This window comes from Epinephelus moara, chromosome 16 (genome assembly GCF_006386435.1).
Source record: "Epinephelus moara isolate mb chromosome 16, YSFRI_EMoa_1.0, whole genome shotgun sequence".
Lineage (NCBI taxonomy): Eukaryota > Metazoa > Chordata > Actinopteri > Perciformes > Serranidae > Epinephelus > Epinephelus moara.
In genome coordinates, this window is record NC_065521.1 from 30,342,457 (window position 1) to 30,412,052 (window position 69,596).

Below are 69,596 nucleotides of genomic sequence, written 5' to 3' on the forward strand. Positions count from 1 at the left end.
AAAGCCTTCAGCTACTCTTAGTCAAGATGAAAAATACCTATTGCAATCTTGGGAATCACAGCATTGAAACAGATAAAGGGTGGAAAAAAAACTAAGCCCCTAGATTGAATAAAATGGAAAAGTATGATTCAAGAAGTAAAATCCACAGAGAAAGTGACTCACAAAATAAGGATTAGGGAAGAGTTGTTTGAGGAAAGGTGGTTTATAGAAGATGAGAGACTCTTACTATAATCATTGTATTTAATATATAAAAATGCGTACACTGTATAAGAACTTAATAGTTATCTTCTACTTTTAGTTAGCCCACATCTCTTTGAATGTTTAGTTATTATTTTCTTTCTTTGTAGTGAATTTTAAACTAAAAAGCAAATAAGCTGTATATATGAAAATGGGCTTGAAAAAAACAAAGTGGAAATGTTAAAATCTTTTCTGAAGTACTTGAGTTACTTTCTACACATTTAACCTAAGTACAGATAATTTGTATTTTTATGTTAAAGTACTAACTAATAGCTATGGAATAACTAAACATATTTATTAGGCTAAGTATTTCCATTTCATGCTTCTTTATACATCTACTCCACTGCTATTCAGAGTTAAATATTCCACATTTATTTGACAGATTTATTTACTACTTTACAGGTTGATTTTACGAAACAAACATGTGAACTCATAAAATATGATGTACTATTATAATACACAAAAAGTACATTGCATAATTAAAAAGCTCCACTGCTTCCAATTGCCAAGAAAGCACTTTAATGCATCAGTAATAGTACTCCAATGAAGTATGATGATATGACACTCACGTTGGCCATTTTTCTGCACTGAGTACATTCACTTTTATACTTAGATATGTTTTGTTGATAATCATACTTTTACTTACGTGGCACTGTCAACAAGGAACCTTTAGTTGTAATGGAGTATTTTTAATATAATGGTATTGCTACCTCTATATTTTAAAGAATGTGAAAACTTTCTTCTCAATTCTGCACCCAATAATATACATTTGATAGGATTATTATTTTTCATATTGCAGCTGGCCAGAGTGGAGCTTATTTTAACTATTTAGGTAATTGGGTTTAGTCTGAAACAGTGGATCATATATCATAAACTGATCTTATTTTTGTGAGAAAAATTACTCTGCAAAGTCACCAGTAACCATAGCTGTCGTATAACTGGAGTCAAATGTACAATATTTCTCTCTCATATGTAGTGAAGTGCCATAAAATGGAAACACTAAAGTAAATGTACTCCAAAATTGTTCACAGGTACAGTACTTGAGTTACTGTCCCACCTCTACTGCTGTACCACTTTGAAAATCCCAGGATTAAAAACACACCAAGCTTTAAAGTCCTTTATGACTTGCGCAGTTTAAAAATTCACTTTTATTGCAAAATAATATCCCAGCAAAAAAAGCACATCAAATTTTGCAAAAGAGCTACTTATTCCATACATGTAAATAATCCATCTGTAAAAGTGTCTCCAAGTCTGTGGACACAGATTTAACCATTCACATCTTTTAATATTATCCGTGGTATTTTATAACGTATGAAACTGAGGTTGCCTTTAAGCTCGCACAGTCACAGTATTCTGCAAACTTATTTAGCATTCCAGGAATCTTGCCTTGTCCCGCTTGTTATGTGCTACCGCGATAAAAGTTTCTCTGTTCTTGTCTATGTCAGCATCGTTTTATAATGTATCAAGCAGTAATGCAGTACGAGTCCTACGCTGAATCTAACTTTCAAGTCACAGTAGTTTGAAAGATCCCAAGTATCCTGCTTTGGCTAGTGCCGTCACATAGAGTACTAGCTAAAAACTACTAGTTGAAATGTGTATGTCTTCTGTAAGGAAAAAAGTGTGTGTTTATTTGAGGCAGTGCACACCGAGCCAACCATTTTCCCTGAACATCAAACTGGTCACACACAGAAAGTGACAGCCTAATTTAGGCTTTATTCACAACCTCCTATGCCAACATCTTTCCCTGCCAACAGACAGAAAAACTAGTGTAACTGAATTATACTAATTTTACATAAACAAATATGTAAATCATAATACCAAGTAAATAATGGTCTGCATGTTACTATAGTGTGAGAGGTCATTTTAAAATGCCATCGATCCAGTTTGCACATTCTAAGTTATTAAAGTATCAAAAAGCAACCCTTACAAAAAAAGAAAAGGTTGTACTCTATATGAGTCAGTTTGTTGGGGTATAAATAGATAAAGGAAATGTGTCCATTTTGTAATGTTGTGGTATGTTTTCACTGGGGGGTCCTTATTTTGGGTCTTCGATGGTTCCCTTGCTGAGGTCTGTCATTTTGGGATACTTCACTTTCTTTTGGTCAAGTTCATTTTGAGCCCACAGCAGTAGCTTCAGGAGCTTGGCCAGCTTGGGTGTCGACTCTCTGTTTTCATAGTCTAGCACACACTGATTCACTTCACTCCATACCTGAAAGACACGGACAAAGACATGTTACTGCTTTGTATACTATAAATATGGACAGTGGATCATAGCCTTACATCAAGTCCTCCTTTATATGTTATTAATTACACTAACACTGAACAGTGTCTTCATGCTGCAGAGAATGGTACAGCTTTTTTAACTTAGTGTGAATTACAGGTGCCATGCAGTTTAAACTGATTCTTAAGAAACATAAATACAGAAAACCGAAGTGCAAGACAAGACAGGTATACGCTTTACTAATATGCTTTGACCCTACCTTTTGTCTCTGCATCATATTGAGCAGATCCCCAAAGGGTGACTCCTCAGGGTTGTCGAATGCCAGCAGGGCCAGTGTCCTCTCCATCTCAGTCAGACATTCTCGGCTCTCCTCCCCCTGCTCTGCTAACTGAGACTGGGCAAATTCAAGGGCGGCTTCGGTCTCCCTCAAACGAATCAGCTCGATCAGATGCTGCTGCTGCAAATATAAAAAGCCAGAGGTTGCAACAGTCAGTGAAAACAAGAGAAGACCAGCAGTATGAGTTGTTAAGAGCACAAAACATAGATATCTACAAAATGACAGGCATTCTGTGTTATTTTACCTGTAAGTGGAAGTAGAGGTAACGGTTCGTATCCAGCAGCTCTGGGTGCAGACTGTTAATCAGCGCTATGGCGTCCTGGATCTGTCCCTTCAGGATCATCTCTCTGATCTTAATTCTTTCATCTAGGGAATCCAAGTCAACACTGGGCTCTATTCCAGACTCCATCCTGAACTTCTCTGCTGCCTCCTTGAAGCCCTCTGTTGAACAGAAACCGTGGTGAAACCCTGCACAGTTCACATCCAAGCACCGTGTATATCTGCGCAATTAATCTTTACAGACAACCGAAAACAAACTTTGAGAAATAAATAATCGGTACTTCACCTGTCACCAAGTAGTTCATTATGAGCCTGTTCATATCAGCTCTCTGAATATGGACATTGTTGAGTTTATCCATCCACTCTTCCCTTGTTATGTCCTCCGGCTTCTCTGCATAACTCATTATGGTAATATCCTAAACGAGTACAGAGAGGTTATATTGTGAGTTGACAGAATGACATTTCACGCATTTAAACCACTGAATTCAATGTACAATAGCAATTATAAAGCGTTTTAACCGTTTTAGTACATAGCTCTTCTGTTTGACACCAACGCAACACCGGAAATCCTAAGTCACAACAGTTCGGGCCTTCGATGAAAAACACAACATTGAAGCCTGAGTGTCGACAACACGAATCAAAACAAAGACAACGTCAACCTTTTAGGTGCATTTATATCGGATACACACATCCGGGTCGAGTGCTGTTTAATTTTATTGTCTCCTATCGACGTGTATATACAGTCATATACGAGTAATATCGTTTAATAATTCACAATACCTTGAAATTTTGTCGCTACTTCCCAGCAGTAGCTAGCTAGCTAGCGGAGGAAAGCTTCTTCTTCTTCTTGTTCCTGTTCCTCTTGTCTGTTTCCGGTACCGTAATCTACACTGTAAGTGCGCGCTGCTGCCCTCCTGAGGCGACTCAAAGCATTGCATGACTGTATTTTTGTTTTTTATTGATCATATTTCACAGTACATTGAACAGAAACATATTTTATTATATACATTTAAAGATTATCTTTAAACATCACATGTTAAATAATAAAATTAAACACAACAAAAGAAAATAACATAAAGATCAATGCATACATTAAACTGCACGAGGGAGATGAAAACCCAGATATAATACACGTTGTTATTATTAGATACATTTTACCAAATATTTGAGAGGCTGTAATAGCTTTCTTGTTCGTTTTTATTTTATAGTCAAAGAGATATTGCAGTTCAACACAAAACAGACGGATATTCAATGTAATCTGAAGCACTCTAACCATATTGATGTGATACTTGCCAACAAGCCATATAAGCTTGAGAGCATTATCAGTAGATTGTGAGCCTGTATAACAATTAAGAAATATGATCATGCCTTCTAATATTGTTGTCAATCTCTTAAAATTTAGATAAACTAACGGAGAAGCTCAAACAACAATTCTTGAGAGTAGGTACACTTATAGACAAAAATGAGACATTTAATCAATTTCTGTTTTAAGAAAGAACATATTGGAGAAATATCTTCTTTAAATTCATATAATAATGTGTTACAGTGGATAACCACTGTTATTTTACATTTATTATAGCCATAAATTGTGTTTATGAATCCCCCATATAGGCTTGATTTATGCTAATCTTACTAGACAGGCAAAAGATTCAAAGAAAACAACAAAATGTGTACAGGTTTTTGACATTGGGTAGAAAATAATTTATTTGGAAACTTTAACAACTAGATCTTTTTTCATATGAAGTAGGCCTCACATAAAATTAAAAACCCCCAGTAAACAAGTACCATAAAATGACTTGAGTACAATGCATGAGTGATTACTTTCCACAAATGGAAACTATTGGTTTTATATCTTGAATGCCATATCAAAAACCCAATCATCTCTCTCACTCCCTGTTTTTTATGAATGTATTTTAAATTATTCATGTTTTCACTCTTTCTCTCTTCACCTTCATGTACTGTATCTGCATTAAATTTCTTTTAAGGGCACAAGCAGGCATCAATCCTGCTTTTCAGAGGAGGATAATAGGAGTGTGTCTGTGTATGTACATACCAGATTGATATTTTATATTGATTTTTATAGCTACTTTTCTACCATGGCAGTGCATCACACACAGCAGTCCAATTGACACTTGAAATAAGGGGAACTAAAGCGACCTCTACTGGTGTAATCATGAAATACAACAAACTGTAGGTTGCTTTAGGTAGCAAAGGGACTCTACAGACATCACAACCCCTCCCTAAACCAAGACAGAGAAAGAGCAGAAATATCAGCAGTGCATTTCACATTATTACATAAGTATAGCTCCTAGTTTATTGATTTTTTTTTTTTAAATAAACCCACATCCAGGCTAAATGATTCAGTTTAAATGGGTACAATGTTTGCGACCACTATCTGAACATCAGAAAAATGTCTGGGAGCTGTGGGTGATATTGCTGACTGATATAGCGGATTAAAAGGGAATTTTATTTTGCAAACTACACATTAGAAATAAAAAACATTATTTAAAAAATATTCCTAGACTAATACATTGACTTATCCAGCAGCAAACTACCTTCCAACATTATATTTTATTATTTATGTTGTCTATTTGTATGTAGTGTTTCTGGTTTAGTTCATAAACGTTAGCAGCTACATGACTAGCCCCGCCTCCCTCCCATAGTTACCATGTTTACTGTTTCTATGGTAACGACGCTGTTAACGTTAGTCTCAGGAGTTCATTTAGAGGCTAAATTGTGTTAAATAACTTTAGCTGTTATCAAACTTACCAAAGAGAGAAGATATTGAATGAACGACCAGGTAAAGTGACAGCTACACTGTTGTTATTCTCTGAAGTTACTACTGCGACATAACTTTTGCTTATTTAGGGTCAAACGTAGCTAGTTAGCTAACGTTAGCTTAACTAAGTTAGCATAGCGTTAATTACAATAGCCGTTAAGTTACGTTTTTTTTCCTTGTGATTCTTTTCAGCATCTTGTTGCCAGAGATGGCTTCCTCCCCCGGAGTTTTCAAAGCCCCAGCAGTGAAGGGCATGTCACAGTTTCCAGTCCTGCCCCCGATTGAAGGCACGCAGGGCCGGAGTGAGGTTGAACAAGCCGTTGCAGCGAAGGAGGAGATAGCGGGGAAGTTAAAGGCTCAGAGGAGACTGCTGAGGCACAGAAGGAGTAAAGTGCAACAGGAGCAACTCCATATGATATTGTATGTTGTGTTTCAGCTCAGACATTGCAGTTGTTTTGTCAGCACCTCAATGAAAGCTATAACTGTAAAGAATGATCTTAGTAAGGGACTGTTCGTTATTTATGAGAGGGAAGGGGGTGGGGTAAATAGGGTGAGACATGTCAAATAACTGTTTAAGCATTGGGGAGTAGCATATGGATACCCGACCTGAGCCCGACAGGACCCATGGGAACCTGATAGGTCAGGCTGGGTTACAAATAACAAATCAGAACTTTTGCTCGGTTCGGTTCAGGTTCAGCCCACTTGACATGCTGCTGTGTTGTGCTATGGCTTATTCAAGTGCTGGAATTTGTTATTTACGTGACAACCCCTGAATGCAACACAGGCCAATAGTTACATTTCAGGCAGGAAGTGGTAAATATTCAGACTGAACTAATGAAAATGGAGGACGCTAGACAAAACTTGCTATCTACAAGTTTAAAACTGCCAAAAACCATGCAGGGACATTGGCGGTATGGAGGCATTTGACATTCGTCTTTGACTGTGTGTAACAGCAGCCGTTTGATGGTCATTTACATACTGTCCATGTGTGATCACGGTAAACAGACAAGCTGTAACCACGATAACTATGGCAGGTTACAAACTGCGTCGGGCTTGACTCGGGTCGGGTTCGGGCTTAAAAATCATAAAGTTTGTTGGAGTCGGGCCAGGCTCGGTTAGAACTGTCTCGCCCTCGGGTCGGTTTCGGTCAGGCGCTCTATTGGGGAGGGACTTGGGTTTTTTAAAAATTTGGCTTAGGGGAGGGGCATACATATTTATATGGTTTTATTTTGTATTTATTTTAAAGAACACATGCCCTTCAAACTCGCAGTTTGGAGGCATAATTTCTTCAAAAATCTGCTAAATTACAACCTTTAGACATTTACATCATTGTCAGAAACTTAAAAAACAGAAATTATAATAGGATTTTTAAATTCACAACAGTCCTTGGACACATCATGTGCGACAAACACTTCAGTCAGGAATAAAACATAACTAAATCTGAGTTTAGGAGGGAGGGTCATGCATTTTCAAAGTCACACCCCAGCCATCCCCCTCCTCTGACAAATAAAGAACAGTCTCTAAACTTAGGCAGAAATCATGTAGGCCTAGATCATTGAGTTTCCTGCAGCCTGACAGTTTGTTGACTGAATTATTACAGGGTGTCCAGAGCAATGGAGGAATACCGACAGAGCAAAGAGAGGGGAGCAGTGCGCAGCCAGTCACCAGAGCCACAGTTCCCACCTTCTGTATGACAATTATTTAGATGCACACATTTGTGTTATATATCTATATAAAAATATTGCACAGTATAATGTGGTATGTTTCAAAACTTCCTTTACAGATGCTTAGTGAGGAGCGGAAACGGAGGGTACGTTTTCTTTTCAGTATTAAATTTCACATGTGTAGAGACTAAACTGTATTCATATGCATATCCTGCCTCTTTTCTTTTTTTTAAATTTCATCCCAATTGTAGATGAACTACATGTTCCTGAAGCAGTGTGTAGAGAGCCGCCCAATCGCTCCAATCCAGCAAGAGTGGTTGGACTCCATTGTTGCCCGAGTCTCTCCCAAACTTAAAGAGGGCCCTGACACAGATAAGCTACTACAGGAGCTTTGTGAGGAAGTGAGCAATGACTTCCACAATGTGATTGTGAAGTACACAGGTATTGCCAATTGTTTTTGTCTTTGTGTACGTGTATGTTCACAGAGAACATGTAGACAAGCCAAGTCTTATGATGCCATATTCACTCCATTTAGTGGACACAGTACTGAAGAATCCACAGACAGAAGGATCAGTCTCAGACGAAAAGACAGCTGCCCAACCAAAGTGAGTGTCTAATGTACGCAAATGATTTCTTCACTTTAACTAAATAATGATTGGTTTATCTTTAATGCCCTTCTGTATGTTCCGATCTTTTGCAGAATTCTTGATTTCTCCAAGCCCTGGCATGATCACTTTATCCGAACCCGCAAGATGATAAAAGCAAATTTGCACATACTACATCCGGTAATGCAAACTGTCTTGGATATTGGCTACGTGACATTTTCTCCACTGGTCCTGGTTGATCTTTCAAAATGCAGGTAAGTAAAGACATCACAAATGCAACACACGGCTGCTAAAATAAGCACCTATCAGCGATATTTCACATTGATTTTTGATTTAATTTTGGCTTCAGGGCTTCGGGACCTGTGGACTGTAAGAGCCTACAGAACAAAATGGCTTTGGAGTGTAAGAGGACAGAGGATCGTATCATGAATACCTGGTTTCCCAAAGTCATCCACTTATTAACAAGTAAAGAAACACTGAAGGGAGTTAAAGAGGAGAAACTGGATTCCTTCTTTGACTGTGCGTCCACCCTCATCTCCAATCAGGTGAGAAAAGGCTGACTTGATTTTGAGCTTGAAAAGAGTCAGAATGAACAGTTTAATACTATTTGAATCAAGGTTATTTCACTTATTGGTGTGGGGTTTTTTTTATAAAATACATGGATACTGTAGCATTGTTTGTATGTATGTTACTTGATTAGGAATTTAGACTCACTGACATTTTTCTTTTGTCAATTCCCAGTTGAAATCCCTGCTCCAGACAAGTGTAGAGGAGTTTGTCAGTGTGTTTGATCCAAGCAATCACGACCGTGTACCCCTCTTTCGTATGGCCTTGACATTTGATGATGAAAAGATGGAAATTTATCCCACCTTACAGGATCTGGAGGCTTCTGTTTTTGAGATTCTTAATGCCATCACAAACACTCTGCAGGTAAGGTTATGGTTATTAGCCATTTAAAGGAAAATTACCACTTTAAGGCCCATTTTTTCATTAAAAAAAAAAGATTTTGAGCTAGTACTGATTTCTATGACATTGATCCATAGAAAGTACAGACGGTGCAGTCATGGCTGACACAAGCCACATCTTCATTTGTGGATGCCAAGGTGGCTGATCACATCCTGACTTGGGCTCAGGTCACCGTGAAGACTGCTGTGTGCAAGAATCTAGAGGAACCTGACAAACATTTTCAGAACTATGGTGATGTTTTATAATGCAATAAATTCCAATCTTCAGCCCCATTGATTTTAATTCCATTTATTGCTGACTTTTCTGCTTCATTCTGCAGTCAGCAACTATGACTGGCTTGTCAATGGAACTGCACAGGCTCGGGTGGAGAAGTTCATAGAAGAGGAGCACTCTTTTGATGAGTACACTAAGGTAACAAATCATAAAAGTTAAATCATGCTGTATATGTTAAAGACTTATTCTTGCCTTGTCATCAGTTTCTTTGCTGATGACTGTCAATGTGTGTAATCTCACTGCTGTATAAAGCAAGTGGAGGAGTTTCGTGTTCTGTCAAAGGAGATTATCAGCCTCCCAGCAAAAGCCCACTTCTCGATGGTCCATCTGGACTCTGAAGAGCTGAAACAGGGGCTGGCCAACAAAGCCAAAAACTATGCTGAAATTCTTCTGAAGAAGCTGATCACCAGCCACAGAGAGCAAAATCTACAGTGAGTCACTTTTTTGTAACACTCTTTTACTAAACTATCCATCTGTGTTTAAAATGCTAAAGTGTTTCTCACAATGCCTTTTGTGTCTGTTCGAAGGATCTGCTCTGAATTTGAAACCATCAGCAAGAATGTTCTGAAAGTACCAGAGAGTACAGAGGACATGGCTCAGATCACTGATCACATTGGTTTCAATAAGACAAAGGGTATTGAAGAACTGAATGAAAGAATTAAGGTAAATAACCTGATGATGCTGTTGTATCTCACACCAAACCATATTGAGTTATCTTATACGTATTCTAACCTAATTTACTGCCACATTGTGTTCTGACAGGAAGCTTACTGTCGACTCATCTACCTCCTGGATGTCCACATTATTGAGCCAGAAGATCTGGAGCTTAATGCAACTGTCTTTCTCTGGCCGCAGAAATTACTCCAAGTCTTTGAGCTCAGTGATGAGGTAATGCTCTCCTATCAGTGCAGACAACAGTATATCATCATTGTTTTTTAAGGATGACCTCATTCTAGAAAGGCTGTGTCATTTTCCAGGTGATGCGGAAGGCCAGGCAGAAAGGGGAGCAGGAGCTGCTGGCTAAAAGAGAACGATTAATGATACAGCTGGAAAAGCTGGGGCGCAGGATAGAGGAGTTCCCACATTGCTCTGAGCTGGATATGATGCAGCAGGTATGGTATCATTAGCACTATCAGATAACCTTAAAGAAATATGTTTGACGCTTTGAGACATACATGTATTCACCTTCTTGCTGAGAGTAAGATAAGACGATCAATACCACTCTCATGTTTATCACTAAAATATGAAGCTACATCCAGCAGCTGATTAGCTTAGCTTAGCATAATTACTTGAATAAGGGGAAACAGCTGGACTGCCTCTGTACAACCAGCACTTCCAGGTTGTCACTGTGCCTGGGCAACAAATAGTCTCCTAACCCACCTTAAAAATTGTTGTTTTTACACTTAAGTTTTTGTATGTAATAGTTAATTAGTTCGGTTTAGGTTTACTTTGTTAGCTTCAGACCCTGAATGTATTATTAGATCTGGATACTGGACCCCAAGATGGCGCCTATTTAGTCCAATGAGAATTGCTCTCCTGACACACACATCAAAAAAGTGTCTACCTCGCGGGTTTATTTCCATGGTCTGCCCCAAACTGAAAATGTACGGTAGTGTTTCGCTCACTGGCCCCACCTGCAAGTTCCTGCTAGGCCCAGAGACTTTTCATTGTGATGTCACAGATTTTTAAATCGCTTTCTTGCCTTGAGGAGAGTTTTACAAATATATATACCTCAGTGAATCTAAATATCCTAACAGAAAGAGTCATAACCGACCTTTTTGCAGTTCAAGGTGTCCTGTCAGTAGTTTACAAACACCTCTTTTATAATAGGGGTCTATGGAGAAAGTGCATCTTGAGCCGCAGGGGAATGTTTTAGCTGTTTCCCACATTACAGTCTTTATGCTACGTTAAGCTATCCGCCGGCTGGCTCCAGCTCCATATGAAACAGACAGATGTGAAAGTGGTGTAGACTATAGCTCCAAACGAACTTGATCCTGAAATAACTTGATAAACATTAAAATATGCCTTTCAATTCCTTGTCAGTGTCAGTGTAATGTAAGTAGTGATCAGAATGGTATAAAAACCATCAATAATTGTATTTTAATGTGGTTTTACAATCAGTTGTAAGATAATTGTCTTTTTCATTATGTTTCGGGCAGTATATGACAGACGTCAGAACAGTTCAGAAACTTCTCCAGGAGGCTGAGGAGGAGATCGTCCTTATAAACAAAGAAGAGGCCTTTTATGAAATGGACCAAACCTGTTACCCAGAAGTTGAGGTCATCAGAGACAGTATTGACCCGTATCAGAAGCTGTTTGGATTTGTGCTGAAGTGGCAGCGCACAGAGAACAGGTCTGGTTTCAGTTTGATGGGCTGTTGTGTTTTAATGAAAATATATTTCCCCATATAACCTTTAATCTTGTTTGTGAATAGATGGATGGATGGGTCATTCCAGGACCTGGATGGTGAGAGTATGGAGGTAAAGGTGGATGAGTTCTTTAGGGAGATCTTCAAGATGCTCAAGGTTTTCCAACAGAAGCAGAACAAGGCTGGGCAAGAGATGGAGAAGATTGCTTTGAGGAAGAGGCAACGACCCGGTGAGGATGAACCAACGACACTGGAAAGCCCCACAATACTTTTGTGCTCCACTGTTATGGAACAAATTAAAGAGTTCAAGGTATTGTATATAACATTTCACAGGAGCGCATTAATCAAGTCTTATAGTAGATGAAGTCTTGTTAGTGGATGCTAAACCATTATGTGGAATGTGTTTGTATCACCAGGACCATATCCCCGTGGTATCCATCTTGTGTAATCCAGGCATCAGAGGTCGCCACTGGGACCAGATGTCAGAGATAGTGGGGTATGATCTCACTCCTGATTCTGGTACCACATTACGCAAAGTTCTCAAACAAAACCTGGCTTCTTACCTGGAAGAGTTTGAGTCCATCAGCACCGCAGCTAGTAAAGTGAGAACTCTTGATTGAATTTGTGTTGCTTCTTCAGAGTTTGATAAAAACCTTAATACTAAATCAGTGTGCTAAATGTTATAAACCCCAACTATGTGTCTCGATAGGAGTTTTCTCTGGAGAAGGCTATGCAAACCATGATGCATATTTGGGATGGCATTTCCTTCCACCATCAACCTTACAGGGAGACTGGAGTGTCCATCCTGACCTCCTTGGATGAGATTCAGACAATGCTAGATGACCAGATTGTGAAGACTCAGACTATGAGGGGCTCACCCTTCATCAAACCTTTTGAAAATGAGATCAAGGTTAGGTTAAAGTTTTAGAGAGTTTATTCGTCTAATGATCATACACAAATTTACAGTTTGCATAGGATGCATAGGAGTTCTACCACATGGGAGTAATTTTAACTTTGCCCTTACCCAGTCCTGCAGAGATTTAACTGTTTGTTCTGTTACCTCAGCAATGGGAGGAGCGTCTGCTTCATATCCAGGAAACCATAGATGAGTGGCTGAAGGTGCAGGCCCAGTGGCTTTACCTGGAGCCCATCTTCTCTTCTCAAGACATAATGCAGCAGATTCCTGAAGAGGGACGACTTTTTCAAACTGTTGACAAAAACTGGAAAGAGGTCATGAGGCACTGTGTTAAGGACCCTAAGGTAGTCAGCAAAAAAAAATTTATGGTGGACACATTATTCTTGAAAAAAGAAAATTTTAAAGATGAACATTTTGTGTTACCTGATGATTTATAACCGTAGATTCTGCCAGCAACCTCGCTGCCTGGTTTGCTAGAGAAACTGCAAAATTCTAACACCCTCCTGGACAGCATCATGAAAGGACTGAATGCCTATTTGGAGAAAAAGCGTCTCTTCTTTCCACGGTAAACAAAAGATTTTGCAGTGTTTCTTGTGTCAAATGCTTTGTTATTATCACATTTTTTGGTACTGACTGTCAGTTCCACTGCCAGGTTCTTCTTCTTGTCCAATGATGAAATGCTGGAGATTCTGTCTGAAACCAAAGATCCACTGCTAGTGCAGCCCCATCTGAAGAAGTGCTTTGAGGGTATTTCCAAACTGGACTTTCTACCCAATCTGGATATTCAGGCAAGGCAGTCACACATTGTTATTGTTACATGACACCATGGTTGATGAACTTTTATTTAATTGTTAAAGTTATTGTTCTTGCCCAGGCCATGTATAGTAGTGAAGGGGAGCGTGTCCCACTGATCCAGCTCATCTCCACGACTGAAGCCAAAGGAGCTGTGGAGAAGTGGCTGTTGCAGGTGGAGGATGTGATGCTTCGCAGTGTCAGGGATGTAATAGCCCAGTCCAAAGTGGTGAGATCACTGTTCCCATACTTTAGATAGTAAACAGTGCTGTGATTTGTTAACTCTAATACCATCATGTTGTATATGGATACATCTACATCTGAGGTTCCCCTTATCTGTGAACAATAACGTGAGTCAGTGAGTGTGGTTGTACTGATAGGCCTATGCTGAGACTCCACGGAGCCAGTGGGTAAAGGAGTGGCCCGGGCAGGTGGTGCTCTGCACCTCCCAGATTTTCTGGACCTTGGAGGTTCATGAAGCCATCGGAGCAGGAGCTGATGTAGGTTTTTACATCTTCTTTATCTGAAAATGTTACTTTTTCGTTGGCTTTATAAATACTACTAATTGCAGCTAAAAGGTACAGTTAACCCCAAAATAAAGAATACATATTTTCCCTCCCACCTTTGATGTGAGTTGCCGACCATTGGAGATACCGTCCGTAGAGATGTCTGCCTTCTCTCGAATATAATGGAACTGGTTTGCACTCGGCTTGTGGTGCTCAAAGCGCCACAATATACTCTTGAAAAACTCAACCTCAGCATCTCTTTCCAGAAATCATGACCTGGTTACTCAAGATAATCCACAGACCTTGTTGTATGCACTTTTATGTAGGAACTATTTTCCTTCCACCAAACTACACCTGGCAACCATATCACCGCGCAAAAGGAAACATACATCTACTTTACACTCACCTAGCACCACTGAGTTAGCTTTGCAGAGGAGGATATAATTAATGTTTACTTTTCGCGTTGTCAAAAGCAGGGGCCTCTCATCCATGAGTAGATGTAGCTTCTGTGCAGTGATATGCTTGGCAGGTGCACTTCACTAGACAGAAAGTAGTTCCTACATAAGACTGCTCACAGCAAGGTATGTGGATTATCTTAAGAAGGTAGGTCATGAATTCAGGATATTTTTAGCTATTATCTTCACACCAAAACAATCTACATTAATGAACAGCACTAAAGCTAAGGGGGAAACATGTATTTTTGATTAAGGGGTGAACTGTTCTTTTAATGAATATATGTTTAGTGTTTTTTTGATGGAATTTTTATAGTGTGGCGGTACAAAGCAGTGATGTGTGTTACTGCTGACCAACATACCTGAATTTTTCTTTTGATGAGCATGACACCTTCACAGTCGCACCTTGAGAAAAAAAAAATAGTAATAGGGTTTTTGCTCTCTGCAGGGTTTAAAGAACTATCATCAGCAACTCCAGAATCAGCTGAATGACATTGTGGAGCTGGTGAGAGGGAAACTTCCCAAACAAACACGAACCACTCTGGGAGCACTGGTCACTATTGATGTCCATGCCAGGGACGTGGTCTTGGAGCTTATCGAGAAAGGTCACTAATGGCACCAAAGACAATGTGAACCATAATTTGGAAATAGCATCAAGAAAATATGCTTGAAAAATAAAAGTACATGTCCATCTTAAACAGGTGTATCAAATGAAACAGACTTCCAGTGGCTGGCCCAGCTCCGTTACTACTGGAGCAATGACAATGTTCGTGTTCGCATCATTAACTGTGATGTTAAGTACGCCTATGAGTACCTGGGGAACTCGCTACGTCTGGTCATCACTCCGCTGACTGACAGATGCTACAGAACACTGGTAAAATATCTTACAAATAGCCTGCTTAAACATTAATGCTTTGTAATTGGAATAATGCTGAGTGATCATGTATTCTCACTTTTAATTCCAAAGCTCTCCTTCTGTTTTAGATTGGAGCATTCTACCTGAATTTGGGTGGTGCGCCCGAGGGTCCAGCTGGAACAGGAAAGACTGAAACCACCAAAGATTTAGCCAAAGCTCTAGCTGTGCAGTGTGTCGTCTTCAACTGTTCTGACGGACTGGATTACCTCGCTATGGGCAAAGTAACACCAGCAGAAATATTCTTGACTCCAATGCCAAAACTATAATGCAAAAACATTTTTTAACCAATCCTTTGGTGCATTTTCTCACAGTTTTTTAAAGGTCTGGCTTCATCTGGTGCGTGGGCATGCTTTGATGAGTTCAACCGTATTGAGCTGGAGGTGCTGTCCGTAGTGGCCCAGCAGGTGCTCTGCATCCAGAGGGCCATTGAGCTGAAGTTAGAGCACTTTGACTTCGAAGGGACCATGCTCAAACTCAATCCCAACTGCTTTGTGTCCATTACAATGAACCCTGGCTATGCAGGACGCTCAGAACTCCCAGACAACCTCAAGGTCTTTAATTAATGACTTATGAATTATGAATTGTGGGTTGGCACAGGTACAAAGATATTTTCTGTTACTACTTCTGCTCTACAGAATTGATAATATACTCTACTGTATTTGATCCCAAATCTTTAAATCACTCCAGTTAGCTTGTCAACATCACTGTGATACATTGATGGTGCATTTTATACCCCTTCAGTAGAGCACGTCTTAGATTTTGGTATATTGTAATATCCTAAATGTTTTACCCACTTAGTCATTATATCCACATTACTGATGATTATTTCTTAAAAATCTCATTGTATAAATGTTTTATTGAAGCAACGATAGTCAGCCTTATAATATTGTCATAATATCGATCAAGGTATTTGTTAAAAAATATCATGAAATTTGATTTTCTTCATATATCCCAGCTCTCCCCTTCAGTATAATCAAACATAATAGAAAGAAGTGTGTGAGTGTCAAACATTGGCAATAACACACACTTTCTTCCACGTCTCTGTGCAGGTGTTGTTCCGAACCGTGGCCATGATGGTCCCCAACTATGCACTTATAGCAGAGATCTCTCTGTACTCATATGGCTTCCTCAATGCCAAACCACTGTCAGTAAAGATTGTGATGACCTACAGGCTCTGTTCAGAACAGCTGTCCTCCCAGTTCCATTATGATTACGGCATGAGGGCCGTCAAAGCTGTTCTTGTGGCCGCAGGAAACCTCAAGCTCAAGTATCCGGATGAGAATGAGGACATACTGGTATTTGTGCTGTTTCAATGCATTTGTTAAACTAATCCATACTGTGTGTCCCAATTTTGTACTCCCCTAGTTTGTCAGTTTTTGACCCTTTCACTTTTTCCACATGTTGTAACGTCCAGCTCCTGAGGTCCATAAAGGATGTTAATGAGCCGAAGTTTCTCTCCCATGATATTCCACTGTTCAATGGAATCACCAGCGACTTGTTCCCGGGTATCGCCCTCCCTGAGGCTGACTATAAGGTTAGATATGTTGATGGCATTACTTATTTGTTTGTCCTGAATGTAACAATACCTGTCTGTTTATTAATAGTGTCATGTAAATTCAGTAAATCAGTGTTTTTTCATGTCCTTGGCAGCTGTTTTTGGAGGCTGCTGAAGAGTGCTGTAAAAATCACAATGTACAGCCAACGCAGGTCTTCTTACAAAAGATGATCCAGACATATGAGATGATGATAGTCAGGCATGGGTATGTGGTATTTCAATTTCACTGTATCATATTATGATAACCTGTTATTATGATAGCATGTATACATTTATCACATGACAGGGACAGGGCTTGAAAGGAATATTTGAAACATGATATTTTGTGAAGATATTCTTTTTTGTATTAGTTTCATGCTGGTGGGTGAACCTTTTGCTGGGAAGACCAAAGTGCTGCACGTTCTCGCTGACACGCTGACTCTCATGAATGAGAGAGGGTGGGCTGAGGCAGAGAGGATCATCTTTAGGACGTTGAACCCAAAATCCATCACCATGGGACAGCTCTTTGGACAGTTTGACCTAGTTTCCCATGAGGTAGACCTGTGCCTTACATCCTCTTGTATTTATTCTGCATCACAGATAAATAAAAGATCTGTGTATTTACAGTATAAATGTATACTTTTTCCTTTTCCTCATTCTAAGTGGACGGATGGAATTGTGGCCAACACATTTCGTGAGTTTGCCTCTGCTGACACACCAGACCGTAAATGGGTGGTGTTTGATGGTCCCATAGACACACTGTGGATTGAGAGCATGAACACTGTGCTGGATGACAACAAAAAGGTCCATAACACACAGCAAAAACATTTTATATTTATAATTTTTTGTTTTTCATATACTTGAGTAAGATCTTTTTTGCTTCTCTCTTCTTCCACAGTTGTGCCTGATGAGTGGTGAGATCATCCAGATGTCGAATCAGATGAGTCTGATTTTTGAAGCAATGGATCTATCTCAGGCCTCGGTGAGTTAGATGTTTGGAGTTTAATAGATTATTTATCTCACTATCCTTTCTTAAGATTTAACAATTGCCTCAGATGCTGAACACTTTTGACTATCCAGTGGGAATAAACAATGTATCTACCTGTAGCTTGATTGATTGATTATTCATTCAGTTATCTTCTTCCACTGCAGCCTGCCACAGTCAGTAGATGTGGTATGATCTACATGGAGCCGTCTCAGTTGGGCTGGGAGCCCTTAGTGATCTCCTGGACGAACAATCTTCCCGATGCTCTACAGGCCCCGGACAACCGCTCCCTGCTGCTGGAGCTCTTCCAATGGCTGCTGCCGCCTGCCCTCAGGATGCTGCGAAAACATTGCAGAGTAAGTAACCAAGACACAAATATCTGTAGAACATTTAGAAATGTAAGTTTGTCATCCTTGATTATGGTTTTTGTTTGCAGGAAGTTGTTTCCACGAACAACAGTAACACCGTGGTGTCCTTGTGTCGACTGTTTGAGATGCTGCTCACTGAACCTGTGAAAACGAGTCCTGAGGATAAAAATATTCGCACCTGGATCATGGTAAAAGGCCTGAATTATTTGTTATTTGGAATCAGTGTTGAAAATTAAAATCTTAGTTCAGTAAAAGTACAGAAGTATTAGCATCAAAATGTGCTTAAAGTACCAATAGTATAAGTAATCATTATGCAGAATAACCCATTTCGGAATCATAAATATTATTTATTCAAAATGTTTCCATATCAGTGAAATCACATTTTTGAATAACACTCCCGCTTGTCTTCCTTTATGATCGCAGGCAGCTTTTGCCTTCTCCCTGGTGTGGTCTGTGGGTGGCAGCTGTGACGCAGACAGCAGAGAGAAGTTTAGTGAGTTCTTTAGGGCGGCTGTGTCAGGAGAGACAGAAGAACATTCTATCCCTGCCACTGTGGGCAAATGGGAGTGTCCAATGGATGAGAAAGGCCTGGTGTATGACTATTTCTATCAGGTATTGTGTAGTTATATCACTCACAGGTGTTTCACTTTTGTTTGAATCAGTAACTCATACTTTTATATCTTTGACAGTTTGAAAGAAAAGGCCGCTGGGTTCACTGGAATGATGCCATCATGAATGTCAGCCTGGGGGACAAAAACACCAAAGTGCAGGAGATCATTGTTCCTACCATAGACACAGTTCGCTACACCTACCTCATGGACCTCTGCATAAGCCACGGAGTGTTAGTATTGTCATTATTTCCTTAAATTATTGTTTGACTCCTACCTGTGCCATATACTGATTTCTTTAAAGTAGTTCTCATTTTATTTTAAACTGAATTTATATACATTTTATCTGATAAAATGTTTTGTTTTTTTTCAAAACCCTTTTTCTGTCTCTCTGGTCAGGCCTCTCCTGTTTGTTGGTCCTACTGGCACTGGGAAGTCAGTTTATGTGAAGGAGAAGTTGATGAACAATCTGGACAAAGACCGCTATCTACCCTTCTTTATCAACTTTTCAGCTCGAACCAGCGCCAACCAAACTCAGGTCAGCATTTAGGAAGCTGGGATGCAAAAATGTCCTTGCAGAAATGTCTGGATTGCTAGGAGAATGTTATTAGATGTAATAATCTAAACCGGGGTTGTCATAAGTGAGGCCCAGAGGCCCAGGGGCCAAAGTTGGTCTGCCAAAAGATTTGAATTTGACTGTGAGATGTTTCTAGCAAAAACATAACTCTCTGTTTATGCTGTTTTACTTTTTTTGTGAGGTAAAATGCTCTTTAAAGATGTAGGATCTCTTCTCATAAACTTAGCGTTTATGGGCAGTGTGACACTTAGCGCAGGAACTCAGTTTGAGTGAGGTAAGAAGAAAAATGGAGATGCAGAGACAGTGGAACACAGATAGAAGGCTTCTCAATTAAGGTAACTTAGGATCCTTGTACCATTTTGCAAATTAAAAACACAATACAGTATGGTACAATAGGTGCTAGCCTTTGGCCTATGGCCCACCATTAGAGGGGAACTACTCCCATTTTAAAAATTCACGTTATTCCAATATGTATTCCATATACAGTGTAGATAGTCTATAGAGCAGCTCCCGATGTAATACCTGATGACATTACAAGTTTGAGGCTTTCTTCTCTGGTTCCTGGCTACTCGCTCATGTTCACAAATATTGATTGAACTTTCCTGGGCCATGGCAACGTATTGGAATTCTTAATTCAGGTGGTGTTCCCCTTTAAGTTTTAGTTTTGACCTGCCAAAGAAGAAATTGGGCACCCCTTATCAAAACAAACAAAGGGTAAGTCTTTATCTTGAGATTCTGTATTTGTTATCTTCCAGAATATCATCATGTCCAGGTTGGATAAGAGAAGGAGGGGAGTGTACGGGCCCCCCATGGGAAAGAAGTGTATCATCTTTGTGGATGACATGAACATGCCTGCTCTGGAGCAGTTTGGAGCGCAGCCTCCTGTGGAGCTTCTTCGACAGTATATAGACCATGGACACTGGTATGAACCATCCACTGTTGGATGCCATTTTCATGTCATGTTTCAGCCCAATCTCAGATATTAGGGAAATGCACAGACATCGCCCCCTTCAGTTGAAAAATGTGAAAACACCACTCTAGCTTTGCACATATACAAATCAGTATAGTCAAGGTCAGACATTTAAGGGAACATAAACATAAGAAAAACACATTTCTGAGTGGAGGGGGACTTTAAGCATGGTTCAGTAAACAGACAGACCTTATCTGTTATGCTCTGGCAGGTATGACCTGAAGGATACCTCCAGGATCTCCCTTGTCGACCTCCAGCTCATCTCAGCCATGGGCCCCCCTGGTGGTGGAAGAAATGCTGTGACATCCCGCTTCCTGCGGCACTTCAACATTTTTAGCATCAATGCCTTCAGTGATGACACCATGGTTCGCATCTTCTCCAGCGTGGTGGCCTTCTATCTCAAAAATAATGAATTCCCTCCTGAATATTTTACCGTTGGCAACCAAATAGTGACAGCTACAATGGAAGTGAGTCCCCCCAAAACACAGAAATATGAGGTGGATGTTTTTCATGCATGTGTAAAAGGCTCTTATCAATCATATCTAGTCTTTATCAATGCTTTAATACGTTGTATGTGTTTAATTTCCAAAGGTGTATAAGAAAGCCATGGAGAACCTGCTTCCAACTCCAGCAAAGTCTCACTATACCTTTAACCTGCGGGACTTCTCACGTGTTATCCAAGGCTGCCTGCTGCTGAAGAAGGACTCTCTGGAGAATAAACGCACTATGATACGCTTGTTTGTCCATGAGGTCTTCCGCGTCTACTATGACCGTCTGGTGGATGACAAAGATCAAGCGTGGCTCTACCAGCTGATGAACAGCATCCTCAAAGATCACTTCAAAGAGTCCTTTGAACAAGTGTTTGATCACCTTAAACAAGGCAGCAGAGTAGGATGAGATTCAGTTTTGTTTCCTGTAGTGTCATGTGCTTCACTATTGTCATGTTTTACAGGATGTTATGAAATGCAGGAAAGAAGATAAGCTGCTTTGGCCTGTTTTCACTCCTCACTGCCCAGGATCTAAATAACATTTGATATCTTTTTTTGGATACATTGACTGTATTTCTGCTCTACTGATACAGAATTTTCACTTCAGAGACAAGTAGGAATTTTTTTTAAATTTTAATTTATATCATACATTTTCTTCCTTTCTCAGTTGGTTGAGGAAGACATGCGGAACCTTCTGTTTGGTGACTACATGAACCCTGACCTGGAGGATGATGAGCGCTTGTATGCTGAGGTGCCCTCAATGGAAAGCTTTTCTCAAGTGGTGGAGTCGTGTCTTCAGGAATACAACCAAATGCACAAGAATCGCATGAACCTCGTCATCTTCCGGTAAACAGCTTTGATATTGATTGTCACTTCAACAACATGCTCCACAAAAATATTGGTCCTAAGCTGTTAGTTATCTCATTAATAAAAACAAAATCAAAAATAAGATCTTTAGAATGAACAACAACCAAATGACTCAACCAGTTTTGTGAAATTTATAACTGTCTTCGCATGGAAACTTGATTAACTGAGAAAAAAAATGTCGCCACTATGTAGCTATGTCCTGGAGCACCTGTCCCGTATCAGCCGTGTGTTGAAGCAGCCACGAGGTAATGCTCTACTCGTGGGAGTGGGAGGCAGCGGACGTCAGTCTATAACTCGTCTGGCCACATCCATGGCTCACATGACCATGTTCCAGCCTGAGATCTCTAAGAGTTATGGGATAACTGAGTGGAGAGACGACCTCAAGGTCAGCGTCGTGGTTTAGGGCAGACTTTTGTGTCCTTTAATTCTAATGCATCACATGTATTTTTTTCCATTTTTAACTGTGCTTGCAATTCTTTTGCATTGTCAAACAATTGTGGAAGATTTCATCAATACCCTGTCTCCCTGCTTTAATTTTGTTTTAGATGCTGCTAAAAAATGCTGGATTAAAAGGTCAGAAGACCGTGTTCCTGCTCACTGATGCTCAGATCAAAGATGAGGCTTTTCTAGAAGACGTGGATAGCATTCTGAACACTGGGGAGGTGCCCAATCTGTTTGCAATAGACGAGAAGCAAGAGATCATTGAGGTAGGCTGTCACAAACTGTATGTATACATTTATAATGCAATGTATACCTTGTATAAAAGACATACTCATTTATGTTTCATATTACTCTCACTTCATCTCTGTTTATCCAGACAGTACGACCCATTGCTCAGGCTGGTAATAAGAATCTGGAGTTGAGTCCTTTGACTCTGTTCGCTTTCTTCGTGGCACGCTGTAGAGAGAACCTGCACATTGTTGTGGCCTTCAGTCCTATCGGAGACGCCTTTCGAAATCGCCTGCGCCAATTTCCATCTCTTATCAACTGCTGTACCACTGACTGGTTCCAGGTACTGTATATGCATTAGGAAGGGCGTGATTGCTTGTACTTTGTATTTTGTCTTGCGCAAAATGTACCATATGATAGATGATAGTGACAGTGTGTCAGTCAATCAGACAGTTACTGTACTGTAGTCATGTGTGCTTCCTGGACCAGAGATGACATAGAAAAAAAGAGACATAGATTAGTTTATCGATACTATTATCAGCAGTGCAGCAGTCTGTCTTTGCATGCTCTCGCCTTAGTTGCTATCCTCACTGTCCTTTCATCTCTGCTCTGACAGCCATGGCCAGAGGAGGCTCTTGAGCGAGTAGCCAACTCCTTCCTGGAGTCACTGGAGATGAGTGAAAATGAGAGGCAGGAGGTTGTACCCATCTGCAAAACGTTCCATACATCTGCCAAACAGCTCTCACAGAGGTAAGACACTTTGTTATTTATGACTTGTATATTTAATGGTAGAGCAGAGTCCTTGATCCCACTGTTGTTTTCATCACAGATTCCTGTCTGAGCTGGGTCGCCATAATTATGTGACCCCCACGTCCTACCTAGAGCTGATTGAAGCTTTCCGTCTGCTGCTCACTCAGAAAAGAGACACTGTCATGAAAGCAAAACTCAGGTATACCAACGGTCTGGACAAACTAGCCTTTGCTGAATCTCAGGTACATGCAGCTCATTTTTTGCAGGAATTGGATTGTTTTTGGTCTACTTCTTTTTAATTACAAAACATTGTAAATACAGTTGTTTAACTCATTTGATGTTTCTCTGCAGGTTGGTGAAATGAAGAAGGAACTTGTAGACCTGCAGCCCAAACTGGAACAGGCAAAGATAGACAACAACAAAATGATGAAGGTGAATATCTTAATTCAGCCTCAGCATCAACCTAGAGTACCAGTGTATATGAATGAACTGAATGTAATTGTTTAATGTTGTGACTCTCAGGTGATTGAAGTGGAATCTGTAGAGGTGGAAGCCAAAAGTAAAGTTGTGCGTGTCGACGAGGAGGCAGCAACTATAAAAGCCAATGAGGCTCAGGCTCTGAAGAACGAGTGTGAGAGTGACTTGGCTGAGGCCATCCCTGCCCTGGAGGCTGCTCTGTCAGCCTTGGACACTTTGAAGGTGAGCAGACTTCAACTGCACTGCTTCACTGCACCAAGTTTAGCCACTCAATCCAGCACAGTTTGGACAGTTGAGTAAGTTGAGCTGCCTGTTTCGTTTCAGCCCTCTGATGTCACAATTGTGAAGTCGATGAAAAATCCTCCCTCGGGGGTGAAGCTGGTGATGTCTGCTGTGTGTGTGATGAAGGAGATCAAGCCAGATAAGATAGCTGACCCGGCTGGAACTGGAAAAAAGGTTAGACTGAGGAAAAAATGTCTTATAAAGATATCATGATTGTTTGCCAAAAGCATTTTATAATTGTAACTAATTTGAGTAACATGCTTTCTGTATTGTCCAGGTTTTAGACTACTGGGGTCCAAGCAAGAAGCTGCTGGGTGATATGAACTTTTTACGAGATCTTAAAGAATATGACAAGGACAATATTCCTGTGAGTGTCAGGAAAGCTACGCTGTTGTCATCCAGGGTTGTCTGTTTCCAGACTTACAGTTGTATTTTGCTCTGACTAACTCTTCTATTTCTTTTCAGGTCTCTGTGATGCAAAAAATCCGTAATGAGTACATGACTAATCCTGACTTTGACCCAAGTATAGTGGCCAAAGCCTCCTCTGCAGCAGAGGGCCTTTGCAAGTGGATCAAAGCAATGGAGGTGTATGACAGGGTGGTAAAGGTGCAGTAATGTTTCTAGCTTTGCAGAGACCTCTTTCTTATGATTTGTCCTGAATATACATGCATGTATACCACACATATCTTTGAGCTCAACCACTCTTTGGTTTTAGGTTGTGGCTCCTAAGAAGGCCAATCTCGCAGAGGCACAGGAGTCCCTCGCCACTACCATGGCCCTACTGGACCAGAAAAGAGCTGAGCTAAAGGAGGTCGAGGACCGTTTGGCCGCCCTTCAGAAAACCTTTGAGGAGAAGACACAAGAGAAGGCCCAGCTGGAGTTCCAGGTGGATTTGTGTGCTAGAAAGTTGGAGAGGGCCGAGAAACTCATTGGTGGTCTGGGTGGAGAGAAGACCAGGTCAGGATGATGCACAAAATTATTCTGTTGTTTATTATTTTCTACAAAAAGGGTAATTGTGGCATGTCACTGACTGAATTAATTTCTGTCTGTAGATGGTCAAAGGCAGCAGATGACCTGCAGAACACGTATGACAACCTGACTGGCGATGTTCTCATCTCCGCTGGTGTCATCGCCTACCTGGGGGCCTTCACTGCTGGCTTCAGACAGGAATGCACCAAGTCATGGACCAAACTCTGCCAAGTAACAGTCCTCTGGTTCTGTGTTCATACTTTTTTGACAGTTTCGTTGAAATATTTGATTGCTTGATATCTTTCTTTTCACCTACCTTGATATCTCTAGTCCAAGAACATTCCATCAGCAGATGACTTCTCTCTTAGCAAGACTCTTGGAGATCCCATTAAAATCAGGGCCTGGAACATCGCAGGCCTTCCCAGTGACTCTTTCTCTATCGATAATGGCGTCATTGTCAGTAATTCACGTAGATGGTGAGTCTATATTGCTGAAAATTGTTTTGAGGTTAAGTTAAATCTAAATTTTTCAAAAATATACAGTTTTTGGTTAAATGTGGAGAAAAACAGAAAAGGTGTGCAATTCAACCTAAGATTAATCTCCTCCCTGGTGTTTGTTTTCTCATAGGCCCTTGATGATTGACCCTCAGGGTCAGGCCAACAAATGGGTGAAGAATTCAGAGAAAGAAAACAACCTGAGTGTGATCAAATTAACAGACGGGGACTACATGCGAACTTTGGAGAACTGTATTCAATTTGGAACACCCTTGCTGCTGGAAAATGTCGGGGAGGAGCTTGACCCCTCTCTGGAACCACTGCTGCTCAAACAAACTTTCAAACAAGGTGCTATGAACATGAGATGGCTCTGAGGGTGATATTTGAATTTAAAACTGTGAAAATTCTAACTTCACTCATTTTTTGTTTCACCAAGGCGGTGTGGATTGCATCAGGCTGGGGGAGAATGTGATTGAGTACTCCAGCGATTTCCGTTTCTACATCACTACTAAGCTGAGGAACCCACACTACCTCCCAGAACTGGCCACCAAGGTGTCTCTACTTAATTTCATGATCACCCCAGAGGGCTTGGAGGACCAGCTGCTGGGGATTGTGGTTGCCAAGGAGAGGTAATGATCATAAAATGGTCACATGGTATATGAAATCAAATAAAGCTTTTTTTATGTAGCGCCTTTCATGAAAAATTGCAACATGAGGTGCTGAATAATACAATGAAAATTATACAATACAAGTAAACAGTAATTAAAGGAAATGATAACAAATTAAAAAATTAAGATAAAATTGATTAAGAGAATAAAAATGTATGTCTTAAGATTAAGGTATTTAGAGATTGGTGCCTTCAGCTATACAGCTTAAATACTTTGCATCACTTCTTCAGAGCATACTTTCTGCTTCATCTGCTGTGCAGGCCAGAACTGGAAGAGGAGAGAAATGCACTAATCCTGCAGTCAGCTGCCAATAAGAGGCAGCTTAAGGAAACTGAGGACAAAATCCTGGAGACGCTGCAGTCCTCTGAGGGAAATATCCTGGAGGATGAGAGTGCCATTCAGATTCTAGACTCTGCAAAGATCATGTCCAATGAGATCAGCAAGAAACAGCAGGTGTGGGCAATGCACAAATAAGTCTTAAATGTTGTCGAGAGAAAATGAGATCCAGACTGTAAACAAGAGTCTAATCGTTAGTAATCTAACTTCCCACTGTTTACCTACTCCCCAGATTGCAGAGAAAACGGAGATCAAGATAGCAGAGTCTAGAGAGGGTTACAGAGCAATCGCCAAGCACTCTTCAATCCTGTTCTTCAGTATCGCTGACCTCACAAACATAGACCCGATGTACCAGTACTCTCTCAGCTGGTTTGTTAACCTCTACATTAACTCTATACAAGACAGGTGAGTGAGGACATGAAGTGTATTCTTTTTACCTGGACCTGTACGCTCTGTCATTTCTCCTCTATTCTTACAGCTGTGTCACTCAGTGCTGAGAATCAGACAAAAATAGAAATACATGGCAATAGCATATTGTCAATATTTTAGAGACCCCCCCCAAAACTTTCCAGATCATGTCATCGGGGAAGCTCATATCTTATTAAGAGGCCAACTCTGCCTGGCTCCCCTGTGGTTTGCACCCTGCTGCAAGTGGGAGGGATCAAATTAAACTTTTTTTTTGTGGAGCTGCAGACGTGCCCTGTACACACAATGATGCATATGCATTTTTGTACTATGTCTTCACAAGTAGCAATTGTAAACATTATGAATCTGTTTCACTGTACTCTAAGCATATTTGTCTTAAGTGAAAGCAACTAGTGGCAAGAGACTGAGCACTTTACTCAGTCTGCAGAGATTTAGCTAACATGAACATGAACATGTCTGTGTTCATCTGAAGCTTCTTATGTTTTGTCTTTTGTTCATCAGTAACAAGTCCAAGATCCTGGAGAGGAGGCTTCAATACCTGATCAGTCACTTCACCTATAACCTGTACTGTAATGTCTGTCGCTCTCTGTTTGAGAAGGACAAACTCCTCTTTTCCTTCCTCCTCTGCTGCAATCTCCTCCTGTAAGTGTTAAAGCTACCGCAGGGATATTGGTCACATAAATTACAGAATATTATTAGAATTTGATTTCAGCTTTTAACCACATGTTCATATGATGATACACTATGTGAATTTGTGCCATCTTCTTTCATTCTACTCAGAGCAAAAGGGGAGATTGAATACTCTGACTTCATGTTCTTTCTGACCGGAGGAGTGGGCCTGCAGAACACCATCGCTAACCCTGACCCCATCTGGCTACAGGACAAGAGCTGGGATGAGATCTGTAGAGCCAGTGAACTGCCGGGCTTACAGGGAATAAAGTAACAAGCAGCACTAACTCAACCAAAAAAGCTTGTTTTATGACATGTTTACAACTTCACTGTCCTGTTTGTCATAAATTCCCTTTGACTAATGAAGTGAATCTACATGTTATTTATTCCACAGAGAGGCTTTCATTAAAAACCCACGAGACTTTAAACCTATTTATGACAGCAAAGAGCCCAGCAACACTCCTCTGCCTGCTCCATGGTGTGAACAACTGAATGAACTGCAGAAGATGATCATTGTTCGCTGTCTCAGGCCTGATAAGATCGTTCCAGCTGTGACTAAATTTGTGAAAGGCAAACTGGGAAAGAATTTTGTCCAGCCACCTCCCTTTGACCTGAGTAAGAGCTACCTGGACTCCAACTCCACCATCCCACTTGTGTTCGTGCTGTCTGCAGGAGCTGATCCCATGGCTAGTAAGTCCCTACAGTACCAGTGACTGACTGTCAAGGTTCCAAAATCATTACAAATAACAATGTCCCTCTACAGGCTTACTGAAGTTTGCCAGTGACATGAACATGGGTGGTGCAAAGTTCCAGTCCATCTCTCTGGGGCAGGGCCAGGGACCCATCGCAGCCAAAATGATATCCACAGCTATGAAGGATGGGACGTGGGTGTGTCTACAGAATTGTCACCTGGCAGTTTCCTGGATGTCCACCCTAGAGAAAACCTGTGAGGACTTCAGTCCAGCAACATGCCACCCAGACTTCCGCCTCTGGCTCACAAGCTACCCTTCATCCAAGGTAAAGCTAGATGCATTTCATTCAGCACGTGTATGAATTAGCAGCAAGACAGAGCGTTATTTTTATTATAGTCCTAAACAACCTTTCTGATATCAGTTTCCAGTGACCATCCTGCAGAATGGGGTGAAAATGACAAACGAGTCTCCGACAGGACTCCGACTCAACCTGCTACAGTCTTATTTATCAGATCCTGTTTCCGACACAAACTTCTTCAATAACTGCCCCAATAAGGAGCTGGTGAGTTGGGGGAAGCAAATTTAAGATTTGTATGTGATAGAAATCAGCTTTTGTTAACAGATGAAAGTTTATCATCATGAATGATGTTCTTTGACCTTTGAATTTCTTCACTAGATTTGGGAGAAGCTCCTGTATGGACTTTGCTTCTTCCATGCTCTAGTTCAGGAGAGGAAGAAGTTTGGCCCACTGGGCTGGAATATTCCCTACGGCTTCAATGAGTCTGACCTACGCATAAGCATCAGACAGCTGCAGGTATTCATTCAGTATTTCAGTGACCATGTTTCTGCATCACAAGAATCTAAAAGTGCATTTAATTAGTTTTCCTCTTTAGCTGTTTGTGAATGAATATGAAGAGGTGCCCTTTGAAGCCATAACTTACCTGACTGGGGAGTGTAACTACGGCGGCCGCGTGACGGACGACTGGGATAGGCGGCTCCTGATGACCATCTTGGCCGACTTCTACAACAAGGACATCATTGAGAAAGCTAACTATCCTTTCTCACCTAGTGGCGAATACTTTGCCCCACCTAAATCTATCTATGAAAACTACATTGAATTTATTAAGGTAAAGCCACTTGAGATAACACTCTTTTTTATTTCTATATAATGACTTCCAACTGAGTAGCAATATCTCTGTTGTGTTTTAGGGGCTTCCTTTCAGCCAGCATCCAGAGGTGTTTGGGATGCATGAAAATGTCGACATTTCTAAAGATCTCCAGCAGACAAAGCTGCTGTTTGATTCACTGCTACTCACCCAGGGTGGAGGAGCTAAGGGAGGGGCTAGCTCTGGGAGTGACAACACGCTGTACGAAATAGCGAATGACATCCTTACTAAGGTATAAACTAATCAAACCTTTGTTTCTGTTGGCGTTTCCTTCACCTAGATTGTAATCTGCACGCACTGCATCGTACATTTTTAACTAGCCCACTTTATTTCCCACAGATTCCAGCTAACTTTGACACCGAGGCTGCTCTCTTAAAGTTCCCAGTGCTCTACGAGGAGAGTATGAACACTGTGCTTGTGCAAGAGATGGAGCGCTACAACACGTATGGACAAACAGCTCAGGGCAGAACTTGAAGACATACAGCATCATCGCCTGTATGACCTACTGTTTTCTTTCCCTCTCTTAGGCTGTGTAGTACGATCCGTGTGAGTCTGCAGAATCTGTTGAAGGCCATTAAAGGTTTGGTGGTGATGGATGCAGAGCTGGAGGCAGTTGCAGTCAGTCTGATAGTTGGAAAGGTCCCGGAGAAATGGGCCAAGCGCTCTTACCCCAGCCTCAAGTCTTTGGGCAGCTACATTACCGATTTTCTCTCAAGGCTCAAGTTTTTGCAGGTGAGACAGCAGGAAGAGACCTCTGCGATTTGGCCCCTGGTTAAAACCTAAACAATGAATGCTGAAGGAATTCTAACTGGGAGTTCACGCTTGGCACACGGGGGAGAAGTTTCAACTGGTTGCAATCTGTAATCCTCACCACTAGATGCAACTAAATACTACACACTCTTCCTTTAATTAACAATATTTAGATGATCAGGAGACAGACAGGACTGTGGTTATTTATGTTGAGTTTGTTATTCCGCTTAAGCTTTCCCTTTCACCTTGTGTGCTTGTAGGATTGGTACGACACCAGTAAACCCAACGTATTCTGGCTGTCTGGCTTCTTCTTCACCCAGGCCTTCCTGACTGGGGCTATGCAGAACTACGCCAGGAAATACCACGTCCCCATTGACCTGCTAGGCTTTGATTTTCAGGTCAAAAGATGAACACTTTGTAATCCCTCTGTCTCCACTTCAAAGATTTTCTCATAGTCCCAGGCGTAAATTGATCTGTAGTTCTGTTTTCATGATTTTCTCTTACAGGTTCTTCCCATTGATGAGTCAGACACATCGCCTGAGGATGGTGTTTACGTCAAGGGATTGTTTCTGGATGGAGCCCGATGGGACAAAGAAAGGTAGTTAATTCTAGGATTATTTTTAAAAAGATCCTTATAAATCATTGTAACAGTGAAGTGCAAGGAGACTTGATAAAACTGTTTGTCTCCCTATTAGTGGAGTTCTGGCTGAGCAGCAACCCAAAGTCCTGTTTGATGTGGTGCCAATCATCTGGATAAAACCCAGTATGTACATTGCCATCCTCACTACACTGCCAAATACCTGACAAATGAAATGCATGCCATTTATGTCTTCAGGTGTCTGTTTCAAACCTTTAAATTTAGGTCATTTTCCTGACTCTCTGCTTCATCTCTTTGTGTCCTTCCCCCCCGACAGCTGAAAGGAAGAGCATCAATCAGACTCAGGAGCTGTATGTCTGCCCTCTCTACAAGACCAGTGAGAGGAAGGGAACCCTCTCCACCACAGGCCACTCCACCAATTTTGTCATTTCCATGGTGTTGCCCACAAGCAGGCGCCCTCAACACTGGATCAAGCGTGGTGTGGCCATGCTCTGCCAGCTTGATGACTGAAATCAGACAACAAACTGTTGAAGACTTGAGCACTTTACTGTAACACTTTAAACTCTCTGAGGCCTTTTTTTGGTCTCTGTTCCTTCACAATTCAAAATAAACATAACCTCTTTTTGTGACCAACTAGAGTGCGTGTTTCAAAACTATGGGTCAAGTATGTTTGGGGATAGCCTTGTAGTTCAGTTGCTGCTACAAAATACAAAGCCAGAGAGTTTTCTGTCATAATGTTCCCCCGAAAAACTGAAACTGAAAGGCACTTATATTAACATGGCAGTAACAAAATGTGCACCAGATGCACTATAACTTTATAATGGAAAAGGATGACAACATACACCTTTAAATCCAAAGCAAGTCCTAAAGTGATTCCAAAACAAGTGTATAAAAAAAGTGTGCTGCATTTGTTTTAAATATATTTCATGCCGCCTCCCCGAACACAACTTACATGTTAATTGTGTACCACAACTCTTACACTGTTACTAATTTAGGCTCTTCACTTTTGCCGTTGGAGTTTTTACACCAGTTCACAAGAATTCATTTCTGGCATCAAGCTGGGTAAATGTGTAACATGCTATTGGAACATATTTACAGCCGTGTACTGTAACCGTAGTGCAGCCACATGCCAAATGGAAAACAAACAAAACTACTCTCTAAAATTAAAAACATTTGGCTCGTAATGAGAACTAGAAATACTAGTGACTAGAGACATCAGTGTTCAAATAGCTCTGCCATAAAAACTTGATGATCTTGCTTTTTGGTTTCTACCCTCTGTATGTTCTCCATTCTTCCTGCCTGTTAGGGCCTTTGTTCCTTTTCTCAGCGCCAACTTGCTTTTGTTCATCACCTTCCTCTTGATTCCACCCTGTGTATGTACAAACCTGGATACTCTACAAGCTATAATGTGTATGCTATCATCTGTTGTCTTTGTTACAACAGGCTTTGCGGTGTGCACCCAAAATAGTACAGCAACAATACAGGTAAAACTGCTTTCACGAATGATCCCTGAATACAAAGTGGAAACAAAAAGGAACTTGATACACGCCATATGGAAATTTACGCTCACACTAACTTATTTACATATGTAAATAAGGGCCTGCTGTGTTTTTTAATAACAGCTTCTGTGTTATGAGTGAATGTGCACACGAGCTGAATGGGGGCAGTTGTTGCAGTGCTCAGTGGGTCAAAGCTAGGAGCTGGCTGTGAAGACCCCGTGATCTGATATTTATAGGGGGAGGGATATAAATAGCTGCAGTGTGTGTGCGTACTGTGGAGCCTGCTGGCTCAACTGTTGTAAAAGCCATCGAAGGTGCACAGCCATTTCACTGAAGGTAAACACAAGACAATAAATAATTAATGCCTGTGGAGAAAAAGTTAGTTGTTAGTGTGGAGTTCGCAGAATAGGCAAGCTTTATGATTTGTTGCTGTTGAATTTACATGTTGTGGCCTAAGTTTCCTTAATGACTTTTCCTGTGTTGCTTTAAGATTTAAGAAAGGCTCACCGCAGGTATTTGTGCAGTAGGAATTCTTCGCTACAAGAAAGAAATATTGTAAACTTTCAGCTGGAGATTTGCTCTCAAATGGCCTATAAAGTTCAGAGCTATAGGGCAAAAAACTAGAACAAAATATGCATGCTGATAGGACTGGTTAAATTCAAAATCTTGAGTGCATCTGAGTGCCACTTAAACTCTGACATCTAACTCAACAACAGGACTAAAACTGCTGCTATTCCGTGTTAAGCTGCACTGTGCTGTAGTTTACTTTTCCCTGTTGGCATTCAGGGCTGCAAGTGGTGTGCGAGTTCTCATGTGCCAGATTTAATGGTCTTGTTTACCTTCTCCCCAGAGCAACTTCTTGTGCGTTGACCCTTTCTGGACTAACAGATGAACACGGAGACTGAAGATGACTTTTATCAGTCGGAGGATGACTTGGACGAAGATGAGGCAACACAATACATAATTGAACAAAGTCTGATTCAGTATAGAAAGCTCAAAGGACTGAATCCAAGGTTAATCTCCAACCACATAAATCTTTCTCTCTATATTGTGTATCTCTTGCTGATCATTTAAATTTCTTTCAATAGTGATCTGAAATCCGGTGAAGACCCTGATGAGATTTTCAAAGCAATCAAGGAAGGTAAGATGATCTTTAACCTGTCAGAGCTGATGCAGATTATCATTAATCTTGCCAGATGTTCCGATATAACATCCTGTCTTCATGTTTAGGTGATGAAGATGCACTGAACAGACTGGCGATGCAACCGGAGACTCTGTCCAGAGTTGATGAACGAGGATGGATCCCGCTGCATGAGGCTGCAGCAGGCGAGAATAAAAAGATACTAGAGATTATCTTCTCAGGTAGGGATGCTATTAAAGGTATGACTGTAATGTTGGACCCCTTTTTAAATTCTGGCAGGTTTATTAGTTGACTTGTCTTCCAGCATCATCCCCGGGTGCAGCCCAGTGTCGTACTCTAAAGGGCGAGACGCCATTGTTTCTGGCTGTGGTTCATGGACTCAGAGAGAACGCTACATTCCTGTTACAGAACGGGTGTAGCCCGGATCTCCAGAATGATGAGCATGATTCACCTTTAGTTGCAGGTATATGACGTCTGAATGAAAAATTCACTTCTTTTAAAAGTCCAGTGTGAAGGATTTAGGAGGCATCTATATGCAGAATTTTATTTTTTAAGATATTTTTGGGGCATTTTTTGCCTTTAATTGATGGGATAGCTAAGTGTGTGGGGGGGGGGNGAAGGATTTAGGAGGCATCTATATGCAGAATTTTATTTTTTAAGATATTTTTGGGGCATTTTTTGCCTTTAATTGATGGGATAGCTAGGGGTGTGGGGGGGGGGGGTGACATGCAGCAAAGGGCCACAGGCTGGAATCGAACCCAGGCCGCTGCGGCAACAGTCTTGTACATGGGGCGCCTGCTCTATCCACTAAGTCACTGAGTAGCTAGTAGTTAGTTGGTTTAGGTAATAGTGGGATTGGTTGGGGTTCGGGTAAGAATGTCAGGGTAGGCCAATCAGACTAAAGTGGGATTTATACTTCTGTGTTGAATCAACGGCATACCTACAGCATAGGCTCTGCGGCAGAGCCTATGCTGTAGCCTGATGTGCACCTCCCCAGAAATGTAACTACACGTCGCAGCGACGCAGACCTCCTGTCTTTTTTTGTACGCTGAAACCATTTCCCTCAGTGGAAACGAAGCTTTTATCAACTTTAATTTCACAGATAAGAAACAACAAATTGTGAAGTCAATCAAGCCTCCGCAAAAATAGCATTTTACGTCTTGTGTGTGATTTATCCTGGCTTCATATAGGTAGAGGAAACCTCAGCTAGTCCGAGGCTAATTTATACAATGTAAAATGCCATAGGCTTGTGCTAAAAATGTTAGCATGTTGTATTTGTTTGGAAACCATGTTTAGTAGAAGACAGTTGTTTTGTCAGTGAACCTTGACAAAATTGTAATGGAACCAAATTTTGTAACATTACCTTCATTCAATGTTGCTGTTGTCCCTGAATTCATATGAGCAGAGGAAAAATCCATAGCAGCTAGGCTAATTTATACAATGTAAAATGCCATAGGCTTGTGCTAAAAACATTAGCATGTTGTATTTGTGGGGAAAATGTGTCCAGGTGACAAGTGCTGGTAGTCCAGGTGTGTAGGCTACGTCGTAAACTCTGCATAGAGCTGACGCACAAGTATCCACCTTAAGGCAAAGCTGGGCAGGTCATGCCTTTGCTATCCTGGGAAACGCAAATTTGCAAGAGGGTACTCTGCTTTAGAGTCCACCATGTTGTTTCTACAGTATCCAAACACTGGCGCTAGTTTATGGCCATTCACATTTCAGCTATGGCCACTGTAGTTCTCCTAAACGCTTGGCACTCGGGAGCAGATTTAGATCTGCAACCTCACCTCTAGATGCCACTAAATCCTGCACACTAGACCTTTAACAGACAACCAATGATATTTGCTAATTTAAAACCTCTCTCTCCTACTGCTTTCAGCTATTCTGAATGACCAGTACGACTTGGCCACACTGTTGCTTCGCTACGGTGCCACGGTAGACAAAACAGGACCACTAAACAGGACAGCACTACATGAGTGTGCCTTTTTAGGCCTGGAGAACTTTGTCTATCTGCTCCTAGATTCTGGTGCCGACCCAAATGCATGTGACATCAAAAAGAAAACCCCACTGGCTCTGGCTGCACAGAATGGACATCTGAACGTGGTGGAGGTCCTGTTACAGAAAGGTATATGAGATACAGATGATTTAACTCCCACTGTAGATTTCAAAAATATCTGGATTCCATTACTTCACTCACTTAGTAGAGGTTAAAAAAAATGATTTATGCAAGACTCTACAGATATCTTTCCATACTGTTTTCCAGGACTGAAAATCACCTATTAGATACATATTATTATAGTATCTGTATTGATTTTGTAGGTGCCCATGTGTGGTGTGAATCGGAGTCAGGCACCATCTTGTTTGAAGCATCAGCGTCAGGAAACCCTGACGTGATCTCCCTGCTGCTGGAACATGGAGCAGATCCCAACCAACCTCTTTACAGTGGCCACCTCCCGCTTCACCGTGTGGCCTACCATGGACACATACTGTGAGGAATATCTGTGTTACAACATTTAGCTTTCCCACTTGTCAAATAGAGTTTGAACCACTGTCATGTTTTTAAAGGGACAATTCACCCCATAAAATCAAGAGTACACATTTTCCTCTCACCTGTGGTGCTGTCTATCAAGTAAGATTGTTTTGGTGTGAGTTGCTGCTTCCTTCTGCACAGTGATACATTTGGACGGTATAGTGTAGAAGAAAGAAAATAGTTCCTACATGAAACTGCTTACAAGAAGGTCATTATATTTGGGAGAAGGCAGGAGGGAGTATATTTGGCTGATATCTCCAACACTGGGCAAGTCACACCAAAACAATCTAGACTGATAAATAGCACTACAGGTAAGAGGAATAATATGTATTTTGTAATTTGGGGTTAACTGTCCCTTTAAAAGACGACTCCTTTTTGACAGGGCACTGGAGCGCCTCATCCCAGTCACTAAGCTGGAGGCTGTAAAGGAAAGTGGGATGAGTCCTCTCCATTCTGCAGCTGCTGGGGGACATGCCCATTGTGTGGAGATGCTGCTCAAAGCTGGCTATGATCCAAACTTCATGCTGCACCCCAGGGTGCGCCGCAACTATGATGATGAGCGCAGGTCTGCCCTCTTTTTCGCTGTGTCCAACAATGATCTTCAGTGCACCCGCTTGCTGTTAGAGGCAGGAGCAATGGTGAACCAGGATCCTATCAACTGTTTGCAGGTGGCTCTTAGACAGGGCAACTATGAACTGATCAACACACTGCTGAAGTCTGGGGCAAATGTAAACTACTACTCCCGTGTCAACACCACTCACTTCCCCTCAGCATTGCAGTACGCCTTGAAAGATGAGGTTATGCTGAGAATGATTCTGAACCACGGGTATGATGTAAAGCGTTGCTTCGACTGTCCGTATGGTGACAGTTCCCATGACTACGGTCCTTGGACAACTTCAGTCATCAAAGACATGGTGGTGAGGCAAAGCTTGTCTGAAAGGAGAACAGTGTAAAGCAATGGTTCCCAGCTGGTGGGTTGCGGCCCCAAAGTAGGCTGTGGGTCCATTCTTAACCTTTAATTTTGAAGTAAAGTTTACTGCTGTAGAGAGAGTGACTGGGCAGCTACTTGACAGAGACAGCAAACTAGCTCAACGACATGGCCACGTATGCTGCCGAATGTATTACACTGTGCGACCTTGAACTAAAGACCAAGGAATCTGGACCCCGTGGCTGGACCAGTTGGGAACCACTGGTGTAAAGCATTGAAACAAGATGAATGAACTGCATGGGGTAACCAGTGGAGTACAATAACATTTTCTTTCATGTGTTAACTTTGCCACATATCTTTGTCTCCCTCTAGTTCTGTGAGGTGATTACAGTGTCCTGGCTGAAGCACTTATCTGCCCAAGTGGTGCGCATCATGCTGGACTACACCGACCATGTCCCTTTGTGCACCAAACTGAAGGACACCTTGGAGGAGCAGCAACAGTGGCTGGAGATCTGCCACATTCAAAGTGAGAGCAGCGTTAGTTATTTTCTACCTGTCACCCAAAGTGTATTGATGATCATTATGTGCATTCATTGACTTAATGGGCTTTATTTACACTCAGGAAACGCGCGGAGCCTGAAGCACCTTTGTCGGTTGCGGATAAGGGAGCATCTCAGTTGCCTGCGCTTGAGAGCCCCAGTTTTCATCAGCTACCTTCCTCTTCCTCCCAGGCTGAAAGATTACCTACGCTACAAGGAGTTTGATGTGTACAGCAGGGGTAGCATGGTCAACTTATAGTGACAACACATTGACAGTTGCCAGATATCACTGTGATAATGGGACGGAGAAAGTCAGTATACATCATCTGTTTGCATTGATATTATGTGTTTTGGAAATTATGTAGTTTTTCCATAATATTGCAAAGCATAAAATATGTATGTACTTTTGAGTTCTTTCCTTTTTTACCATTACAGTGACTACCCTGGTTAAATGGGTCCTACAGAAAAGGGCGAGAGGCAGGGTAAACCCAGGACAGGTTGCCAGACTATCAAAGGGCTGAGACATTATGACAGACAACCATTCACGCTCACATTAACACCTAGGGGCATAGGCGGATAATGAGACAATGGGCCCCTGGGTACAGATATGCAAAGGGCCACGTCACCTGTCCTACACAGGAGCTAGACACGCAGACTTTGTGGTAGTTTTGTGTCTCTTTGTGGCCGCTACGCATTGTTTTGTGGGATTTTATTCCCTTTTGATCGTTTTTTGTTTCTTTAGGGTAATTTTGTGTCTCTGTGTGTTCATTTTAAGTTTCTTCCTGGTCGGTCGGTGTTAATTTGACACCTGACATTTTGCAAGTGAAGGCCAGGAGGCTGCCTAACTATTGTGCTCAGTAGGCTCATTTAGTAATCACTACATGCCTACATGTGATTTATAACCTGCATGTCTTTGGACTATTATTATAANCCTGGTCGGTCGGTGTTAATTTGACACCTGACATTTTGCAAGTGAAGGCCAGGAGGCTGCCTAACTATTGTGCCCAGTAGACTCATTTAGTAATCACTACATGCCTACATGTGATTTATAGTCACCAATTGACCTAACCTGCATGTCTTTGGACTATTATTATAACAATAGGGAGGCCATTATTATTATTATTATTATAAGAATGATTATGTCACACCCAGATTCTTATTGAAAAGAGAGTAGTCAATTTTATGATGTGAATATAGAAAATTTAAAGGAGACATGTCATGACATCATAAACCCAGTAAAACATTTACAATCATCAAAATAATCAAAAACATTAAAAACCGCAGAGTACTGAGGTCTTTCTTGTGAGATGGATGGATGGAGGAATCTCCGCCTCTTTGTCATCACCTGGTGGTAGAATGAAATATTACAAGAGTGGGATTTGTTCTGTGTGTTTATAGTGTTCATAGTCAACTGTTGGACTTAAGTTTGGGCAGCTGTTTTGTTTGGACTGGTGTGATCTGTGTGCCATAGTCAGTAAGTTGTAAAAACATATACTAAGACAACTGCCAACATGAGGACGTTGGTATTCGTTCTCTGTTGTTGGAGAATGTTTGAATGATGTACCCTGGGCTGTACAGTATGTGTGTAGGCCTGTATCAGATGTCACCTACCAGTATATGTTGCTAAAGATGTTGAAATAAGGTAATCAGTAATCAGGGCACTCAAGGCTTCAAGATAAGATAAGATAAGATAAACCTCCATTGATCTTTGAGAGGAAATGTGGATTTCACTGTAGCACAAGGACAGCAATAGTACAGATAAAAGGGATAAAGCAAAATAATTTATAATAGTATTTTCATTTTTTATATTGAGTAATAGTAGTAGTAGTAGTAGTAGTAGTAGTAGTAGTATAGCTAAAACAAAAAAATATAAAACAGCAAACAACAAAAATTATATGGTGAAGAGACAGTTGAGATTAAAAGAGATAAGATAAGATAAGATAAGATAAGATAAGATAGTGATCCCTGCAGAGGAAATGTGGATTTCACTGTAGCACAAGGACAGCAATAGTACAGATAAAAGATAGAAAGCAAAGCAATAATAATTTTGTATTTATTTTTAGTAATAATAATAATAATAATAATTTTATATAATTCAAATAATATAATATAACGATGTAAAATAAATTTAAAAAAAAAAAAAAATAGAAAACAACAACAAAATTTGTAAGGTAAACAGAAAGTAGTGATTAAAAGCTGCAGACTCAGTAAGTCTTTGTTAACAGACCTTAGTTTTGTCTCTATTAATAGACAGATGTAATACAGATATAACGTAGTATATTGTGCAAAAAAAAAGAAAAAAAAGAAATCTGAACATAGTATGGTATAATACATTATGATGACATGGGATATTAGATATTGGTTGTAGAACAGAAATATAGCATAGGATGGAATAGAACAGAATATCAAATACAACATGATATAGAACACTAAGTGTAATATAGTGTAGTATCATATATTAATGATATGATACAAATATAGTATAATTAATTGCAGAATATATCAACATATATAGAAAGGTATACATAATAGGTGTACAATCCAGCAGTCCAACAGTCCAGCAGAGAACAGCAGCATCCTCCACTTTATTCCTACTGTACCGTTCACCTCCATGTTCACGTCCATCACCCAATAGTGGAAAGCTGCAGTACATCCATCCGCCACTGGGTGGCGCGGATTTTCTCGTATGTAAACATAGTGACGGCAGCGTTTTGCAGTGGTGGAGAAGAACGTGTACGTCATTTTCACAATGGCGGAGGCTGGGTGAGGAGGAGAGTGTGTGTGTGAAGCGGCGCCGTAATCGTTAGAGCTCCATTGCCCGTTAAACGTGCACGGTGCCCGAAAATGGCCCTGAACCCCAACGCGGTGGGGAAAAGGGACTCAGAATGTACCGAGACGGACGATCTCCAGCCGGAAGGCGGCGAACCCCCGAAGAATTCAGCCGCCACCTCGGCCACAGCCAACCAAAATGGCGATCAGCCTGGATGTGGAGACGGTGTAATGCCCGACCAAGAAGCCCCTGAGCGGCGGAGGAGAGTGCAGGCAGACGCCCGGAGCTTTAGCAGTTCTCCTTCGCCGGGCCAGAGACCGAATTTTCAAATCCCAAGGAAGACCAGGGAACGGAAAGGTGGTGCTATATGGCTGCTATTTTGAACAGAGACTGTCCTGTCTTTCATAATTCTGCTGCTGCATGTTGCTAGCCTGCTAGCTAGCTAGCTGGTCTCGCTAGTTTTAACGAGTTTAACAAAACGTTCACGGATATTATAGGTTCAGATTAAAGCAACGTCACACTGTGTAAGCACGCGGATGGCCTTGACAGATGCAGCGTGACATGTTTTTGCACACATAGCTTTGTTAGCCCACCCCAGGTATCCAAGTTACCACAGAGCATTAACGTTGGGCAGCTAACGTTACCTTCCTGTGAAGGCGCCTGAAAGCAACACTTTGAGGACTGCCCGTGTGAAAGGCCACCTTGTTTGGCTTCTTCACCTTTTCATGGGACCGTGGTGTGATTGAGTGGTGCTGCTGGTGTCATGAGTGTGTTGCAGCCATCACCTGACAACATGTGCGTGTCTCATTGACCTCAGTGAAGGGCATGGATTTATCCACCCGACCCGTCTATTTAAAATGTTTTCACAGCCCCATGCCACCGTCAATGAGATCCTATAAGGGGTGTTACTGCTATATCAGAGCATCCCCTCTGCACCTCACCTCAGTAGTCCTCACAGTACACTACAACCACACTGGCCCCGACATGTCAAATAGGTGGCGGCACCCTGAGCAGCGTGGATGTTACAAACTCTGCTATCATGCATCTGTTATTTGGATATTTGCAAAGCTGAGTTGGAGTTGCTGGACTTCATATTTGGAGCCTAGTTTTCTTGCAGTATCTGATCAACTCATCAGGCTGCATATGTAATGTATAAAATATCTTACTGCCTGATTGGAAACTGTTAGACAGACCTGGCTGTGTGTGTTTTCACCCCTTTGTCTCATACGACAGATGTCTACTACTTGTCACCCCAGGCAAATGATGCACCATCCCTTAGTCTGCTAGTGGTGGTTTCTCTTCTTTGCATATGGTTGAATCAACATAATGAGCTCCATGTAAACACAGACAGATGCAAAGCTTGTCACCTGTACAGCGGTGTGTTGATGTTAGGGATACCTAGCTACTATTGTTGATCAGTGTTCAACTGTTTCTCTAAAGGGCAGCAACCTGTTGTCACAAGCTAGCTGTAGCACATGAGAAACAAGTTTAGCCTGGGATGCTGCCGGTTCATTGCAACCTCACTGAGCTGTACTAAAAGTACGCAAAGAGTTCTTGCCTGCAGGCATATCACTTCCTCTTGTACCTAATGTCTTATACACAGGGGCATGTGACTTTTTGACATTGCACTGAAGTTTAAACGCAGGTCACGTCTACCCTCTTCTTGTACAAAAAAAAATCACATTTCAGACTTGATATATTCATCCAATATTACCCTATAAATTAAAGAAGAGGATGATACTGCTGTCTGCCGGGGTCTGACTAAAAGTTTTGGCATGCTATGCAACTTGTTGTGCTTGTCCTCCTTTGCACACGCGCACATCTGCTGCAGATGCTATATGCTAATCCACTGATTCACCTCTCTGTGTGCAGGCTTGTACCAGTTTCTGCCCCCTGACAGCCGGGAGTTTGAGGACCTTGTGAAGATTGTGTCCTCGTTTTACCTAGACGCATCATCACGAGGAACCTTCTCCTACTGCAAGGCCAGGCTCATTCACAATGAGCTGCTTGAGAAGGAGGTTGGTGATTGTCTTCCTGTATCCAACAATGTCAGCGTTAACATTTTAGTTGCTCCTTTGTTACTGATGGAACCTTTTTGTAGGTTTAAAGGAACAAATAGAGCAACATTTAATAACAGTGCTGCTCCCCTTTTTTTTGTCAGTTCATCGAGAAGCGAAGAGAGATGAAACAGGAAGGGCGGACAGAACAAGAACTGACTGAGTCGTACTGCTTCCTTTACCCAGACAAATCCAAGGTATTGATGATAAACAAGTTAGAAAGCATAGTGTTCTTTCTTGTCATGTGACGATTCTGAGCTTTGTATGTTCTCTTGTATGTCTAGCTCCACTTGATCTGTGAGAAGGGTCTGTCTGTTGGACATGCCAGGATAACTACACTAGGGAATCCATTAAAAGGTAAATTACTCTCTTGCATGTTGCTGTTGCCTCGAAAGGAGACTATTGTTAAAAATGGAGGGATTTGCAGCATACTATGTCCTCTGTCCTTGGACACTTAGAGTGGATTTAGCAGGGGGAAAAATGGAAGAAACCTCAGGATAAGTAACTGCGAAGGGATCCCTCTCCCAGTATTGAGATATGATATTGTTTTAAGGGTTGCCAGCCTTATTAGTTTCCTGTTTTGATGGATTTTATTTGAAACTGATAGATGTTTGATTGACACTTTGACCTGGTGAACGTACTGAACTATAGATAGCTGATACATGCCATATCAGCAGCTGGGGATGGCTCTGATATATCCAACAATATATCACTTAAATGCTGGTTCACAACTGCCTGCTCAGGAATGACAGTTTCGTCTTTTTCTAATTGATATAGTTGTTATGGTTTGATATCGTGCTGGGTGATTAATAGAGAAAATTCAATATCACAATATTTTTGTCCAAGTACCTTGATATTGATGTTGCGACAATACTCTAGGGTTGACTGTTGGTGCTTTCACAAAATGTTTACACAATTAGACGTTTGATAGATAATCATCGGTAATGTGTAGATAATGATTAAGTGGGTTAAGGCAAATAATAGAACAGTCTGGTAAGTTCAGAGAATTACATTACTGTAATTCAGCCTATAAAACCAGGAAAAGACAACACTAAATATAGCACCATCTAAAATCTAATATGATATCTAGTTTCATCATCTCAATATCAATAACATATTGATGTATTTCCCAACCCTAGTTTGACTTTTAGAGTGTGAATATGACATTTAAATGTGACAGAGTATGATGATTTTCCGTTTGTCATTGCAGGTGTTTATGTCTCCAAATATTCTGATCTGTTACAAATGAATCCCTTTGAAGTCGGCTCGTCCGGAGACATGATCGTTTTTAAAGTTATGAGGGTATGGCTGCCATTCTATTTTCATTTTGAGATGTTGACTGATTTATGATGCTCGCAGGACTTTAAGCTGACCAGTGTGTTTTGTCTCCCAGGGCCGAATAAAGCACATTCATGAGAACATGCCTAAGAATGCCATGGAACCTACTCCCAAGTTTGACTGTCACTTGTCCAAAAGTGGCAACAGGGTCACGTCTTTGCTGTCTTACAGGGCTTTTGAGCTCACACAGGTAAACATGGCTTCTTTTACATTCACTTACTGCACATATTGTGTTACCAAAGTCATTTGTTTCTTGAACAGAACTTGTGAGTTTTGATGTGTCTTTCTTGTCTTGTAGCAATATTTTTTCGAGTTTGCATTTGATGAGATCAAGAATCGGCCCAGGCATGTGTACCCCTACGCTGTGGTTTCCTTTAAGTACAAAGGGAAGGAAGCTGCAGCGACTCCTATGACTTCACACAGGTACGTATTCCTGCAGGAAATGGTAAAACTCAGCAAGTACCTTCAGGTGGTTGGGGAGGTATGCACGGCGTTCTGTGTTGTAACAAGGCTTTTTTTTTTCTCTCCGTAACAGGTTTAACACTATTTCCCCTGAAGGAAGTCGAGGTAAAACATTTCTTAAACTTATATATTTGATAAATATTTAATGAATCACACAAGCCATTTCACACCAGGAGTGGAAACACTGCTTTAACCAGCTACCCAAGATCTACCTTAAACACTTTGATTTGCACGCACACTTTTTTATCAGTAATAGAAGAGTGCATTTTCAGTGATGCACCCCCAAAATTATCCAAATTAGATACAACTGCCAGTTCATAAGAGTTTAAAGAAGTGTGTGTGTGTGTGTGTCAAAATATGTGCCTTTTCATTGACAACCCAGCAGTAAATAAAAGCTATGAACGATGCTTTCTCTTTGTATCTTTCCCGACCTTTGACCTGTGCTTTTTATTGTGTTGCAGGGAAGAGCTGCTACACTGTGTGGAGTGGTCCACTAGTAAACAAGGGCCAGGAGTTGTTCCCAATCTGTTTACGATCCTCCTCACGCCCCTACCTCCCTTTCAAACTGTGAGTAAACTGTTATATAATTCTGTGTATCTCCAGAAAACCTCCACAGTGCTATTAGAGTTTCCACTGGTAATTATTAAAGACACTTTTTGCCACAAAACACTTTTATGTGCTGACCTTTAACACGGTTGAGAGGAAGTTAGAACTCACTTCTTGTTCAATATACAGACTATTTTTTCCTTGGAATTTGTTGTGATTTGCTGTTTGATAAATCCCCACCAAGGCCTGAGAAGCTGGAGGTGAGTCGAGGCATGCAGCTGGAGCAGGTGAAGCGCAAGATTCCCTCCGTGCTCTTTTCTTGGGACACCTACACTGCATCACGGGAAGGTCAGTTCTGACCACACCTATGTGTGAACCTCATGATTAAATGATAGGAAATCGCCCTGGGGATGTAGACGGTAATGCATTACCTGAAATTAAATCCATAAAGTTTTTCTAAATGCATACGCTGCATCATGTACAAGAGAAACAGCTACTAAACTAAAGACATCGATATGATTATTAACAAGGTGCTCTGCATTATTTAAGATAAAAATAAGCCTATAGAAAAGAACCACTACATAGATGAGTTAAAAGGCTGTACCAAATTTCTTTTTTTTACGTTCATGCTGCTATTGAGGTTTTCAAATTAAGCTTCAAATCTCCTATCATATTTTATGATGTCATCGCCCTTAAGCAAAAATCAAAAGTCCTCAATTTGAATAAAGTGGTTCATAATATTAAATGACTTAGTGATCTTTGTTAAGTTTCAGCAACATAAATACAACAAAAAAAATTCGACTGCTGTGAAAATGTTGTTTTTGAAAGGCTTAACGCTAGCTAATATGTAGTGAAGCAAAATATTTTGATAGATAAAAACCATTTTGTGAATTTTTCAAACGACTACATCTGGATTTTTTCATAAAATTTTGACCTTTGGACCACAGAACGCTCTGGAGTTGTTGGAATTGTTTGAATAAGTAGGAAACAATCCAACACAGGAATCTGATTTTACAAATAGTATAACACTAATAAAATAAGTGTAGCATGTGTAATCCTTATCTGCAACTGTACAGAAATACCAGGTTTAAACAGAATGAATAGATGTACAAATAAAAGCTGTGCAGCATCCAAATGTCGATTTAGAATTCAAATGCCAAGGTTATGAATGAAGCTTCGAACTATTCGGTACACCACAAATGAGTTATAGGTCTGCTTTGTATTCCAAAATGCTTCTCTTTGTCCGCAGTGATGAAATGTGGGATGTCCTGCAGCCTGTTTGAGGTGGTGGATGGAAAAGGCAAACCAACCAGCGGCAGCTTGGCAGCACTGGTCAACAAACTGGAGAGGGACAGGATGGTGAGTCACGCTGTAGCTGTTACCTACCAGGCTCTCATGCATGAAAACCCCCAGAATCAGTTCACTGAATCAGTTTGCCAATGATATACTCAGTGGTGAATTTAATTCAAGGACTCAGGGTGTCCACTTTAAATGGAAAGCTTGTGTTTTGGATCCTTCTTGTTTCAAAATCTGAGAAGAATAAGAATAAATATCAAGTCAGTTACACAGTGTTGCATTTAGCATCGTCATTTGATGTAATTAATTGTTCAATGAACAGTTTTTTTTACTATTTAACAAGAAACTAGTGCAGGGAGAACATCTGTCAAACTGTTTTAGTAACTATAAACAAATACAATAAATCTGTATACAAGTATACACACAGGAATAAGTGCAAACCTGTATTATAATGGCTCACATTATCTGGTAATGATACACCCTGGTGCTCCTGACTGTAATGCATACTCTCTTTATTTAGGTGCTGGTGAAGTCCTTGTTCGACAGGGGCTTTCTCTTCCTGCTGTCCTCAGCGCAGATGGTTGAGTCCAAAGGTGCCGAAAAGCTTTTACTCTCCTCTCATAACTCTCTGCTGTGTCAGTTGAACACCTACTTGTTGCCTTCGGTGAGGGTCAAGCTTTAAAAAAAAATCTGTGCTGTTTGTTTTTTAGAGCGGCGGGGGCGCGTTGAGAAGAACCTGCAAGCATTATTCATCTTTCAGGAGTCAAGGATGGTTGTCAAGTACTGTAAGTATTATTCGCTATCTATCCATCTCTGGTGCTGATCCAGTGGCAGCGTCTGCATGAAGCTCCCAATTGGAATGTTTTATTAGCGAGGGGAGAATGTTGAAATACAACAGAAATCTTTCTCACATCTACCTACTGAAGGCTCCTCTTTTTTTAAAAAAATAAAAAGCACATCAAAAATAGAGTTGAGAGGCTTCAATGTCACAACACTGACTCCTGTTAATAAGATCCCGTCTCTAAAGACTCATAGTGCAGGTCTTCACCTTTTGCATAACACTAATATATGTGTCCTCCATTGCAGCATCCAGACTGTTCGAGCCGGAGCCACTGACGGCAGAGCCCCAGCCTGCTATCCTGTCCTCCATGGATCCCTTCATCCCTGCTCTGCACTACGCGCTGTTCAAGCTGCGCCCCAACCCGGGCAAGGACCTGAGCCTCGGGGTGGAGCGTCAGGCCACTGATTACCTAACTCGTATGGATTCGGGCACAGTGCGGCCGTTCATTCTGCCCGACTACAAATATAACGTGGACGATAGGACCAACCCGCTCCCAGTGCCCAGACCCAAATTTAACATGGAAGCTGTGCTGCGTTCTTACATCCACAACCCTGCCAACTACATGTTATCTCTGAACAAGACAAAGGACATCATTGAAAGAATACGGAACCCCGTACCCATACCTATGCCCATACCCACACCTGCTCCGGCCCCAGTGGAATACAGTCCCGTTTCTGACTGGGGCGGCTCGGACAGGGGCTCAGACAGGCCAGAGAGACCCGCAGAGAGGTTGCCTCAGGAGAGGCCGCCTCCAGAAAGGCAAGCACAGGAGAAGCCGCCCTCAGACGGCACCAGACGGAGGCAAGGGTCGGGGCATTCAAATGGGGCCCAGCCACAGCACAAGTCTGATGCTGAGCCCCAGCCGCAGCCCGCTCAGAGGCTGCGACTGTCTCAGAACGAGTATGATAAAGACAAGATGAAACAGTTGCTTAAGCTAATCCAGCTTCATAAGAAAGCACTAGTGAAGGATCCTGGGAAGGAACGGGGTGAGGACGTGGCTTGGGACGCCAACAGTCTAAAGAGGAAGTTTGAGGGAGACGAGAGGGGGGGCACGAACAAACACCCACGCACAGATCCGCTGAGCAACGGGGAACCCAGTCGAGGTGAGGTGGGCTGCAGCTGTCTGTGCAGCTTAATTTTAAAATGTGTAATTTAATTTTAGTTTTTGGACAGTTTCCACCTACAGCTTCCAAAGTCAGTTCCTCTGAAAGAATGAATATTATATTAGTCTCACAACACAGTCTGATTAGTTCTCAGTAATTGCATTGCAAATTAAAAAAACATTGCTGCCCATTGGCACTAGATTAACAAGCAGCCTGTGTATTGGCTTACAAATGAAATTACTTTGATCGTTTACATTTTTAAATGTCAAGATGCATTTTTGTTGCTAATCCAGATAGCTGTTCCTATTCCTGTGTGCCAGTGCATCAAGTGTCACAACTGTAGAGTTCAGTGCAGTAGAACTTGAAAAATCTGTCATCTCAATAAAGGTAGTTTCAGTTTCCACGGTGAATAACATTTCAACTATAATACCTTCTCTACACTCCCTATATATTGCACACAAAGCTTTGGTTATTAAGGAGCTTAGGATATTCTTGTACACTAATGTACCAGATTTAACACATGCCTCTAATTAATTGTGTGTATCCTGCTAGGAGCCCAAGCGGATGAGATGGGAGACGAGGGTGGACAGAGCGACAATCTGACAGCAGTGATGGAAAGCATGGGCATCTATGACACTGACCTGAGGGCTCATGGCAACACCAACGCCTCTACGGTCAACGAGACCCAGCGCCTCCTCAAGATCCTTCTGGCTACTCTCAACAAAGCTGTGGCTCAGGGTTCAATGTCTGCACAGTCAAACCACGGCGAACCGTCGACCGGTCCAGGGAGGGGGGAACCCGCCTTGCCTGAACCAGATGTGAAGAAACAAAACGAGCCTGCATCTCAAACAAACTACACAGAGGTGAGATGTGAACAGCTGATACTAGGGTTGTTGTTTTGGAATATTTTACCATGAATTAAACGTGTTTGTGCATCTAAAAATAACCACTGGTGTTTCCTCTGTTTAGGAGGACATGGACTGTAGCCCTGGTAGTCCACTCAGCGCTGGCTCCCCAACAGAGCAAGCACACACCTCAGACAACCCAGCCTGGGTCAACCCCGCCGATGAAGGTATCTAAAGCAGTCTGTAGCACACACAGATCTTTCCCTGGAGGCATGTTTAGATCTAGTTCACAAGGCATTACTGTGACAAGTTCTTCTGTCTTCTCTCCTCCAGACAAAGCACAGCCTTTCACTGAGCCAAAGCCCGAGCCAGAGCCAGAGCCGGAGCCTGAGCCAGAGCCGGAGGCTGTGATGGTGGCAGAGAGCTACCCAGAGCCGAAGACGCCTGCAGCAGTGGAAGTAAAAAAGGCGGCTGCACCACCCACGTTACCAGTCGTTGAGGAAGTTCCCTTCAGGCCCTCCATCAGCCTGGACACCATACTTAACCAGGAAATACACAGTCTCACCTCTGACATTAAAAACATCATGACAACGCACCGCATCTGCTATTCGTCGCAGCTGCCCCCGCGGTTGCCTCCACGCCACTGCTGGCAGCCCAGCAGCTGCTTCTCAGACTATGTCGTACCGTACGTTTCCCCCGTCCCTATTCAGGGGCATGTCAAAGCACTGTGTGAGAAGATGGACAAGTTGATCCCGGCCCCACCTGCTCCCTCCAAAGTCACTTCCCCACCTCCCCCAGTGACAACATCTAATCTTACAACACCGCCCCCCACCCCTATGCAGACTTCCAAAACTAAAGAGGACCCCTCGCTGTCGAAGAGCACCGCGTCACACAGGGGTAAAATGGGCACTGTCAAAGGGGTGGCATCTGCTAGGTCTAAAACTGAAGGCTTATCAGCAGAGTTGGGGGGAGAGATCTATTCTCCCTCTCAAGTCACAGCAGACTCTCCAGAGCACAGGTCCCAAAACCCAGGCTGTGCTTCTGGGAGTGGGTCCAACCTGCTGGCTGGCAGCCTCATTGGTCAGCTGAAGCCTGAAGTTTTCAGCAGCCTGGTGGAGATCTTTAAGGATGTCACCAAGAACACAGTCAAATTCTACATCTACTCCGGGGACGAGGGGGAAGAGAGCACCGTCTGCAAGGAGATCAAGGTACGATATGTGGTCTCAGTGTGGTGTTGAAAGCAGAGCAGCGACTGTTATTCACATTATTGATTAATCTGTGGGATGGTTTTGTGTAATTAATTGTTTAGTCAATAAAATGTTAGGAAATACTGAAAAATGTCTTTCAGAAGTTTCCAGAACCCTAGATGACATCTTCAGTTTGCTTGTTTGGTCCATTCAGAAGCCCAGAACCCAAAGATTTTAAATGTACATCTAAATATAAACTTCTTATATTTGAGATACGGGAACTGGTGATTGATTTGAGAAACTACTTTAACTTTAATTGCCCTAAAATCGCTATCTAATAATTTTCTGATTCATTTCATCGAATAATTTCAGCACTACATCAGTGTTATTATTACTAATGATTTTACATCGTTGCACATACATTTTCTCTCATATTCCTCATTTGTACACTTAATGTAGTTCACTTTTTTATTGCAGCAGCTTAGGAGATTTCTGCAGTGGTAAACTGCACAGGCATACACAAGTGACACTGCAGATCAGATCCACAGTGGGAATGTGAAAGGCTACACTAGCTCTTCTTTGTCTCTATGTGTTCCATGTCTAGGTGCTCAGCTCTTTCTGTATGTCAGTCAGTCAGTATTTGTAAGTGTAAGAGAGAAGGACACGTTCATCTGTCTGTCTCTAACAATTACGTCTCTTCCCGTCTGTCACAAAGGAGTACTTGAAAAGTCTTGGCAACAGCGAGTGCAGCCCGCAGACATTTCTGGAAAACAGCGGCAGTTTAGATAAACTCCTCATCATCATTCAGAACGAGGACATCGCTGCACATGTGCACAAGGTATGGTCACGGTCTCACGGCATCAGCTGATCGAGACAGTGATCAAACAGGAATAATAACTTCCTCCTATTTGAATTCAAACATCTGCTTCAGAGTATTTTTTTTTTTTATCTGGTTGCTCTGTTAGATTATGTTAATTCACAGGGTTATTATATGCATATTGCATCATGATATATGTTACATGAAAACATGTTTGATTGATTTATTATGTGAGCAGAGTTTTAATAGAAGAAGCAATAGAAGAACTCATTTGTAAAAACCTCATCTTTCCACCCCTGCAGATCCCGGCTCTGGTGTCTTTGAAGAAGTTGCCTTCAGTGAGCTTCGCTGGAGTGGACACTCTGGACGATGTCAAGAACCACACTTATAATGAGCTGTTTGTGTCTGGAGGCTTCATGGTGTCTGATGAGTTTGTCCTCAACCCTGACCTTATCACACAGGGTAAGTTTTACTTTTCTTCTTGGGAGCTGTGCGAGCGCATTGGAAATTCATCAGGTGGACAGTACTTGAGCGCTCATGTTGCTTGTTTCGTGCAGATCGTTTGCAGGGCCTGCTGAAGTTCTTGGAGGAGCAGAGCACTCCTGAACACCCCTGGCAGTGGAAGGTGCACTGCAAGTCCCAGAAGAAGCTCAAAGAGCTGGGGAGGTGAGTGTCTCAATAGGAGCTTTAGTTATCAAATCAAAATGGTCTTAAGCAACTTGAGCTGTGAATAAACATCTTGACACTGTCTGAATCTACTTTTTCTGCTCTCTTAAAGGTTAAACACCAATGCCATGGGGCTGCTGAACCTTCTCACAGCCTATCAGAAGAAGCACCTAGTGGAGTTCCTCCCTTATCATGAGTGTGACACCCAGTCGCGTCAGGCTCCAGACCTGGAATGCCTGATCAAGCTCCAAGCCCAGCACACACAGCAGCGGCACCTTATCTTCCTCACAGGTATCTTCATCCTCATCAGCTTAGACTACATCTTTCCACCAGTCTTCTGAAACAAGCGTCACACTACAAAGTTATGTGTCAGTGGGAGGTAGGAGTGGGCGATGTTTCGAACATTTTTAATGTACTCCAGTATCATTTTATGAGGGATATGGCAGATGACAGTATCAGAAAAAAGGCAGCCCAAAAGTAGGGTCCCCTGTTTGTAAAAGAGACTTATTCTCCCTCTCACTCACACATATACACACACAGGCTCCCTAAACTAATCACGCGCCCACCAATTTAATGTCAATCATTGAGTTCACCTTAATTCAAAATGGGGGAAGATCCAGGAGTGGGCCGATCATATGGAGATGGCAAAGGCTTCTATACTCTTTGTAGGTGTTTTGGCTTCAGGATTGCAGATGTAAAACAGACTGCTGTACTTAAAATATGCCACAGAATGATTGCTGCTAAAGGTGGCAGTGCCATTAATCTGTTCCATCACTTAAAACACTACTTAGTGCAGAACACAGCAGTTAAGCCAGTCCCCACTTTGAAAAAGACGGTCAAACTAGCCCCCACATTGTTATGCAGTATGTGTATACACTAGGTATTATGGCAAGAGAGTCTAAAAACTCACTTCAAAATAAAAGCAATTGTTGAACTTCACATTCATTCAGTAAGTCAATAATTAAAAATAATAAATATACTAAGTAAAATAAAACAAAATGAAGAAATATTTGATAATAGTTAAAAATAAAATCTATAGCCTCCCAACTGTATTTTAGAGAAAAAAATTGAACTTTAATTGTGTGAATATTTAATCAAACTTACTAACTCAGCATGTGCTCAGCTACTGATGATTAATTTAGAGAATTTGTTCCCTGCTATATACTGCCCATTTGTGTCGTTCCTGTAGAAAAAGCAACATACAGAGACTTAATGTGGCCTGTAGTAATGGTATGAGAATGCTTTTTAAACGATTATTCAGGCCTTGAGCTGAGCTCACTTGGATTTTCATTAAGTCTGTGGAAGCACTTTGTGGGTGCAGTTTCCTGATTTCTCTTTTTCATATAAAGTTTTATAATGTAGTTAATGTATGTAAAGTTATTAATTTATTTATTGTATCTGTTGTATTTTTGTACATATTGTCTTTATTTAGTGCGTCATGGACCTTTCTCTGTGCCCTTAATAAAGTCTTATTATTAACAAAGAATACATTTACCAAGACCAATCTGACTTGAAAGTGAGAGTACCACACCTGAGAGCATCATCCAGACGATATCAGGACATTCAGATGTTGAACTCAAAAAATTAAAGCCCATTAAAGTGTTAAATATGAGCTGTGCGCCCACTAAGTTCTGATTAGTGTACTAGAATAATTGCACTGGTACGATCATACGCATCGAAATGTTGAATCAAACAGTTGTGTTATTTTAGAGGCAATATAATATATTGAGATATGTACTATATATTGTGGCATAACCCAAAAATATGAGATACTATTTACAAGCCATGTTGCTCAGGCTTATGTTGAGATGTTGGTGTGATGTGTTTTCCTTTTGTATTCTCTAAATTTTACATTATTAGAATGATTAAAAAAAAGTATTCTCTCTTGTCTTGATGTGTCTTTACAGAGAGGCCATTTGAGATGTTCCTACAGTACTCCAGAAATGGAATAGTGATAGGGAGCATTGATGACGTTATGAGCGGTTTCCACAGTCTGATTGGCTCCATCAATCAGAATGAGCTTCCAACACCGCCCTCCACAGGTGGGTAGCGTCAACAGCAGGACCAAACACCAAAACACTCAGAATTCCTTGTCATTTTGCTGCAGTGTAATTGCTTTGCTAAATTGCGTTTTGTTATCTCACCAATTAAAGATGTCTGTGCTACCCAGCAGAGTTTTTAAAACACATTTGGTGCTGTTAATGCAACTGTAACACATTTGTTTGATAATATCTTCCTCTCCACTTTTCCATTTCTCTGCCTCTGCCCTCTCCTGCTCTCCCAGTAGTGAATGATGAGTGTGTGGAAGAGGAGGACATGTCATTAGACTCTGACGATGGTGAGCCAACCACCATATCAGATCCCTCACAGCAGAACCAGGCAGTTGAGAAGGGGAAGCCTCCACTGCCGCCCCCGCCAGAGACGGAGGAGTTTCGTCCTCCACTCCCAGACCAGCAGGCCACCCCTGAGAGAACTCCAACGCTGGCTGACTACAGTGCTCTGAAAACGGCCATCTCTCAGTTCAAGGCCTCCAACCAGATGGGCATAAGCTCTTCAGACATTGGCGGCTTGTCACCGGGAGGTTTTCCAGTGAATCCCCACCAGAGTTTCCTGTGTCCTTCAGCCTCTTGGTCATCCTACACTGGCTCCTCCAGCTATGCGGCCTCCCCTGCCTATCCTGCCTCACCCTGCAGCAGCACCCAGGAACAGGAATACCGCCCAGTTCCAGCAAGCGTCTCTGCCACAGCCCCAGCCCCACCCGTCATGGCCCCAGGCCAAACCCCACCTGTCATGGCCGCAGTCCCAACCCCACCTGTCATGGCTACAGCCCCAGCCCCACCTGTCATGGCCCCAGCCCTACCTGTCATGGCCACAGCCCCAGCCCCAGCCCCACCTGTCATAGCCACAGCCCCAGCCCCACCTGTTATGGCCCCAGTCCCAGCCCCACCTGCCATGGCCACAGTCCCTGCCCCGCCTGCCATGGCCACAGTCCCTGCCCCACCTCCCATGGCCACAGTCCCTGCTCCACCTCCCATGGCCACTGCAGGACCTCTAGCCAACCTGGCTTCTCTCCCTTTGGAGGTCAAACCTCCACCTCCACCTCATCTCATGATGCTGGGCCACACGTATGGCTCGGACACTGGAGGAGCTGGAGCTGCTGGGGACTCTCCGCTCACCTCCTCCCTCCCCTACACAGACCATAATGACTCAGCCCAGCCAGGCTACATGCCTGGCATTGTTAAAAATGCTAGCGGGACCCCCACGCAACATGATAGGACACTAAGTGGACCTGGGGAGGGTCTATGGGGGACAGCAGGGACCAGCACTTGTCAGACTGCTAGCAGCCAGGGTGTGGTCACATCTGGCCCACTTGACCCCAGTGGGCTCCCCAAGATTGGGGAATCCGTCGGAGGCAGCAACCCTGTTAATCAGGGGGGCAGGACTCAGGTGAATTGTGCGAACAACCTTGGACCTTCTGTGGGAATGCCCACAATGGCCACCAGGGGGGGCTCAATAGTCAGACCTAAGCTGCCTCCACATCCAATGTGTGGTGTGGGCTATGGTGGTATAGGTGGCATCCCTGGACATATGGATCATGGGCCTATGCGGGGTGGTATGGGTCCTGGTTCTTTAGGGGGCTACCGAGGGAGAGGAGTCCCACCAGTAGGACTTTGGCCTCGTCCAGGACGAGGACATGATCTGGGGGACGGGACTGGAGGGGGACCCTGCTCTTGGGGTTACCCAGCAGGCAGGGGTGGGGCACAGGATTACTACTCGGACTACACATACACTCACAATTATGCCCCTGAATAGACAATCAACGTGATCGAAGGGGCAACACAAGCGCCATACTCCAGAGACTAGAGCTGGCTGAATGTATATATTTCCTTGTCATAAACACATTGATTTAAATCGGTAAATAAGGATCCTGGTTTTCTACATTAATAAAAATTGATACAGGCAGTGCCGAGTGTCCTACTACCATGTAAACTGTACACTCTTTCCATGTGAGCTGTTTGAGACCCTGTTCAAACCACTATATTTATATTTGCCAACAAATGTTAATGGCCTTCCAGCTTCTCGGAATTTATCTCGTTATTTCTGTTTGTCCAGGTTTTGAAACGGTTTGTGAACAAGGGGAAAGGCTGATATTTTTTTAAGGAAAAAAAAAACAAACTAGTGAATTAAATTTCACTTTTGCTGTTGGTTTTCTTTTTTTATTTTACATATTTGGTTGTCCTAAATTCTATTAAAATAAAACATTTCAAATCTTGTTTGTGTGACCAGTTTGATGACAGTGTCTAGCAAACTATTAAAAAATATAAATCACAGCTGGCTTACTGTCCTTTTACTCAAACTCCATACTTCAAGCTACTTATGATTTTTATGTGCAGTGCGAAGATGAACGATAAACCTCAAATAGCAATAGACCAAAATAAAGTGCAATATGGAAAACACACTGAAAGTAAAATGATTAAATTGAAAAATTTAAATATGAATCAAGAGGTCAGTTTCTATGAGAAGGGGTGTGTTGGTTGGAGCATTAAAGAGCCTTTAGATATTATGGAAATCATTTCTGACCATGACAAGGCGCAGGGCACTGCGGTAGAAATCAGTTAAATCTATTTTCTCCAGCAGAGTAAGCTGTGTGTGGAGAGCAGTTTGGAGGAAATGCAGCACTTAAAAGCCTTTTGAGGCTCCATGCTGAGTGCCATTGGCCCCTCAACCCTTCACCACTGAAAGGATCATTAGGAGGGTTGATGTCCTCTGTGTGGGTTTATTGTACTGTGTCATTAACTCAGTGGCGTGCCTGGTGATGTTAAACACCAGAGGGCGCCGTTCCCTCTTAATGTGGAAAATAGGTTAACACTTAATCTCCAGAGCCCCATTCCAGTTGTGCAATGCATGTGCTATGGTAACTGGAAACTGTGAGAACATTTTTACCCCATTAAATCAATTGCAGCTAAGACCCATCACACACCGAGCATGATGGGTTTTTTTTTTTTTAATTAATTAATTTTTTTTGCAGCATCCATCTCCACACAGTTAAATTTACACCTGGATGCTTACGGCAGATACAGTGGAGCTGAGCTTTGGAAGGTTGCGTTCAATATATTACGGAATCCATAGAGATGTTAATGATGGAGGGGAAAGATTGATCATTGATTCAATTACTGTCCATAACTAAAGGGAGAAAAATATGATACAATACATAAATTAAAACTGAACATACAACATAGGGATTCAAATAGCAGGAATATACAATTGAGGAGCTGATTTTTTAACCAGTTGGGGGCAGCACCAACAGTCTCTAAACGCAACACTGTCATATCATCTGTCAAGTTGATTAGGCTAACCTGTTAGCATATAGCTGCCGGTTTACACGTCCAGCAAATGTGAAGCAACAATCATTTGGAGTACTATATACGGCCACTTGGTGGATGTAAGTTCAATATTCACTCTACTTCTAGTTTTGTTTAGTTCTCCATCAACTTCCGAGGGGAATATCTCGCTCTTTAGCTGCTAAAACTGCCATGTTCTAACTAACGTTAACGTTAGCTTAATTAGCGTTAGCTAGTTGCTAACTTTGTTTGCCGTTAGGTGCTGAGCAGGTGTCTCAACGGCTATATCAGAGCTGTTTCACTGAAAATATCTGCCTGGACTCGGGGCTGGTGAGAAGAGAGTGCAACAAAATATTTAAGTTGTGGGTCGTAAAAATTAAACAATAATTTGAGTTATGTTGCAACAGTAGAGCTGCCCTCATCACTGTTTCAGCGGTGGAAAGTAACTGAGTACAGTTAACGTTACAGTTACTTGAGTAATTGTACGTTATTGAAGCTAAATTCTGAGGCACTGTAGTATTTTTTTAAATTCTGTCTTCTACTTATACTTTCTTTCAGAGGCATAATCTACTGCTCTACCACATATTGTACAGATGTTGTAGCCTAACTAGTTACATTGCAGATTAAGATTTGACACTTCTACATTGGTTTCTTTTGGTTTACAAGTCATTACAAAACAGCAGTGTCCGACCCATAGACTATAAAAATAATAATCAATATTCAGACCCTTAATATTTTTATTCTGATGAGTTGTTTGAAGTATACATCCATGTTATATGCTGTAAAGCCCTCTGAGGCAAATTGTGATTGTGATATTAGGCTTTATAGATAAAATTGAATAGAATAAGAATAATTTACTCCTCTAAACCTCTGCTATTCATTTAAATAACTGTTCAAGGCACAAAGGAGTATAATTATCCAGTACTTCACAAAAACTGCAAAGCTTGTAATAAAAACCTGTGTAGCAGAATTTTACTACTCGATTATTCATCTTAAGACAAGCCAGATTTATCTGGTGACCTACCCCAGAGCTGGGATGGGAAATTTGCAGGTTGTTTAGTCCAGTGGTTCCTTTTGAAAACCACTGGACTAAACAACTAACTGAATATGTAGAAGTTAACACAGTAAATACCTCGACCAGCTGCAACAGTACAATGCTGCTTACACACTGATGCATCAGTATTATCAATTTGATGATGTCATGAATAATTATTGGCTGCATAAGTATTAGAGGGCTGATCTTCTGCAGAATCATAATACTAACATACTTTTAATGAAGTTAGATTTTGATTGAAGGAACTTATGCTGGAGCATTTTGTTACATTGGTAGCTTGACATGGATAGAGGATCCATCCGTCTATCCATTATCTTCTACTTATGCAGGGCCAGGTCAGGGGGCAGCAGGCTAAGCACGGCATTCCAATCATCAGTCTTCCCAGGAACATTTTCCAGCACGTCCTGGGGGATCTTGAGGTGTTCCCAGGTCAGATGAGATATATAACCCCTCCAGCGTGTTCTAGGTCTACCCTGTGACCCCCTACCAGTCGGTGGTCCGACATATCTGATGTTTCTGCTGTGCTTGTTTTATGTACTGTGTTGCTTTACTGGCGACCTTGATGAACCAACCCTACTGGCTCAGATGCCAAGCAATGTAACGGACGTGGGCTGCAGTAAAATGTAGGCAATTTTAGACAACTAAAATGATCCACCTAAAAAAAATCAGTATCAGTTTAAGTGTTTGATACATTTGGAATATTCTGTCTGCTTTACTGTGCACACTAACAGATTCAGGCAGTGGTAGACCAGCAACTCCCATATTCAAAAATGTTTCCGTCAGTGGAGTCCGGTGTCTCAGAGATAATGGCTTCAGTTCCACGTTGTGAAGAGCTGTTTCATGGCAAGATAAAGTGGTGAAAATATTCTAAATATAGCATACACTGCATACAAACTGATAGCCTATGGATTTCTATTAGGTTTCAGTCTATACAGACACAGCTCTCACTTTGGTTATACAAAGACTGGATGGCTTGTAGCAATGGCCCTAGTACCCCATATGCCTACAGTACCCCCACAGGACTACCTGGGTAGCAGCCCCGCTCACAGGGTTAGGGTAAACTGGTCCATATTTGATCAGTTGGTAGCCTCTTTTTCAATACAATTGCGTAAACCTTTCCAGGGAGGCTGAGCGGTGTGACTCCCCCAAAATTGGAGCACACTTTCCGTTCCCCTCTTTTATAAAAAATGATAACCACAGGCACTGTCCACGACCCCCGCGTGGCACTGATGAGGCATGTCAGCCAAGACAGCCCAACAATGTCCAGAGCCTTCAGCATCTCGGGGCGTATCTTATCCACACCTGGTGCCTTGCCAATGAGGAGCTTTTTGACTACTGCGAAGACCTCTGTCAGGTATATTGATGATGCTCTCTGTGAGTCTTCAGACACTGCCTCCTGCACAGAGGATGTGCTGGTCGGGTTCAGGAGTTTGTCAAAGTACTCTTTCCATCGCTCAACAATATCTCCGCCCGGGTCAGCAGTTCTCCTCCCCTACAGCCAGAGTCAAGCCCTGCTATCGAGAGGAGTTTTGTATTGAAACAAAATTTAAAATTGCGCCATGCTTTTCAGAATGAAACAGTTCACTTTATAATCTTTGTAATAAAGGATCTAACACTACCTGCAAGCCACCTCTTTCACATGCAAAAAGTAATTTGATTCCAGTTTTTAAAAAATCTATATATTAATATCATTGGATTGGGAAGTAAACACATCGAGAAGAAAATACTTGCTTTGTGCACTATTCCAAAGTTGGTCAAATGGGATCAGTGAGCTGTGGAGTTTCTTGGTGCCTTTGTAGGATGTAGGGCTTTAGGCCAGAATGAAATGTGGCTCTGCTCTTGTATGAGCGTAACCGAGTATCACTTCTCTTGTTACGCGCCTCAACACCTCAGATTGTGGAAATCCTCCAATATCTGCTGTTTTATTTAGTTTGCAGCCTATGAGGCAACATTGCCTCTGAGTGGGGCCTGACCAGGGGCCTGTTCTATCCTCTCGTTCAACTTACCAAGGATATCTTTTGGTTATCTGGCTTCAATAAGTCTAACATTGGCTGTCTGGATAACTGGTATCACAAAGGTGGTTATCAACTAACTCATTCAACTGTGGATTTTCCTATCAAGCCATGAGTGTGTTCATGTGAAAGAGGTGTGGTTGTTAATTATAAACCGACATCATCAGTACTGTGAATGAAGTAGCATCCATTCTTATTATATGAGATGAAACGGTGATGATAATGTTATGTTTTAGAGACAGTCATATTCATCAAAGTGAAATGTAAACAATAGCATTTAATCTTTAAACAGAAAAGACTAGAAATAATTGCCCAATATTAGAAGTAAGCCAAGGGTTATAATATGTGCAGGTGTTATTAAATATATGTAAGATATAGAGTATGTTTTGCTATATAGCCTTGTTGGACAATAATGAAACTACTCTGAATATGTCACATAAAAACACTTTGGAAGCAATGCCTTTCTGTAAAGAGTGGAGAAGTAATTAGCCTAATGACAAATGAGGTCTATCAGACTAAAATGTTGCGTTTATAATAATGAAGGCCAATTAACAGTGTGTGGATTATTTCTCTAGTTAAACACAATCTTTTTATTTCCTGTTCTCATCACACAGCTGTCTCATGTTATTCTGAGTTATAGCGATGGAACCAGAGAGTAAAATCAGCCACACTGTCAGCTATCACTCCGGGGATAAAATAAACTTTGCACAATTAAAATGCAGCTGGAATCATCATTATGTGTTCAGTGTAGTAAACAATCTCTGTTTGTTAGAAGCTCTGTTTTAAGTGAAGTGGAAATGGAAAGCCTGAAACAATGAAATTATTCTACTGACCTATATATACATACATATATATTATACATATTTTTATTCAGTGATAAGATTGGTCAGTGGCTGGGATGTTGACAGGTTGTGATTCAGTCCTCTGAAGTAGACCTGCTTCGGAGCAGGTTAGCTGTTTTGCATAAGTTACCATAATGATTTCCATCTATCCATTTTCATCGGCTTATCTGAGGCCGGGTCGCGGGGGCAGCAGCCCAAGTAAAGCACCCTCGACGTCCCTCTCCTCAGCAACTCTTTCCAGCTCCTCCTGGGGGACCCAGTTACCTTGCTATCCCCAAGTCCTGCTTCGTAGTACAGGCTTCAGGAAAACACAAGTCCTTGTTAACTTACTTACCACCAATAAACATCCCAACAGAAAATACTAAGGGACCTATTTAAAAAGTATTATATTCCTTATAAACGCCAAACTTTGTGGTGTGATTAGACACTCAAGATAATGGACATGACTGTATTTGCACAGTAAAACAGCCTAATCCAGTAATGCCTTGTGAGGCTATCTATATGAGTATTAGAAATATGAGTGACATAGTGATACCATAACAAGACTAATATTCTAGAGCCTTGCTAGCAGCTCTGTTGTGCTGTACTCAGACATGGCAGTGCTTTCCACTAACATTTTCACCCTAACATGCTGATGTTAAGCAGGGGCCTGTTTCAGAAAGTGGGTTTAATGAAAACTCTGAGTTAGTGAACCCTGAGATGAGGGAAACTCTGGATTTCCACTCCAGAAAGAGGGGTAACTTAAACTCTTGGTCAGTTACTGTGGTAACTGAGGGAACCGCACTGCAGACTTAAAGCGAACTGAACTCAGACCACTTCGGTTCGAGTGTGGTTCGCTTCAGAGGGGTCTGAGTTCTCTCGGAGTGTTTACATATATCCAAAAATACTGAGTCACTGCTCTGAGTCTGTTTAGAGGGCTGAAAAGGACCAATGTGAAAACACTGTGAATGTGCAGAGTCTGCATATGCATACATTATTATCTCTACAACTACCTTAGTAAAATAGAGGCTCTGCCTTAGATTTACCTGTTGCCATGGTGAGTTGAAGTATTGGAGCTTCATTGATGATGGCTTTTTTTTATTCAGTGAGCACAAGCTTAACTGAGTCAGAGTGAGGAAAGTGTAAATAAGTTAACCATAAAGTTAATAAAAAAGTTTTATTCAGTGTTGTCCGTTTATTCATCATTTATCAGACTTACATTTCCTTAATGAAGATAAAGTGGTGGAATCTGACTGTGTATCAGGCTGTAGATACATTACATTATATTAATAATATATAATAATATATTTGTTCAGATTTAATCTGATGGGGAAAAACACAGGAGGCAGCAACTGAAAAATAGGAAGATTTAAAACATATAGGCTAGGCTATAGATCAAAGACATAAAGACATGACTGTAAACTCACAGTCTGACCCAGTAATAATATGTTTGGTGATTTGCACTTGAAAAGACGTTGAGGTTAAAATACAGTAGATTTTAAAATGTTGCACATCTATTTGTATCTTGACTCAACAGCATTCAGTGACTTTATTTCAGCTACAAATGTAGTAAATTTAAAGACACTGAAATGCTGCACCATTGCTCACTCAGAAATATTAACATATAATCCCCAATATTAGGCTATAGGAATTATGTTCCATCAGTGCGACCAATGACATCAGTGATAGAGATCATTAGTCATTGATACTACGTGTCTAAAGCTTCATACCGATTTTTAAAATTTAAATAATTAGACCTACACATTATGTGCAATAAACATTTCGGAGCTGCTCTAACAGACTGACAGTCTGTCCTTTTTATATGTATTATTTTTTATAACACTGCACAAGGATCAGAGGTTTGATTCTGAGCTGAGGGTGAATTCTCGCTGTGTAATATTTGAATGTAAAGACAAAAACCGATGTCCAAAGAAATGATTGATGTGCATAAATTCAGTAACTTAAGACAGTCCTGAGTAACAAACTAATATCCAGCAGGATTTAGACTGTGACAGACGGTAAATCTGCGCTAATTAATGCGCTTCAATACAAGCTTTGACACGGACTGAATGAATGAGGAAATGAAACAGCGTGTAAGAGGGAGGAGACAGAGAAAAACTCAGGGTTTATTGAAGAAAACCTGTCAGCGAGCAGGTTATGTTAACAGAGTCTGTTACCATGGTGACTGACTCAGAGTTTCAGTTACCTCTCTTTCTGGAACGGATAACTCAGAGTTTCCCTCATCTCAGGGTTAACTTACTCTGAGTTTTCACATAACCTGCTTTCTGGAATACCCCCCAGGTGTAATGTTTTTATCTTAGCACCGAACACAAGGTACAACTGAGACTGATGGGTCAGTTGTCAAAAAATCATAGTGCAGGACACACTGCAATTGTGATCTGTCTGTTTTGCACAAGGAGAGGTTAAGGGGTTGCCAGAATTCGAATTGCCAGCTCATGAATGTTTGTACCAAATTTCAAGACAAATGCTCCACCACCGGTTGTTGAGAATTCACTCAAGACCACAAACATGAGCTTTATAGTGATGCTAGAGGGAAAAGCAATGGATCACCAAAGTTTCAGGTACTCATCGCCTGTGAATGATGAGAGTCTTCACCAAATTCTCTGCCAATCCATCCAATAGTTGTCAAGATATATTACTAAAAGCAATAAATGTCAACCTGCTGGCTGCACTAGACAATCACCAAAGTCAGCAAGTTTCATTCTCTGGGGACCATGACTGTCTGCTCAAAATGTCATGGCAATCCATCCTTTAGTGGTTGAGATATTTCAGTCTGGACCAAAGTAGTGGACCAAGTGACAGTGCTTCCCTAGAGCCATGCCGCTAGTATGGCAAAAAAAGAGAAAAGAAAATAGCACCATAAATTACTTTACTGAGTATCACTGACACTATAAGACATTGCAGATAGGATACCTATACTGTCTGTGACAGCACAGGTCTTTTTTAATGGAAATAATAAAGCCATATTTCATCAGAGTTCATTGTTGTCTTTTAGTGGACAAGTGTGACAGATAATAACAAGGAAAGCACCATTACCACATGATACAATAAAGCTGGTGGGAGAAATGACACAAGCTGAGCACAGAGGAAAAATAAAAAGACAAGAGGATGTTGTAGAAAAGTGGTCATGAGCAACAATGTAAAACTTAAAATACTTTGAGTCATTGTGCTTGTCAAATCTTATAATATCTAGCTAAATTATAGTCACTGAAGCCCATAACAGCCCTGGAGAGACAGTGAGCCAGAATATTGTTTCCAACATGCTGAATGGCTTAGATAAAGGCGTATCACTGCATATGATTTTTGTTTTGTTTGTAATGAAATGAGTGGATCTATGCATGTGATTAATGAGGCAGTCATGTGCAATGTCCCCCACAGTAATCGGACTGAGACCAGAATCCTGTTTGACTTGTTGGACATCCAGCTGCTTCATCCTGCTGGAAACACAGAAAATGGCCTGCGTTCATATTCAGTGCAGAGGTATGATAAACAGCCTGTTGTCTGGTGTGCAGCAGTCCACATTTATTTTAGTCTTTTTTGGGAAGCAAACCAGCTTACCTCCTAAAAAAACAGATCTATAGTAAAGTATGGCCGGTTGGTGGACTGTTCTGAAACAAGTGCTGTGTGTGTGTTTCTGGAGCACATATTCCAAGTAAAGTGTCCAATTAGAATGAAATAAGGGTTTCAGTCAGCTTGGTGACATTGGGCCTCAGCCGAGCTTGTGTATGTGGGTGTCACAGCGTCTGAAAGATGTATACATATCTGCCACAGCTGGATGCCTCCACTTCTGCCTGATGACTGTTTTGACAGTTCAGTAATAGCCCCCGTTGACAGTCAAGGCAGCCCTCCTCTAGTGGAAGCAATTCAACTTGTGCTATTCAGAGTAAAACACCCCTTACACAGTAATTAGATTCTTGAATAAGATGATTTCGAATCCCTCGGAGCTCAGACGAACTAGGGAAAACAATTAATCTGGAGAGGGAGTGCATGTTTTAATTGAAGCCTGATGGAGTGTTTTGCTTTGGAGAGGGGCAACTTTTAAAGCATCAACTGGTCTTTTTACATTTGTGTGATTTATTAGTGCAGTTCAGGGTCATTTTTAGACTCAGCAATGCAGTCTTGCACCCTTCTGTGTAGCCTGGAAATACTGATGTTTTTTTGAAGTAGCTGCAAGCGACATTCAGAGAATATCTATAGGCCTTTTTACATAGAGATTGTGCTATAGGGCTGCTATAATGGCCCTTCTTTACAGTCCTTGCTTTTTTTACACAGAAGGTCTGATGAGCATGACATGTAACACACAAACCTTCGTGACACTTGTGAAAAAAAATATATGTGACTGTGAAGTAGTTATCGTAGCATAACAGCCTGTCACAGGGTACAGTGTGATGATTAGAGGAGAAATGGCAGAGCATAAAGGTCCAGGTGGAAACAAAACCAACTCAGTCATTTAGGATTTTGCTAAAAGAAGGAAATCGACTGTTGATTTATATAACATACACACGTCTTTCTAAACATACAGCGCTTTCTGAACAATAAGAATGACAGAACATAGCAATAACAATCGTTTATTGTCCCTGTTATATGGCAGCTGATCTTGCCCTCTGAGCGGAGGGTAAGCGGCTCCTGGACCTCGTTGTCTCCCCAGTTTGTGGACCATTTCTGGTGCTTTTCTTCTTCTTTAAGTTAGCTGCTATCTTCCGCTAGCTGCTTTTTAAATTTCCAAGCGATAGGTCACACACATTACGTGTCGTCAACACGTTACACCCGCTTCGTCCATGGTCCCGTCCTGCCATCTGTCCTTTTCACACAGACATCGATTTGGTACTGTTATTACCTCCGCTACTGACTTAAAGGCGAGACAGCTCTGTACCCTGATTTCGTGACTGTACCTTTTAGAAAGAACAGTAAGGCATGCAAACAGCACAAAACTCCCGTCTTGAACTGGCTGTGTAAAAGGAGTTATGAATCAGAGTCTTAGCTAGGATTGCCTGCACACGGTTTTCAACATGGAGGTGGTGGAGCCGGCAGCTAATGGTGCTAACAGTGCCTTAACAAAGGCAACAGTACTGACAGAGCTAATGGTGTTAATGTATAAGGGAACCAGAGGGTTGATGTTGCATTTCCACGATGATGCCATTACACCACCGTGGGTCCAGACAGCAGGGCAGCAGTGGTTTAGGAGGAAAAACAGGATTGTCCACTTATCGGGTGATCAGAATATTAGAGTAGATCCTGACGGGTAGATTGGCGTCTTGCATTGCAGCCTCTGTCATTAGTGTATGAATGTGTGTGTGAATGGGTGAATATGGCATGTGGTGTAAAGTGCTTTGAGTGGTCAGAGGACTAAAGAGGTGCTATACAAATGCCAGTCCATTTACCATTTAGCAGCAGAAACCGCCATATGAGCACAGTGCAGAATGCCTGCAATCTGCTAGCCAGTGAGATACACACACAGGGACTCAAATGCACTAACAAGCATTTGCATCTGGGCCGACCACCACAACAACAAACAACAGCGAAGATCGGATTACAGCACACACTTTATTCTCTGTTCAGGACACCATTACTGCACCATATCTGTACATAGCAAATAGTTGTTTGCTGCTATATTAATGCTCTGAATGTCGCATACAGCTCCTCTAAAGTGTAATTATTGGGACTATTCAGAACATTTCAGCAAACTAAATCTGTCTGTCTGTCACCTCCTTATATTTCAAATGACTCGAATATGTATAGATTTTCGTAAAGCAAAAAATTATAATTTATGATGTGCTTTTTATACTTGCGTTTTTTTAAATGCACTGCTGAGGCCTCCCATTATCGGTAAAGTACTCGCTGTCACAAGGTTAAAATGAAATGCTGGATACCAAATGGCATCAGGATACTAACTTCACTCATTCTGACTCTGACATGCTGCCTACACTGAGGTTGATTCCCTAAATCAAATGGTTACACAACCGGGGTCACCCGTGGACCCTCTGTGAAATAGAAAGCCCTTGAATAGAAATGCTCACATCATGTCCTCTATGTTTTAACCCGTCTGCTAATCATATCAGAAACAATAAATCCTAACCCAGCTGTGTGTGCTGTGTCAGGGAGTGGAACCAGATTAAAAGGATTTAAAAACACTGAAATTGACAAAGCACCTGGTTTTTATCCTCGTGGTAATATCCTAAAACCTAACCCCAAGGCATCGCACCGTGTAATGTCTCTAATATAGTGTCTCTGAAAAACAACGGGTCATGTTTCTGATACGAGATGTTACATCACACACAGCGTTACATAATTGTTCAGGAATTTGAATGTTGCTTACCACTGTGAAAACTTTGCTAAATATAACGGTAGCGGTGTGATTAAACAGAGTGGTGCATCACAATATAGTGCTCTCCTAGTCTCTTACGGATTTTTGCTTAATCCCCGGGAGTTTAATAGTGATGAAACCGAGCACTGTCAAAGAGCTTGTCTGTCCCAGTTTCATGCACGGCTGCACATTTGATTTTAGATTTCCACCTTTTTTGTCTCTCAATTTACATTCAAGCTGCACAACAATATTCTCCTTGGGCTTGAAAGGAGTCAAGTTTTAATTAAGGATTTAGAAATAATCAAAGGCCCCTCCTCTAACGACATGCTCTCCTTTGTGAGATGCGTGGTTACAGACAACTTCTCTCTGACATTATATGAAGGATTACATCTAATCCTATTCAATCTCGATGCAATCCTTAGTCCCACCCTGTGTTTGCATTAAGATTAAAGTGCAATCTTTAACATTATGGATGCATGGATTTAAAGAAATTGATTTGTTTCTTTTGAGGCTACTGTTTCTCTCATCGGGTTTTAAATATCCCTTCATCCCTGACCACCCATATGCTCTCTTTGGTCTTTCATGTCATCGACTTAATGTTCTCATCCCACACACTTATGTTCTTTCATGGCAGTGCATGCAAGTCCTTCCTCGGCATCTTTCATCTCTGGCATTGCTGTGTGTAATTCTGTCATATGAAGCATGTTACTCTGAATTAAAAAGCAAAAAACAAAGCTGTACAAAGTAATGCTCTTTGGGGGTTTGCGTCAGAGCTGCTTGAAGTATTTGTCACTTCAGCTCAAATTTTGTGGTTGTGTTTGTTCCGCAGTGTTCAAAGTGCTCTGCTGTGTTTGATCAAAGAGATGCCGTCTTTGAAGAGCAGTCCAATCGCTGTTTGTTTTTGGTTTGTTGACACTCCTGATTTCTGTACTTCACTATTTGCCAGATAAGCAGAGTGTGGATAGAGAGTCATTGTTTTTGGCTGCCAGGTTCATATGCGATATGTTTATGTATGATGGATCACTGCAGGATGCACCTCTGTTTTCTGCTAGATAAGATTTTTAAATGCTTGCTGAAAGCTATGGCTTCTGCACTGAAATGTTCATTGCTTTTCTTGCTGTATCTTAATTCCTCTTTTTTTTATTATAATGGATTTGCTAAAATTGCCTTCAAAACCAAAACTGTATCAACAGAGCAGGCAACTGGTCTAAAGGGAACAAATCCTTTATTAGGAACACAGGCAACATAAGTTTTCAGGGGTTGGATAGAGTTTAGGTGCTCCGTGTTTAAGCTACATAGTATAAGAAATATAAGCTGTATATTATGAGTTATCTTCAGCTGATGCAGTGCAAGTGCCTATCTCTACCACACCAATTAAAGCACCTCAACTCAACACAGGTTGAATTTACTTTCTGCAGTCCGTCACAGTCATGAACTTGCAGCGTTTTTCCGGGGGTTTTAATCCTCGTTAAACACTTTCTGTGAAAAGTGAGCCAGATTCACTCTCTGATCCCGCGAGAAATATTCCCCCCTAGTGCCGTACCTGAGTACACAGAGAAGTTATTAGCTGATTTTTAGGGCTGATAATGGCTCTACTGTGATTTAGCAATGTCAGTTCACCGAGGGCAATAAACCACAGTTGAAACTTTCATTTCGACTACTGGGCTAGATGACAGAGAGAAGCAGAATTGGAACAGGAGATATTGCTTTTTTTGTTCAGGAGGCCGTTTAACTGCAGCTGGCAGTCAGGATAGAGACATGATGTTCTTTTTCCTTTACAGCGTTAACACACCTCTCATTGCATCTCTGAGCTAATTCCTGAGTAAGGAGTTTTACTTTGTCCAGGAGTCCACTTCGAAAAAGAAAAAGGAGAAAACCTTGTTCAGCATCAACTTTCAGGTGTCCATTCTGTTCCTTCTTCACTTAACATTGGCTCCATGAATGCTACGTGCCTGTTAGGTTGGATTTTGTGCTGGTCTCTTATGGAGGGTGAGAAAACAGAGGTTAGAGTGCTGGGGTCATAGGTCGCAATCGGGATGGCTGGAGGTTTGGGCTGTTTACAGCAGCTGCAGCGACATGGAGTCAGGAAGAGGTATACGAGGATGCAGATCATGGTCACCACACAGCCCAACAATGTTGTGTAGCCGGTGTTGAAGGGCTCTGCTGGAGGCAGCAGCACCGTCACATTCACCTCCCGGGTCGCATTCAGTGCTTGTTTAATATCCACCGCTGTGCACACATACAAACCTGAGTCATTGACCTTGACTGCTTGGATCTCCAAGGTACCATTAGGAAACAGGCTAATTAGTGTGTCATTTATGCTACTCTGGGTGATGTACCCCTTGCTGGGGGAGAGCCATGTAAATGTGAGGTCTGTGCTACTCAGGGACGTTTGGCAGTCTAGATGCACTCTTTCTCCCTCTAAAACCACCACATTGGAGAGGAGCACGGTCACTGGCATTGACACCGCTTTCTCTAAAGTGCAGTTTTGGAAGAAGCGGGAGTGTCGCAGGAACCGGATGGATGCTCGTGGGTTCCCATAGATGGTACAAGTGTGCTCATCCGTGAAGTCTCTCAGTGAGTCATAATCCCTCAGATCCCAATGCCAGAACACGCTGTACATAGAGCAATCACAGATCAGAGAGTTGTTGTGCAGGTACAGCCCCCGCTGCACCAACCCAGGCAGAGCTTTCACATCCTCCCATGGCAGACGACTCATACGGTTGGACGAGAGGTCCAGCATGGATAGAAAAGGATGGCTGTGGTCTTGGATGGAGAAGAATGGAAAGTGTGTGATCTGGTTGAGGCTGAAGTAAGCCTTTT

At 41.7% G+C, this 69,596-nt stretch overlaps 6 protein-coding genes across 8 annotated transcripts in view; 4 read left to right on the forward strand and 2 right to left on the reverse strand.

Annotated features, from left to right (window-relative positions):
- Positions 1-1,354: 1,354 nt before the first annotated feature.
- LOC126403230 (glucose-induced degradation protein 8-B homolog) lies at positions 1,355-3,949 on the reverse strand. Its single transcript, XM_050065784.1, has 5 exons — positions 3,855-3,949; positions 3,361-3,490; positions 3,040-3,236; positions 2,718-2,915; positions 1,355-2,446 (listed from the first exon to the last, which is right to left on the reverse strand). Exons 2-5 carry the CDS (start codon positions 3,476-3,478, stop codon positions 2,273-2,275), a joined length of 687 nt encoding a protein of 228 aa, XP_049921741.1. The 5' UTR covers positions 3,479-3,490; positions 3,855-3,949; the 3' UTR covers positions 1,355-2,272.
- Positions 3,950-5,757: 1,808 nt separating this feature from the next.
- On the forward strand, positions 5,758-31,393 carry dnah12 (dynein, axonemal, heavy chain 12). The gene is made up of 74 exons (XM_050065696.1): positions 5,758-5,874; positions 6,046-6,273; positions 7,454-7,541; positions 7,637-7,663; positions 7,769-7,958; positions 8,053-8,122; positions 8,218-8,376; positions 8,472-8,667; positions 8,864-9,052; positions 9,166-9,319; positions 9,408-9,499; positions 9,614-9,792; positions 9,889-10,024; positions 10,124-10,249; positions 10,339-10,473; positions 11,521-11,714; positions 11,796-12,039; positions 12,146-12,331; positions 12,439-12,639; positions 12,795-12,989; positions 13,089-13,210; positions 13,298-13,433; positions 13,520-13,666; positions 13,818-13,937; positions 14,844-15,000; positions 15,097-15,269; positions 15,380-15,532; positions 15,623-15,862; positions 16,361-16,606; positions 16,726-16,845; positions 16,962-17,071; positions 17,217-17,400; positions 17,509-17,649; positions 17,744-17,827; positions 17,998-18,186; positions 18,267-18,386; positions 18,622-18,810; positions 18,888-19,039; positions 19,206-19,344; positions 20,139-20,305; positions 20,565-20,820; positions 20,945-21,241; positions 21,509-21,687; positions 21,901-22,093; positions 22,254-22,415; positions 22,526-22,720; positions 22,994-23,127; positions 23,207-23,369; positions 23,479-23,559; positions 23,650-23,826; positions 23,929-24,060; positions 24,164-24,253; positions 24,352-24,492; positions 24,602-24,843; positions 24,939-25,086; positions 25,186-25,331; positions 25,483-25,697; positions 25,786-25,978; positions 26,278-26,470; positions 26,586-26,758; positions 27,281-27,421; positions 27,560-27,718; positions 27,843-28,138; positions 28,212-28,465; positions 28,562-28,702; positions 28,817-28,954; positions 29,034-29,267; positions 29,350-29,538; positions 29,646-29,749; positions 29,834-30,038; positions 30,317-30,454; positions 30,563-30,654; positions 30,752-30,819; positions 30,971-31,393. Exons 2-74 carry the CDS (start codon positions 6,062-6,064, stop codon positions 31,162-31,164), a joined length of 11,925 nt encoding a protein of 3,974 aa, XP_049921653.1. The 5' UTR covers positions 5,758-5,874; positions 6,046-6,061; the 3' UTR covers positions 31,165-31,393.
- A 982-nt stretch (positions 31,394-32,375) lies between these two features.
- Positions 32,376-37,692, forward strand: asb14b (ankyrin repeat and SOCS box containing 14b). The gene is made up of 10 exons (XM_050065186.1): positions 32,376-32,489; positions 33,004-33,166; positions 33,242-33,294; positions 33,384-33,515; positions 33,599-33,757; positions 35,174-35,419; positions 35,614-35,782; positions 36,207-36,741; positions 37,125-37,278; positions 37,375-37,692. Exons 2-10 carry the CDS (start codon positions 33,042-33,044, stop codon positions 37,548-37,550), a joined length of 1,749 nt encoding a protein of 582 aa, XP_049921143.1. The 5' UTR covers positions 32,376-32,489; positions 33,004-33,041; the 3' UTR covers positions 37,551-37,692.
- A 2,303-nt stretch (positions 37,693-39,995) lies between these two features.
- tasorb (transcription activation suppressor b) lies at positions 39,996-55,492 on the forward strand. Of its 2 annotated transcripts, none has more exons than XM_050064820.1 (23): positions 39,996-40,418; positions 41,934-42,079; positions 42,223-42,315; positions 42,403-42,475; positions 43,329-43,420; positions 43,512-43,646; positions 43,755-43,879; positions 43,992-44,023; positions 44,380-44,485; positions 44,709-44,812; positions 45,714-45,823; positions 46,281-46,353; positions 46,471-46,545; positions 46,847-47,704; positions 48,257-48,567; positions 48,674-48,776; positions 48,883-49,757; positions 50,452-50,574; positions 50,856-51,015; positions 51,111-51,219; positions 51,332-51,510; positions 53,127-53,261; positions 53,504-55,492. In XM_050064820.1, exons 1-23 carry the CDS (start codon positions 40,136-40,138, stop codon positions 55,030-55,032), a joined length of 5,829 nt encoding a protein of 1,942 aa, XP_049920777.1. In that variant the 5' UTR covers positions 39,996-40,135; the 3' UTR covers positions 55,033-55,492. The 2 variants fall into 2 exon arrangements, with proteins under 2 accessions (XP_049920777.1, XP_049920778.1); XM_050064821.1 differs by having other exon boundaries at positions 53,507-55,492.
- A 1,073-nt stretch (positions 55,493-56,565) lies between these two features.
- LOC126403077 (metabotropic glutamate receptor 7-like) overlaps positions 56,566-69,596 on the forward strand; it is a 163,401-nt gene continuing 150,370 nt past the window's right edge. Inside the window, exons 1-2 of the mRNA XM_050065504.1 lie at positions 56,566-56,662; positions 63,848-63,949. The gene's annotated coding sequence lies outside the window, so the exon portion shown is untranslated. The remainder of the gene's footprint in view (positions 56,663-63,847; positions 63,950-69,596) is intronic.
- The window catches only part of LOC126403078 (amphoterin-induced protein 3-like), a 6,298-nt gene continuing 1,910 nt past the window's right edge, over positions 65,209-69,596 (reverse strand). For both annotated transcript variants that reach the window (XM_050065507.1, XM_050065505.1), the window contains one exon: positions 65,209-69,596. This exon is cut by the window's right edge and continues 496 nt beyond it. In XM_050065507.1, coding sequence (XP_049921464.1) covers positions 68,662-69,596 — 935 coding nt within the window. In that variant the 3' untranslated portion in view covers positions 65,209-68,661.

What these genes read in the sequence shown, in the direction of transcription:
- LOC126403230 (XM_050065784.1), bottom strand. Translation starts at nt 3,478, where the DNA reads ATGAGTTATGCAGAGAAGCCGGAGGACATAACAAGGGAAGAGTGGATG. An exon ending in AATGAACTACTTGGTGACAG is followed by an intron (nt 3,237 to 3,360) that starts GTGAAGTACCGA and finishes TCTGTTCAACAG; the next exon opens with AGGGCTTCAAGGAGGCAGCA. An exon ending in ATATGATGCAGAGACAAAAG is followed by an intron (nt 2,447 to 2,717) that starts GTAGGGTCAAAG and finishes CGTGTCTTTCAG; the next exon opens with GTATGGAGTGAAGTGAATCA.
- asb14b (XM_050065186.1), top strand. Translation starts at nt 33,042, where the DNA reads ATGAACACGGAGACTGAAGATGACTTTTATCAGTCGGAGGATGACTTG. An exon ending in TTTCAAAGCAATCAAGGAAG is followed by an intron (nt 33,295 to 33,383) that starts GTAAGATGATCT and finishes CTTCATGTTTAG; the next exon opens with GTGATGAAGATGCACTGAAC. An exon ending in GCCTACCATGGACACATACT is followed by an intron (nt 35,783 to 36,206) that starts GTGAGGAATATC and finishes CCTTTTTGACAG; the next exon opens with GGCACTGGAGCGCCTCATCC.
- tasorb (XM_050064820.1), top strand. Translation starts at nt 40,136, where the DNA reads ATGGCCCTGAACCCCAACGCGGTGGGGAAAAGGGACTCAGAATGTACC. An exon ending in GGGCTTTTGAGCTCACACAG is followed by an intron (nt 43,647 to 43,754) that starts GTAAACATGGCT and finishes CTTGTCTTGTAG; the next exon opens with CAATATTTTTTCGAGTTTGC. An exon ending in AAGCTCAAAGAGCTGGGGAG is followed by an intron (nt 51,220 to 51,331) that starts GTGAGTGTCTCA and finishes GCTCTCTTAAAG; the next exon opens with GTTAAACACCAATGCCATGG.
- dnah12 (XM_050065696.1), top strand. Translation starts at nt 6,062, where the DNA reads ATGGCTTCCTCCCCCGGAGTTTTCAAAGCCCCAGCAGTGAAGGGCATG. An exon ending in TGGATCTATCTCAGGCCTCG is followed by an intron (nt 17,828 to 17,997) that starts GTGAGTTAGATG and finishes CTTCCACTGCAG; the next exon opens with CCTGCCACAGTCAGTAGATG. An exon ending in CCGGGCTTACAGGGAATAAA is followed by an intron (nt 27,719 to 27,842) that starts GTAACAAGCAGC and finishes TTTATTCCACAG; the next exon opens with AGAGGCTTTCATTAAAAACC.